General features: G+C 36.6%; 2 protein-coding genes across 2 annotated transcripts; both read right to left on the reverse strand.

Moving 5' to 3' along the window:
• Positions 1-17,782: 17,782 nt before the first annotated feature.
• Positions 17,783-18,655, reverse strand: LOC131170643 (ubiquinone biosynthesis O-methyltransferase, mitochondrial-like). The gene is made up of 2 exons (XM_058130182.1): positions 18,201-18,655; positions 17,783-17,933 (listed from the first exon to the last, which is right to left on the reverse strand). The coding sequence occupies exons 1-2, from the start codon at positions 18,416-18,418 to the stop codon at positions 17,798-17,800; spliced, it is 354 nt and encodes a 117-aa protein (XP_057986165.1). The 5' UTR covers positions 18,419-18,655; the 3' UTR covers positions 17,783-17,797.
• A 25,812-nt stretch (positions 18,656-44,467) lies between these two features.
• LOC131170644 (ubiquinone biosynthesis O-methyltransferase, mitochondrial-like) lies at positions 44,468-49,789 on the reverse strand. The gene is made up of 9 exons (XM_058130184.1): positions 49,331-49,789; positions 48,973-49,062; positions 47,906-47,984; positions 47,250-47,327; positions 46,642-46,690; positions 46,105-46,154; positions 45,000-45,149; positions 44,770-44,850; positions 44,468-44,677 (listed from the first exon to the last, which is right to left on the reverse strand). Exons 1-9 carry the CDS (start codon positions 49,546-49,548, stop codon positions 44,570-44,572), a joined length of 903 nt encoding a protein of 300 aa, XP_057986167.1. The 5' UTR covers positions 49,549-49,789; the 3' UTR covers positions 44,468-44,569.
• Positions 49,790-52,966: the final 3,177 nt, after the last annotated feature.

Genomic DNA, 52,966 nt, shown 5'->3' on the forward strand with positions numbered 1-52,966 from the left:
AGGGTATTTTCTTGTCTCAAAGAAAATATGTCATCGATCTATTGACAGAGACAGGAAAATTAGGTGCTAAGCCTTGTAGTGCACCAATGACTCCAAATTTACAACTGTTAGCTGGGGATAGTGAGTTGTTTGAAGATCTAGAGAGATACAGGAGATTGGTAGAAAAATTGAACTACCTTACTGTCACTCGTCCTGATATTGCTTATGCCGTTAGTGTGGTAAGTCAGTTTATGTCTTCCCCAACTGTTGCTCATTGGGAAGCCTTGGGACAAATCTTGTGCTATCTGAAGGGAGCTCCAGGAAGAGGTTTGTTATATGGTAATCATGGGCATTTGAATGTTGAATGTTTTTCAGATGCCGACTGGGCTGGATCTAAGGTTGATAGGAGGTCAACTACTGGATATTGCGTTTTTGTTGGAGGAAATTTGGTGTCTTGGAAAAGCAAGAAGCAGAGTGTAGTTTCTCGATCTAGTGCTAAATCCGAATACAGAGCCATGGCACAATCAGTATGTGAGGTAATGTGGATATTTCAATTACTAGATGAGACAGGTTTTAAGACCCCCCAACCTGCGAAATTGTGGTGTGATAATCAAGCTGCTCTCCATATTGCTTCTAATCCGGTATTTCATGAGCGGACCAAACATATTGAGATTGATTGTCACTTTGTTCGTGAAAAGATTCAACAACAGATCATCTCAACAGGACATATCAAAACTGGAGAGCAGTTAGGAGATATTTTCACAAAAACTCTGAATGGAGCTAGGATTGACTACATTTGTAACAAGTTGGGCATGATTAACATCTATGCTCCAACTTGAGGGGGAGTGTTATGGAAAGTCAATCATTATATTATTTCTGTGTATATTTTGTATTCTGTATTCCTATTTAGGATTTCTTATTTAGGATTTCTTCCTAATTAGTATAACACAATTATAGGAATCAATTGTATATAAATACCCATGTACAGATTAATTGAAATCAATGAGAATCATCTCTTTTTACATCTCTTTCTACAGTTATCAATTTTCGAATTCAAATCTTATGGCAAAAATTTTAACTAATCAATAACGCATTAAACAAAGAGAAAGGATAGTATTTGAAAAGTGAGTAAACAGGAAAACAAAAGCAGAAGGAATAAAGTATAATTTTATTATGGCTTTAGGAAAAATAGGGATATACTTTCAAAAGAAAAGGAAGGGTACAAGGATAGATCTCACATATTCCTTATAGTTGATTTTGAAGTCTTTTAACTGTCATTATTTCAAGTTCTCTGAAGCCTCATGCCGCGACAGTTTCCTCTCCATCCTCGGTTTCATATCCCCTTCCTTATTTCTCCATTTTGGTTCTTGGGGCGCCCTTTCGGGTTTTCACCCCAAGTTTTTTTTTTTTTTTTTTTTTTGGACGCCCTTTCGGGTTTTCATCCTTCACTCATTTTATGCATAGTACCTCTTGACAGTGTCGGCATTCACAGGTCTCTGGAATTCTTCACCGTCCATGTGGGTCAAGATCAAGGCTCCTCCAGAAAATGCCTTTTTAACCACATAGGGTCCCTCATAGGTTGGTGACCATTTGCCCCGGGGATCGTTTTGGTTCGGCAGCACTTTCTTCAGTACTAGGTCCCCGGGTTGGAATTCGCGTGGGCGGACACCTTTATCAAATGCCCTAGCCATTCTCCTCTGGTATAATTGCCCATGACATGCTGCTGTTAATCTTTTCTCGTCCAGCAAGTTTAACTGATCCAACCTTGACTGGATCCATTCTGATTCATCAATTCCTGATTCCTTCAGAATCCTTAAGGAAGGAATTTCGACCTCAATAGGTAATACTGCTTCCATCCCGTAGACCAGTGAGTATGGAGTTGCCCCGGTTGAGGTCCTCACGGAAGTCCGGTATGCGTGAAGAGCGTAGGGGAGCATATCATGCCAATCCCTATATGTGACCGTCATTTTCCGAATTATCCTCTTGAGGTTTTTGTTTGCGGCTTCCACCGCTCCATTCATCTGGGGACGGTATGGGGAGGAGTTGAGATGTCGGATTCTGTATTGATCACACAGTTTCTGAACCTTCGGACCATTCAAGTTCTTGGCATTATCAGTGACAATTTCATTCGGGAGGCCATGCCGGCAGATGATGTTGCTTTTGAGGAATTTAAGAAACGTGTTTTGCGTGATGTGAGCATACGACGTTGCTTCGACCCATTTGGAGAAATAGTCGATGGCCACTAGGATAAACCTATGTCCATTGGATGCCTTGGGATTGATGGGACCAATCACATCGATGCCCCACATTGCGAAAGGCCATGGTGAGACGAGGTTGAATAACTTGTGAGGTGGCACATTTATTGGATCCGCATAAATCTGACACTTATGGCACTTTCGGAAATACTCGATGCAGTCCTTTTCCATTGTGGTCCAAAAATATCCCCGTCGCATGATTTGCTTAGCCATCACGTGTCCATTGGCGTGAGTTGCACAATTTCCCTCATGAGTCTCAAAAAGGATTCTCTTTGCCTCTTTTGCATCTACACATCTCAATAATTCGCCGCTGGAGCTCCTCTTGTATAGGGTTTCTCCACTGGGGAAGTATCCCAACGCTAATCTCCGAATCATCTTCTTTTCATTTTTGCTTGCCCCTGAGGGGAATTCTCTGGTTCTGCAGTAGACCAGGATATCATGATACCAAGGCTTTCCATCGGGCTCCTCTTCAACCATGAAGCAGTAAGCTGGCTCATCCCTTGCTTTAATCCTCAATGCTTGAGTCGTCTGCCCTTCTTCGATTTGAGCCATAACAGCTAGACTAGCTAAGGCATCAGCAAATTGATTCTTGTCTCTGCTAAGATGGGTGAAAGAGATTTCTTCGAATTCCTTGATTAGCTCCAGTAGGTACTTCTGATATGGGATCAGCTTGAGGTCTTTGGTTTGCCATTCTCCCTTGACTTGATAAATTATCAGAGCCGAGTCTCCGTACACCTCCTTTTCTCGATTTTCATCTCGATAGCAGCTTGTAGACCCATTACACAAGCTTCATATTCTGCGACATTGTTAGTACAGTCAAATCTCAACTTGACAGCTATCGGGAAATGTTTTCCGTCCGGGGATACTAGCACAGCTCCGATTCCATTCCCGGATAAATTGACTGCTCCATCAAAATATAATTCCCATACATCGTTTGGCCCCTTTTCTTCGCAGTCTACTTCATTAATATGTTCATCAGGGAACTCAAAATCCAGAGCTTCATAATCCTGGATAGGGTTTTCCACTAGGAGGTCAGCGATCACGCTACCTTTCACCGCTTTCCGGGTCATGTAGACTATATCATATTGGGAGAGTATAACCTGCCACTTGGCTATCCTTCCTGGCACGAATGGGCTCTCGAATACATATCTAATAGGATCCATCCTGGAGATGAGCCATGTCTTGTGATTCAACATGTAGTGCTTGAGGCGATTTGTCATCTGTGCTAACGCAGCAAGTCTTTTCTAAGAAAGAGTACCTTGATTCACAATCATTGAACTTCTTGCTCAGGTAATAAATGGCCCTCTCTTTTCGGCCGGTATCATCATGTTGTCCCAAAACACATCCCATCGAGTTCTGCTGGACTGCCATGTACAGGATCAAAGGCCTGTCCGCCACAGGTGGAACCAATATCGTGGATTTGATGAATCGCTTGATTTTCTCAAAAGCCTCTTGACAAACTGAATCCCATTGAGTAGAGTTGTTCTTCCGGAGTAATCTGAAAATAGGCTCAGCTTTGGCAGTGAGATTAGAAATAAACCTCGAAATGTAGTTCAGCTTTCCCAGAAAACTGCGCACCTCCCTTTCTGTTTTTGGGGACGACATTTCTTGAATAGCTCAGACTTTGTCTGGATCTACTTCTATCCCTTTCTCACTTACTATGAATCCCAACAACTTCCCCGATCTAGCTCCGAATATGCATTTAGCAGGGTTCAGTTTCAAGTGGTATTTCCTGAGCCTTTCGAATACCCTCCTCATCACCTGAACGTGGCTCTCTTCTCCCCTGGATTTGATGATCATATCATCCACGTATACCTCCACTTCTTTATGCATCATATCGTGGAATAATGTGACCATTGCGCGCTGGTAAGTAGCCCCGGCATTTTTCAACCCGAAGGGCATGACCCGATAGCAAAATACTCCCCATTGAGTGATGAAAGCAGTTTTATCCTTGTCTTCTTCGTCCATTGGGATCTGATTGTACCCTGATGCCCCATCAATACACGAACACCTGCCCAATCCCGCAGCATTGTCAACTAACACATCAATGTGGGGGAGAGGGAAATCGTCTTTCAAGCTAGCTTTATTAAGATCCCTGCAGTCAACGCACACCCTGACTCTCCCGTCCTTCTTCATTACCGGGGCGATGTTAGCCACCCATTGGGGATATTTGACCACTTCCAAGAACCCGGCGTCATACTGTTTCTTGACTTCATCCCGAACCTTGAGTAGTGTGTCGGGATTCATTCTCCTTAGTTTCTGCTTTACCGGAATCGTTCCTAGAATTAAGGGAATTTTGTGTGTTACTATCTGAGGGTCCAAACCCACCATATCACCATAGCTCCAGGAAAATACATCGAGGAATTCTTTAAGCAGACTGATCATATCTCCCAATTCTTCACTCTCCACTACCTTAAGTTCCCTTTTTACTTCTTCCGTGCCCAAGTTTATTGTGCGCGTCTCGTCTCCACAAGGCACAAGGGAGGGCTCGTCCTTTCCACTGTCTTCTTGTGTAAGGACTTCCTCAGAATCACTTGAAGTAATGGCAGTTATGGGGATTTCAAAATTAACCAGAGGAATTTCTGAGTCTATTGGATTATTAGGTGTTAATTGATGAATAGTCCTGAATGAATAAAGAATAGAACGTGTTATAAGAATGGAATTAAAAAGGAAAGAGAGTGTTGGATTTAAAATGCGCTATCAATTCATTAATATTAATGCCATAAGAAAAGGTCCATTTACAGTATTACACTTGTCACCATGGACAAAATGATTAAGTGTTGATAACCAAAGGTACTTTACTCGAGATTGAGTATAAGGATATCCTCTGTTGTCCAGTTGTCCAACTCCTGCCCCTCAGCCATTGGCGATACTAGGGCCTCATACAAGGAGTTCAGTTGGATGACATCTATGGATGGATCATCGGATGATTCTTCTGTATTTACCGGATGTTGAATGACCGGTTTAGTGAAGATCTCCGTGATTCTCGGGACTACTTTCATCTTTCCCATCTTCTGGTCAAACCTCTGATCCCGAAGTATTTTCCTCATCCAGAACCGCCCATCCACGAGGGCATCCTCCTCATATCCCAAACCACAACGGCCTACCTTCTGAATAGCCGGTATGGGTTCCACGATTCCTTGCAAGGCGGTACCCAAGCCTTTCCCCTCTTGATACCCGTTCCTCGACATCACTTTGGCCACCATAGCCATAGCCCCCTCCTTCCCGGTATCTTGCAGTTCAAGGGCCTGGAAAGAACTCTCCAACGATTCCTCGATCGCTTCCACATAAGGAAGTGATTGCGGCTTGGTGACCAGTATGGCTTCTTCGCCCCTTACAGTGATGATTTTGCCGTCCTTAATGTATTTGATCTTCTGGTGCAAAGTCGAAGGAACAGCATTCGCAGAATGGATCCACGGCCTTCCCAACAGCATAGTGTAAGCCGGCTCAATGTTCATCACCTGGAACGTGACGTTGAAAGTACATGCACCGACTTGGATTGGCAAGTCAATGTCTCCCAGCACCTCTCTCCTGGTACCGTCAAAGGCTCTTACCACCATAGCACTCTGACGTATGTATGATTGGTCGACCGGCAGCCTGGCTAAGGTAGCGCTAGGCAGTACATTGAGGGTTGATCCGTTATCGACGAGGACCTTGGCCACTATACAACCCTTACACTTCACAGTTACATGTAGAGCTTTATTGTGCCCTAAGCCTGCGGGGTCTACCTCCTCTTCAGAAAAGGCTACAAAGCTGGATGCCTGGATTTGTTCTACTATCTTCTCGAACTGCCCTGGAGTAATGTCGGGGTTGATAAAGGCTTGATCCAAGATTCTTTGTAAGGCTTGTCGGTGGACTTCCGAGCTCAGGATCAGTGATAACAGTGAAATCCGGGCGGGTGTTTTTCTCAACTGCTCCACCACATCATACTCGCTCTGTTTCATTATTTGGAGCAGCAGTTCTTCTTCTTCCTTATGCTCAAAAGGCTCTACTTCCCCTGCTTTCTCAACCTCCTCTTCTGATGACTCTCCCATTTTTACTTTCCCTTTCCTCCTCTCTCTTTCTTCGTTCCCGTAACACCTCCCACTTCGAGTTATAAACTCGACTTCTTGCTCAAGTGGAGAGGGCTTTGTTGTGATAACGGGCTGAGAACTGGTCTGGGGAGTAATGTTGCTGGCAGGTCCAGCATAAGTCATCCTGAAGTGCTCATGAGGAGCGAAACATGGTTTTGGTGGTGCCGGAGGTGAGACAAGACTAGGAGCCGATGTACTGCTTGACGCTCCCCGAGTGAAAACTTGGAAGTTATAATTCCATGGGACAGCGTGAGTATTGGTGACGGGGAGCTGAGGCGGAGTTCGGATAACCGTTACTGGCGGTGAGGCTACCGGGGGTGAGAAGGTGATTCTGGGTTTGGAGGTAGAAGCATTCTGGCTGTATCCAGTGGTGTTCACTCCCTTTTTCGTCTTTGACTTTGTCTGGCACCTCAGAACCTTGAGAGACAATAAGTTCCAGACTTCTTGCCTGAACCCCTCACAATCTCGCAGCTCATGGTCAGCTGCCCCTCCATGGTAAGGACACCTCGTACTCTCTTCGAATCCCGCTACCTGAGGGCAAAGGTAGCCTTCCCTCATTGCTACAGCAAAAATCTCCTTAAAGTAAGGAACCAGCTTGTCCACTTCCAGTGTTGATCCTTCTTCCTCAGACTCTATCATATTTACACCACTGCCCGTATTATGGTTAGGCAGTCGGTTTGAGGTAACGTTGGGGAGGGAACCATTTCCCTCGATCTTCAACCACCCATTTTGGATTAAAGCGTGCACTCTCCCTCTGAGTGCCCCGCAGTTATCAGTTGAATGCCCTTGTGCCCCTCCATGGTACTCACAACGGGCAGTGGCATCATACCATCTGGGGTATGGTGGCTGGATTGGGTCTAAGGGGACTGGTACAATTTGGTTTATACCGACAAGGTATCGGTATATTTCACTGAGTGGGAGGGGAAGAGGTGGATCAGGGTTTCTTGGGGGCCTTGGATTATTTTGTGGTGGTCTTGGTTGAGCAGGAGGAGGAAGCGGTCTTGGTTGGTAATTTGTAGGTGGGGGATATTGTGGGCGCGGGTGTGGATAATTTGGGAAGGGAGGTGGGATATTTGCGATGGTTTGGCCAGGAGAGGAAGGATACGGCCGGTAGTTGTTTTGGGGGAATGGGGAATAATTGTTTTGACGGGTGACAGAATGTACCTCACCCTCCTTTTTCTTGCCAAAGCTGGCAGTCTTCTTTACAGGGTTCTCTGCTGACTCCTGCAGTCGTCCCATTCTTAAGTTGGCCTCAATTCTCTCACCCGCCTGGATGATGTCAGAGAAGCTGTTGGAAGTGTTTCCAATCATCAAGTTGAAGTAGGGAGCCTTCAAAGTCTCGATGAACAAAGAGCATAGCTCATTGTCAGTCACCGGGGGATATACTTCCGCCGCCTTTTCCCTCCATCTCTGGGCATACTGCTTGAAACCTTCCCGGTCTTTCTGTGCCATGTTCTGGAGGTCTCTCCTTGTGGGTGCCGCATCACAATTGAATTTGTATTACTTCAAGAAGGTATCAGCTAAATCCTTCCAGGAGTGCAGCTTGCTCCTGTCTAATTGTATGCACCATCTTAGAGCCGCTCCGGAGAGGCTCTCGTGAAAGAAGTAAATGAGAAGTCTGTCATCTTCTGTTAGGGCAGACATTTTGGCAATATAGGTTGCCAGGTGGATGCGGGGATCTGAGTTCCCGGTGTACTTGTCAAAATCCGGAACCTTGAATTTGGGTGGCACCACCACATCTGGCACCAGTCTTAGTGATGCCACATCCACAGAGCCATACATATTCAGCCCTTCAATTGCTCTCAATCTTTCCTCTAGAGCAGACAGTTTCTCATTTTCTTTTGACTTATTTTCTCCCCCTACTGCGTGGAATACTCCCCCAGTTGGGAGATGAGGGGTGAAGTGAATGGGAGGGATCACATTTGGAGGGTATGGGTCGGTGTTTTGAACGGTTGGGTAATGAGAGTAAGGTAGGTCATTATTTGTAGTAACCGGATTGACAGTGATTGTCGGGTCCGGGATGGGAGACTGAAAGGTAAAAGAAGTTGAAGCTTGGTGAGGATCATTTGTTGGAGGTGGTGGAGGAGGTAATGGCAGGCTAGACTCTGCTGTCGGTTTATTCTGGGATATTTCTCTCATTAGTCTCATAAGTTCTGAGACCTGGTCTTTCAATTCGGAAACTTGCCCCTGTAGGTTCTGTACTTGTTCCTGATCTTCCATTATCTTCTTTGTCAAAAATCTTGTTAAGTACACTCGCTTGGGCTGAACCGTGTGCTTGGTCAGACTTGCTTTGTTTGAAGCAATATTGATTTCCTGTGAGGGTGTAAAGAAAAAGGAAAATTTTAAATAAACTTCGAATTTTGCAAAGAAACTAAAAGTCTGGTCCGACGAAGGATACTGATGGCATTTGAGAGCAGTTGTCATCGTAAAGGATAATCGCACCAACTTTATCATGGCATCGTTCGATGGTCTGACCGTGAATGACGGGATTGAATGCACATTTATGATACCTGTCCATATAGCGCATTCAATTTTTCACATAACCCTAGCGAGGGAGTTCCTACGGGAGTTATATTATTCATTCACAAATTTACTAAACAATGGTCCAAAAATCATTTCATTAACTGAATAATTTGTACACCATATTCTTTACATCGGCCTAGGTTCTGGGAGGTTCTTTATAATGAGATGACATTTTCTGAGATACTCATATAACCTTTCTTCTTGCTTGGCAGGATCGAATGCTTTCAGAGCGTACTTGGATTCAGGTAATAGTTCTTGTTTTCCCTGTGCTATCGTTTTTTCCAGCTGGTCAACATTCTCTTTCAGTTCTTGATAGAGGGCAGCTTGTTTTTCTTTCTCTTTCCTTTCCTTAGCACACTCTTTCAAGATATCGTTGATGAGTAGTGCCTGTTCTTTTGTTTCGAGCTTCTTCTTTTTGTTTTCTTGCTTATACTCTTCAACGAGTACCTCTTGGTATTTCATCCTTTCCTGAAGCTTACCATTCTGCCCTTTCATCCCTTTGACCTCAGCTTGAAGAGAGTCTTTTTCCTTTTTCCACTGTACCTCTTGCTTTTCGAACCCCATCCTTTCGGCTTTTGTCTCTTCCTTGAGTCTTCTCACTCTTCTTTTAAGTTTCTGTTGTTGGTCCTCCAACTGTTTTATTTGTTCTTGCAGTTGTGAGTTCTCGGTGTTTGCTTTTTGTAGTGAGTCAAGCAGACGATTATCAACTTCTTCTAATAGGATGTTTTGGCGAGGGTTGCTGTCCTCGGATTCTGTAGTTAAGTGTTCTCGGTCCCTGTCAGCTCTCCATTTAAGGTAATCGCCCGAGGCACTTGGGCCTTTAGGTGATCTCTCCATCAGAGTAATGCTTTCCCAAGACATGCAAGCTAGTTTCAATCCTTCCTCTTCCTTGAGCTCATGGTAGAAGTGACCTTGGTGATATTCTTCAATGTTGATCATGGACTGCGTTGAGCCAAACTGCCTCATTACCAATGCCGGAGTGTAACTTGTATATCCGGTTACTCCGATTAGGGATACCGACTGGTTACCTCCCGTACCGATTAAAACGGGTTGGCCTGACGTCCATAGCTTCCTCCAACAGTACTCATGGCTATTGAAACTCAAAATCTGTTCCCACCACTGCTGTTCATTTTTCGGACCGACATTAACCGGGTCATCTTCTCGATGGGAGGCTGGTCGAGGTACCAAGTTAATCCCTTTGTCTCCACAGGACACATATGACTGATAATCCAGAGATATAGCAACTGAGAACAACACTTAATGGACCCTTTTCCCTGTTGTCTGCAGTAGGTTAGGGTTAACAAGGTTTCCGCAAGAATTGCCGGTATCGGATTGATCTCCTGCCTTTCTACCGCCCAGAACACTTCCACCGCACTGCAAGTTATGATTCCCAATGGTCCCGGGAACAAAATCAAACCATAGATCCCCAAGGCGAGTGCCACTGAAGCTTGATGCCACTGTTTCTCTTGGAGGCATTGATCTAACCACTTCTGGAGATATGTCCAATACCAACCATGTGTGTTTCCTTTGACAGTTTCTTTTGACTTTGCCTCTTCCGAAGGGATGCCCAACAAATGTGTTAATCGTTTCCAGGTCTGCCTATGCTCGAGGTGTAGGTAGATCCGGTTCTGCACTGAGTAAGGAATCCCTAGCAATGCCTAATATTCTTCCATAGTGGGAACCGTATCAATGTCATTGAAAGAGAATACCCCGTACTTAGGGTTCCAAACCGACAACATGGCTTTTAATGCCGGGATTTGGACCTTGACTCGCATTAAGGTTGCAATCCTCCCGTACTTTTCTTCAAATCGTGCCTTAACCTGATCGGGAAGCGACCTCCATCCATTAGACAGACCCTCGAGGTCGTTCATTCTGACCTCTATTTTATTCAGATCTAGTGAAGGTAGGAAGCTAGCATGTGCCTCGGAAATATCATTTTGCGAGGGTACCGGACTATGAGCTGATTTGGACCAAAGTTTAGCATTCTGAACCTTTTCCGCCGACCGACTTGAGGATGCCATGATAAAAATGATGCCTATCCTTTTACAGACTCTTGGTTTGATAACGCCTGCGGGAAAATAAGTTAGCAAAATAAATTGGGGTAATTTTGAATCATACTATTGACAGGGTGACACGTACACATTTATCAAAGTAGGAAAATGTGTAGGTGTTTTAGTAGGATTCAAGATTACCCTCAAAAAAAAAAAAATGAACAAAAGGAAATTAAAGCGGAACAGGATAGGAGTAAGTATGCCCCTTTTTGTCCTATAGTAGGGAGACTCCTAATACCGGGTGAGCGCTACCTATCTGGATAGTTCTATCTTATAAGGTAGTTTACTACGGCTTTCAGCTATTGTGATAGTTTAGCTCAGGATCTAATTTTCTAAAAGCCACAGGTTCCCAAATTGCCCCTACTGTAAACAGTAGAGCCCCATTCTACCCCCATGATATTGTCGGGAAAATTCCACAGGTATCACGGTAAATAGAACGAGTTTCAATTTGAGCAGAAGCCTTCACGGATACTAACGGGGTAAAACCCACGGGTACCGCTACATGACCCCCTCCTACTTTCCTAAAAGGGTAAGAAAGCCCGGGTTAGGACCATAGTGTGTGAGGACATTGTGTGAGTGTTCAGTGTGTGAAGGGACACCCTTACCTCTTCCCAATTCAGGGGGATTTTATTTTTCCATTTTTCCTTTTTTCCCTTTTTTGAAATGAAGAGTACTGTGAGGAAATAGAACAGGCAAAACAAACAAAATAGTTAGCAGCAATAATAATTAATGTATAAAACATCGCCGAATGAGCCCATCTAACTATAATTTGATCCAACAAAATTAAATCTACTTTTGGACCACTAGACCGGGGTTAAAATAATACGTCCCCAGCGGAGTCGCCAAGCTGTCGCAAGGGATTTTGCGGTCGCCTGGACGATCACTCACCGAAGTGGGAAAAGTGAGGAGTCGCCACCTTAGTTTTGAGGGAAACTAAAGAAAACCATTTGGGAAAATAAATTAAAAATGAAACCACTTCAAAACAGAGATTCTAGGTTCGGGGTCCGTAAACGGGTGGGGAAGGTGTTAGGCACCCCACCTCGTCCCTTAATAAGGGTAAGTAGATTTAATTTTGCGTTCTTTATAAATTAGTTAAGAGGGCTCGGATGGAAATGTTAATCCTTTTTTCAAAAGGAAATTTTGATCTTTCACTAAATTCGGATCACTCAGATACACAAGTAAATGAGACCACCTTAGTGAATTGACGTTACGAATTTTTTAGTTCTGAGATTATTTTGCGTACGGGTTAAGATTTGGTGTGAGAATCGGATAAGAACTCTCCTCCGATCTCTTTTAAGTTATTTATTAAAATTTTGGAGGGAGATTGGATAAGAACCCTCCTCCGATCTCCTCTAGACGTTTATTAAAACTTTTAAGTTGAGACCGGATAAGAACTCTCCTCCGATCTCTTTTTAACGTTTATTAAAATTTTGAGGGGAGATCGGATAAGAACTCTCCTCCGGTCTCCTCTAGACATTTATCAAAATTTTTGAGTTGAGACCGGATAAGAACTCTCCTCTGATCTCTTTTTAACGTTTATTAAAATTTTGAGGGGAGATCGGATAAGAACTCTCCTCCGATCTCTTTTAGATTAACAGGAGCCTGAAAGGGACTTTTCCGATCTCCCGGATTTAATTTCGGCTATATGACATAAGAGCCTAAAGCTAAGGATTCTGGCATTCAAAGATGCTGGGGATAAAGCTACTCATACCTTTTGGCTAGATGGGGAAAACTAGACTTGATTTACCGACCTTCCATGTATTCATTTTACCAATATCTATTAATGACCGATATATTCTGTTTTGTTTATTTTGGTTTTATTCCACTTTATGACATCTTTGTCGAATTGCTGTTTACGTCAACCTAATAGTTTGGCTATCTTCTTGACGCGTTATTCAGGTTCTCTCTTTTAAAAGAGACCCCTAAGTTGCAGTTACCTACGTCTTGCCTGACCATTTACACGCTACTAGGAACCAGAAAAACTTTCATTCAGAAATGACGAAGATTAATAAAACGACGGACTAATCACTAAAGAGATAACTCGAGAGTAACATTCTTTTGGGTCCTTTTGTACAAAATGAACTTGGAGAAATCACATACGTAAGAAGAACAAAGAAAGTGCGAAAAATAAATGTAAACACTTAGTAAAACAGCAATATGAGCTCTTACCTGTGAGGAGCCAAGTCTACTGAAATAGCTACGGGGTGGCAAATAGAGATAAGACAGTGGACTGATTAGCCTGAGAGCTGATGTTCGTCGGGAAGTGAAGGGAGCTTAGCTAAAATATAATCAGATTAAGATAAAAGCCGAGTGGAATGAAGTTTTGCTTAGACAGTGGGAATGGAAACAGAGATGATAAAGGGCTGAAAGTGAGGGTGTGACCAGATAATGAACAAACTGGAAATGTAGAGTTCCAGTATTCAGAATCCTTTTCAAGAAACACTTCAGAAAACTAGTTTCAAAAGTTTTTCCAATCAACACTTCAAGGTAGCGGAATAACAAACTAAATGAAGTTTTCAGAGTTCTTCCGCTATAATAACAGCCTCTTTTTTTCCGTCCGTCCCCTGAACAGTTTTCTTCATGCAGGTATTTATAGGAATCGGGCGCTCCCCGTGAAGGGTCAGGATTTATTTTGAGGGAGATGGAGGGTCAAGATTTCGAAGGACATGATCGGATGTCCAGGAATTAAAGAGAATCAAAATGAATGGCTGAGATCCCTCTTCAAAACGTTTGTCCTTTTCTTCTTTCAATCTGACGGTCCCAGATCTTCTTGTCCGGAACGATCTAAGGGCTAAGAGCGAAAGACGCTGGTATTGTCGTCTTCTCTCTTGATCCAAGGGTTCCGGGTTTGTCCTTACAAGTGAGATCAACAGTGGGGATTGGGATGTACAGATGTCATGACATACCACGCACTGTCGGCGTGCGGCGATTCTTAGGCGTGCGGTGGAGATCTCGCCTGCAACGCTTTAACTACCTCGGCTCTGATTCTGACAACGGTTATTTGGGATTTGTCTTTATTCCTTTTGTCTTCCGATCCCTTTTCTTGACACGCTCCTATTCCGATCTCTCATGTTAATCTCCCGTCTTCCAATCTATTATTCCGATCTCTCCTTTTCTCTGGTCCGGTCTGGTCAAAGCATTAATTCCCCCTTGATTCTCGAGGCATTCGCTTCGTTTTCTGCTCAGCAATAAATGCTCATTTTCCCCTATATATACCCCTGTTGACAGAGACATTTCCTTTATCTGATTTTCTCTCTTCCTTCTTACTTTTCATGTTCATTGCTCGGTGGAAGTTAGGCCATGATGGTGGTTTTGATCCCTTTCCGATGAGCTTCTTTAACCACCGGCTGAAAATTTACGATCCCGGTGATCGCATAACCCTAACTGACGATGGTGAGAGAACTGGATTTGACCGATCTGTATTGCGGACCTCGGTTGTACCGATCTCGAGTCACTCAACTGAGTTCATTCGGCTTCTCATCACATTGAGTGTTCCGACAGCGGCTTTCCTCCATATTGGGTGTTCCGACAGCGCCTCGGTTCTGGTCGGTGACACCCCTTTGGATCAGTCACAATGTGACATTCCGATCCCTAGAGATCGCCCAAATGATGTATTTTGTTTTCAATGCAATCCGATCTCTAGAGATCACAGAAATGATGTAATCCAATTTTAGTGTAATCCGATCCCTAGAGATCGCCCAAATGATGTAATCCAATCTTTTGAAAATAAAGACTTTATTTTGTCGATTATCATCTTATTATTTTTGCATTGATTATTTTCCGATCTCTAATGTGATTATCCGATCTGGTTCTTTACCTGAATGACACTTAACTGATCCTTTATTCAAAATATTCAACTTATTATGCCGATCTCCAATTAACCGATCTCGGAACATTCGAATATTTGAGAGAAGTGTCAGAACAGCTGTCGAGTCCCACCAATCGATGCGTTGCCTAGAGCCTCGCGAGCATTAAATGCTCGGACTAGTATAAATAGGGGTGGGAGGGTTAGCCAGTTGTTCTCTTATTCCATTTTCAATCCCCTGCTCACAACTTCGAAGTTCTCTCGTTTTCTCAAGTTCTTCCGACGCCGATCAGACTCCGGTAAGGGCTTTGATCTTCTTTTTAGTTTAAGTTCTTTATTTCTTTTGAAAATGAGTGGTGCCGAAGGTCAAAGAGCGGCGAGCCCTCCTTCCATTCAGTTCTCATGGTCGTCCGATGAAGAAGAGGTAGTCGGGCCAAGCACGCAACCTGAACCTCCTAGGGCTTCCGTTCCAGGTCGGGGGCGGGTCATACCATCAAGGCGTGCACCTGTTTCAGGGAGGGAGACTCTCCCTATAGATGAGCTACCGTCGGTTCTTCGAGTATCCGATCTGCAATCGTTTAGCCAAGAATACAACATTCGGCCTGATTTGTACGAGCTAATCAAGTGCCACGGCGATCTTCGTGTCGATCACTCCTTTGAAGAGAATGACATGGTTATGGTGTACGAGGAACAGTTAAAGGCCGGTCTTCGGTTCCCTCTAGATGACTTCTATAAGGAGGTCCTAAAACTTCACCGAGCGTGCATTGCTCAAATTCACCCTAACTCGTGGCGGATCTTGGTAGCCTTCCGAGGTCTATGCCGAGCTAAGGGAATCAGACCTACGGCTAAGGTGTTCGCCGAACTGCACAGACTAACTCGCCGAAAGGATGACGAACACTGGTTCTTTCAGGCGAAGCCTCATTGCGGGCTCTTTTCCGATCTGCCCTCATCCCTTAAGAATTGGAAGAACCGTTTCTTCATTCTGAGGAGCAAAGATCCGAGCTGCTTTGAGGACTTCCCCGTGGTGGTGGTACCGGGGCCTTTGCTTCCGAAGCATATTATCCTGAACCAGGAGGAAAGCTTAATAGTGATGGATCTGAAGAGTCTGGCCGCCACTCAAAAGTATTCTTGTTTGGATGCGGTGACTGCCGAGTTGCACCATTGGACCATTCAACTGCTCACCGGCCAAGACCACGAACTTCTGCTCTCTGACCTCGGCATTGGTATTTTTCTATATCTCAACTCTCAGGACCTTAGCGATCTCACTGACCTTTTCTTTGTGCAGGTATGGCGGGTGGTGAGGGTTCTAGGAAGCGGAAGAAGGACAAAGAGATTTCCCGGAAAATAAAGGAGATGAAGCGTTCGGAAATGCTTCGAACACACAGTCATGAATGCTGGGAAGTACAAGGGGACCGCCTCAACCTTGGATCTGCCCGACCGTGAAGCTGTCCGATCTCCTCCTAGATTGGAAGAGCAGCCTCCAGCTCTTCCAGTTGTTCCAAGCTCAGAAAGGGGTCCTTCTCAATCTTCTGGGAGGACCTCTTCTCGTGGCGCTCAAAAGCTAATCGAGTCCCTGAAGAATAACCGGACTGTTCGGGAGAACCCCGGTTTTGCCCAAGTCTTGGGGTCTTCTATCTTCCTTCGGGAGGATCGGGACAGGCTATCCTCGAACAGCCTTGATGATATCTTGACTCAATCCATGAGCCTGAACGTGGAGTGCCTGGTGAATCAGACCATGGTTTGGGCAGCGTCTGGGTAAGGAGATCGGGAAGAAAAATCAGGAAGTGGCTTCCCTCCGATCCCAACTCTCATCCGCTCAAGATTATATATCTCAAGTTGAGGGGCGGGCGAAGTTTTATGAGGACAGGGTGGCCGAACTGAATCTTGTTCTGGCTGAAAGGAATCGGGTTCTCGGAGAAGTTCAGGCGCTACAGGCCAACGAAGCTGCTCAGGTCGCCCAACTCATCGAAGAGCTTAAAGAGAAAGACAGGGAGCTTAAGGAGAAAGATGAAGAGATGGTGACGGGAATAGCCGGGGCCTATGTGAATGCTCACAAGGACCTCTTGGCCGAACTCCAGAAGCGTTACCCAGGGGAGGACTTCTCTTGGATGGCCGACCTGGCTCCTGAGGGCGACGATGAGGACAGTGAGGAGGAAGCCGAGGGTGTGAGAGAGAGTGAGCAAAATGTAAATTAGGCTGGGGGTGACCCTCCAGCTGAATAGCTTATACAAAAAATGAAATGAAATGGGCTCTCTTTTGTTCAATGAATGGATGTGATTGGAAAATCTCTGAATTGCCTAAGTATTTGATTGTATGAGCATAGCGAAACAAGAACTAAATGCAATTATTAATCTAAGTATAAGAGATCGGAAAGCACAATAAGCATGAGATCGGTGGGGAAGAAATGCTGAATGGGACTTGATTAAAATTGAAAATTTAACTTGAACACTTAAGATCGGAATCCTCATTGAACCGAACCAAAACCTTAGCTCCTAATCTTTCGAAAAGGAGATCGGCAATAAAACTGGTAAGAAAAGATCTGGTGCCAGTTCATTTCGTTTATTAGGAATATACTTGACGGGTCCTGAGTTTCGACAATGGGTTTGAGAGATCGGTGAGCGATAGGAGTAAAGCTTTGGTGATCACGAGAACTTAACAATTTGATTTAATTCTTTGCGGGAGAGATCGGAATTGTGATGACCTATCAAAGAGGGATCGGAAATGTGATTAGCTGTCCGAAGGAGACTTAGTACCGGGGATCGGTTTCAAAGTTTTATTGATTTTGGGGATCGGCCAAAATATGGTGTCGACATGGATCAAAAAACAATGTGAAAACTCATTAATACCCTTCCTCATTCTTTGAGTCCTACATTGATTATGATAATTAATTAAAAGGCAATATTGTAAAAGCACATTTTTTTTATGATAAAATTACATAATTAGAAAAATTACTATTTAATCCTTACACTTTAATAAAATTAACTACTTAATCCTTTATTTTTAAAAATATATTATTTAACTCTTCTCTCTATTTGAAGTAGTCTATTTTAAAAAATAAAGGAAATAAATAATTAATTTTATTAAAATGTAAAGATTGAATATTAATTTTCCCTACATAAAGGGAAAAGGAAATAGGAACATTATAGAGGCAATCAACCTGAAATGTCGACAAAGCGTGGAGCGGATAAAAGCAAGTCTAGTTGGATTCATCGCATGCAAAGGTTTACATGGCCCTTCGGGATCCCACCTGATTATAATAATAGAACATCAAAATGCTTTATCTGAATTGAATATTAAGCAGTAATAATATAACAATATTATTTGAAATAAAATGCCCATATCAAAATATTTTCACTAAATTGTTGACACTGAAACAGAGTAAATGAATTTTAATTATTAAATTATAAACCCTAAATGAGATAGAATCAAAGGAGAGACAACAAATACACTAGAAGTTGAAAATAATAAACAGAAAACGAAAGGAGGGAGTGAGCAACGAAGAAAGCAAAATCACCAGGTGTCAGCAATGGCCGAGAATTTAGCAAGCTCGAGTTCATTCAAAGATGAAACGGGTTGTGATTTCTTGTCAGCACTCTTGCTAATATCAGACGGTGATGATTCAACTGATGAAGGAGGAGTAGTTGAAGTTGGCTGGTGAGAGAAGAATCTTCTGATGGCATTGAAGAATCGGTTACGATCTCCAATTGCTCTCAGCAGCTGGTTTGAGGCCATGGCAGTGCTCTTCAACAGCAGAGGCAGAGCTAACTGCGAAGCTTGTATATATATATTGATTTAAATAAAACTGTGTGCTTTAGAGTAATCCATTCCAATGTGCTACATTGTCGGATAACAAAAAAGTTTTGTATAAATGAGCGTACATTTGTCCATCAATGAGATACTTGTCGAGGTCTTTTGAAGGGAAATCTGATTTCTTATTAGAAGAAGAAGAAGATAGGGATGAACAGAACAGTCTCAGACCTTCAAAAACCCTAAAACGTCTGTAGAAGACAATTTACACACTGAGAGATGCAAAACGTGGCTGAATATTCCTGCCCTATTTTTCATGTTCGCCAATAGCATGCCAATGCCATGCTTCTCCACACTACTTTCCATTTAGAGTCTATTTTTATTTTTTTTTTAATTTCTCAAATAACTGAAATTTTTTTATTACAGGTGTAAGTTGATAATTCGTCTCATAATTTTTAATTATAAAATGAAAATTTTAAAATCTGAGGTTTTTTTTTTTAATTTGAGTGTGAATTTTAAATAATATTATTTCAAATTAATATGCCATTGATAACTTTAAAATGGCGGACTTAATTTGATGTAGATGTCGAAGAGGATCAGGAAGATGGGGAAATCAGAGCAGTGGAATTCATGTAGTTCATATTCGTGGATACAAATAGTCCATGCCGTAGTCATTCCATCTCTCATCAGTATGACTTCTAATTTTCTAGTTGACTTACAGAAATGGCAATGGATAAGTACTCAGTGAAAATTACTCCACTCAAATTCGAATCTGATTAATATTTTTAAAATTTAAACTCATCTCAAATTTTAATTATTCAAATTCACTTTAAATCTAATTATTATTATCTGATTAATACCTAAATTAATTTAATTATATATATTTTAATTAATAATTTATATAAAAGATTATTTTTATTAATAATTTATATTTTAAAAATTTAATAATCTCATAAAATATTTAAATTTTATTTTATATGAAATAAAATATACAAAAATTTATAAATATTATTATAAAATATATATATATATATATATATTATATTTAATTAAATATTTATATAAACAGATTTGATTAATGGATATTCAACATATAAAACCTGAATCCGAACTCATCACGAATATTAAATTTTAAATCTGAATCCGTTTCAAAATCGATTATATACTACCCAAATCGATTTTATTAATATTTGATTAGATCGAATATCCGTAAAAACTCCAGCCTCGAGCCATTATTCTAATATAAGTACAAGGAGTATTATGATCAGAAAAAATCTTCGCTCGAGCATGCAGAGAATTGAAATGAGACCCAGCATGGATGAGATGTTGGAGGAATTAAAGAGAATTAATCAGGAGGAGATACATGATGATAATAAGCCATTGAGGAATAGGTTGCCACCACCAACACCACCGGACTGCGACGATGCTTCGCTTTTGAAAAATATCCGATTGGCACTTCACCAGATACAGTAACTGCTAAATGGGATAGTGGTACATATTGATTCCTTTATTTTTATTTTTCATCAATTGAACCTGTATGATCAATTTCTGTTAAATGATCGTCATAGTCTCCTCCCATCTCAATTTCTAACCTTCGGACTTGCTTTCATCTTTATTTTTTGGTAAATTTACAATTTGGTCCCTGAATTTTACCTTATATTGCATTTTAGTCCTTGAATCTTGAAAAATTAATTATTTAATCCTGAATTTTACACTGTATTATACTTTAGTCCCTAAATTTTGAGAAATAAATTATTTAGTCTCTTTAATTTTAATATATAGAATAATTTAATTCATATAATTTTAATATTTACAATAATTTCATCCATTTATAGAATGACTAAATCATTCTATATATTAAAATTATAGGGACTAAAGTATGATATAGTGTAAAGTTTAGGGATTAAATCATTAATTTTTAAATTTTGGGGACTAAAATATAATATAGCATAAATTCAGAGACTAAGTAATTAATTTCTCAAAATCTAAGGACTAAAATGTAAATAGAATAAAAATTAGAAACTAAATTATAAATTTTCCTTATTTTTTCACACATCCAACGTGCCAAGTACATTTTTTGATCGTTAAACAAGTGATGATGACCAAGAAAAGAAATGTTGAGTTACTCAATTTTATAGATAAGATATGATCAAGATGTTGCATTTAGTAGAAGGCATGCATGAACTTCGATTCTATTAGGCAAAAGGGCAGCGATATGTATTTAAAGAACATAATTATAATACAAGCAATGATACATTATAATTTTTGCTTCCCCTTAAAATTGAAATGTTATAATCATCAAGGGAATAGCTAGGTAGTCATGTAATTAATTAATCTACAAAGCAAGATTCATCAATTTGTATACGAGCAGTGCAAGCATGGATGTCACGACCCAATCTATTGGCCTGACCGGCACTAGGACCTGGGTCAGCATAAAGCCTTCGAGGCCCGTAGTAAGCTTTACTGTTCTCAAACCCATGACTAGGCCCACAATTTAGGCCCAATATGCATATAAAATAATTTAAATTAAACTGTTATAATTGTATTTTGGGCCAACTTAACCCAGTAATTATTAGAAACTAAAATTAGGAGAGCCCAACTCAACCCTGTTACATCATTTATAAACTATTTAAAACTCATAAAAATTTTTCATTTGTTAATACAAAAACTTAAATGCATGCAGTCCCTGACAGGATTAATGCTACTACTAGTACATGCGGAGTCCTAAATTACTAATTTAGAGAATAATAATACAATTAAGTAATCTTTTCATAATCTGCGAGAAAAGGGACAGGTTATTCTGAAAAAGGTCTCCTCCTGTAGCCAGAAAAAATATGGTAAACAGGAGTAAGCGTTCGACTCAGAGAGTAAAATATCAATTTTAACAATAATCTCTATAACTATCTAAAACTAATGCACCCTGTAGAGTGAAATGCAACATAGGCAATATTTTCACATCATAACAGCAAAAAGGTAATTTGGAGCACTCACACACCCGATAATGTCAAACAATACATATATGGGAGCTGATCCCCTATACAACTCTCTTAATCCAAACTGTGCCAACGAAGAACTCAAGCTCGGACTTTCACTTAATAAACCAAATCGGGGTCCCAGCGAAGAACTCAAGTAGTGTCTACCTCGAAGGACCGGGTCCCAACGAAGATCTCAAGCCGTGCCTACCCGTTCTGTCCATAGCCAACACCACACCACACGCACGCTAACTCACGCACACTGCTCCAAATTACCACAACAATATCCATGACACTTTAATAATTATGAATGCAACATAAAATGTGCCTAGTTTTTAACTACATAGATACATATTTATAAGTGATGCATGGGCATACTTGAACATATAATAATATCGAAATTACAATTAAAATTAATATTTTACTCACAGTACACCGATGACTATTGTGGTTGCTGGATGCAGGAAAATAGCTGATCTCGATCACCTAATAATTAAATTATAATTTATTAGTACTAAGTTAAAATAAAACTCTAAAGAGGCAATAGACAGCCTAATTTATGCTGGAAATCCGGCAGAGTTTCTCCTATACCTGGAACCTATCCAATCTGCAAAAAGATTCAAATAACACTTCTAAATTCTCAATTTCCACAATCACATCTCATCAACATCACCTGGCCCCTCCTGGGCCCTCCAAATCAGACAATAGTCATAAACTTGAAAATTTATGTTTTAGTCTCTATAACTAGCCCTTTTGCAAAAACTATCCAAATGTGCTCTAAAAATTCTAAAATTTTGCCCTGCGGTCCTTAATAATATTATAAGGCTATTGCAAAAGGAATTATAATTTTCTAACCACCCATGAATATTTTACTCAAAATATTACTCAATTTCATAAGTTTTCAGTAACTAACATATTCTTAATTCATTTCAATTCAATATTCACATATTTAAACTTCCATCCTCAAGCTTCAACCAATCATATAAAATTTAAATATCATAATTTCAAATAATCTTATATGCCCATATGCTAAAAATCTAACTAAAATCTATCTATATTTTTTCAAAAATATTCTATAATCACTCAAAAATTCAACAAATAACACAGAATATCTCCAAAAAATTTTACTTTCATCATATATTTTTCTTAAAATTTTTCTCCGATTTTTCCTGTTTAAGAAACACTGTATTTATGCTCCACAGACAGAGAAATAATGAAAATAATCTTACCCGAAGTTTATCTGTGTCTCAAAAATTTCAAAAATTTATGAGAAAGCCTCTAGAAGTTGAATCATCTCCAAAGCCTCAAGACCTGCTTTGGAACCACTGCGCCACGGTGGCTTGGACCGATCGATGACATTTGTCTGATCTGATCATACTATCATATTCCTCTCCTCTTCCTCAGTCCATAGGTGGTCTCGGATCGTCAATCCAACAGTTGGATCATCGGAAATCTCGTCGGAAAGTCAAAGAAAAGATGATTTTCTCTCTCCTCGCCAGCGCTGGAAAACGGCCACCAAATCCTGCGAGGCTGGTCTCATCTGAAAGGGCTCACTCTTAGGAGTCCATAGCCACTGGAATCACTCCAATCGGATGTCGGGATCGCCGGATACGAGCATTCAAAATTTGGGATCCCTTTTTTCTCTCTCTCTCTCTCTCTCTCCACTGTTGGCCGGATTCCGGGCTGCTGCCGCCACTTGGGAGGTCGCCGGCTGGGTGGAGAGCCACTTGGGAGGTCGTTGGCCGGTCACCTGAGAAGGAAAGAAGAAGAAGAGAGGGGAGGAGAGGAGATGAAAGAAATTGGGGGCCCTCCTCCTGATTTTGTTTTGAATTTTTTTTTTTTTAACTGGCAGTGATAGTGGAAATCAACTATCACATGCCAGGTCCCATTCCCCTTCCCCCTTTTTTTTTTTTTGGTTGTTACATTCTTCCCCCCTTAAGAAAAAATCGTCCTTAAATTTTTGAATAAACAAGAAATAAGGAAAAGAAGATTATTAGAATAAGTACAATCATTACTCCTCCGACTATGCAGAGATTGGTGAAACATTTATTCTTCAAACTCCTCGTATATTATATATAACATTCTACTGCTCTCTGATTCTACTATAGTGTCATATTTGTCATCATCTCTTTCTAGAGATGCTTTTATCTCTTGGCTATTTATTGACCATTTTTCTGACATCTCAAGTATTCACTATACCTCCACTACTCTCGACTTGATATCTGATAACTTTAATCAACTTTAGCGCTTATCTCACTTTTATTACATCCTAACGTGTCTCTTGGTGACTTCAGTCCTCATTCCTTTGTTTCAATAATCTCTGTTTCCCCAAAACATGACTTATGTTCCTTATCCTAAGGCATCCTATGAGTAGCTTTCTTGTAGCACTTATCATATACATCTCGTTCGAAACCTTTACTTATCCTTTGACCTTAACAGTTAGTACCAATGCCTCTTCTCACTTTCATGATACTTCAAATTTCCAATCTATTTGTGTCATTACTAAGGTACTTAGACAAACCTCTGTCCATCTTATGTAACCAATTAGGTAGAGTCCCCACCAAGGGCCAAGTGTATCATTTATCAACATTGAAAAGTGAACTGGGTGTCTCCTTCTAGGTGACAAAAGTGTTTAGGTTCCCTGACAAGTTAATTAATGCAACTTTATCGTTTCCCACTCCTTCTCTGGAATGGAAATATCTAGACTTCTTAGTATGTGGCCTACTTCTGACACATTGGCACTTAGATCGAGGCTCCACTACTCCTTTAGTCTATCATCTCGTAATAACTTGTTTTAAACACCTCTTAGTGTGTTCCCAGCATACCTATTCCTTCTTATCCTCATCATTATAACTAGCTCTACCGAGCTTTCTTCCTGTCCTTTAGATCTTATCCACTTCCTTTTCCTATTTTCGCTATTATTGATATCCTTTCAACCTGCTGTACCTATTCCTTAATCTTAGTCCTGTCTCACCCTTACACCTTTTCTTTCAAGGATGTCCATCCTATCATCAATTTTTTTTTTGCCTTCCTTTCGTTCCTTAGTCCTATCTTGATTACTAGTTCCATTACTTTAGGAATTTTTAACCTTACGATTTACTCCTACCAGCACATTCTTCACCTTATGTAACACTTATAATTACCCATATAAAATCCTTTTTGTATCCCCTTTTTCCAACTTAACTATCAGAACATTATCATTCCCCACCATCTCAGTAGGAAATTGCTCATCCTAGATGAATAGGAGCCCCTGAAACTATAAGTTCCATCTGAACTAACACAGCTGTGGTGTAACACCCCTATGTTCGGTAGTGCATTCTACTGTTCCAGTGACCAATGTTGTCCGGACAGCTAGGATGCCTAGAACTACACTTCGATATGAGTGAGGAGAATAAAATAATGAAATACAAGAAAAGAAAATACAAAAAAACAAAGGAAAAATAATAGCAAAGAAATGTAACCAAGTTAAGCGAGCCGAGAACCCTAGCGATGGGTGACCACACCGGGAAGTCGCGGCGTGGACCATTGACTAGCCCTGGAGCGCGGAAAACTCTGAAAAATATTTTTAGGACATAAATAGACATCTATTGAAGCATAAATACCATTAGAAATATCAAAGAAAAATTAATTAATTAGTACAAAGAAAAACGGGAAATCGAGAAAACGACAAAAATCGGTGTTACCAACAAATTCGAAATGCAAACCGAAAAGGGGCATTTTGATCATTTGACACCTAGAGTGGACTTTTGACCTAAATGACCATGAAAAATAAGTGGTATTACATTTTGAAAATTTAATGAAAAATGAAATTGAAGATAAAATGTAATTTAAGGAAAGTTGAAGGCAAAAGTGCAATTAAAAGAAATCTTAAATTAAACCAATTTTTAATTAACTTAATGGAGCACCACATGGGACATTTAGTTGCCATATAAAGCCACCTTTGGACAGCACAAACTGCATCTTTTTCTTCATTTTTTTTCACTAGCCGTATTGCTCTCCCATAGAAACCTCCATTGATGTCCCTAAACCAAGCTCCATGCATCCATTTTCAAGCCATTTTCCACATGATTTCCTTCATTAAATTTAGTCTACACAGCTTGGGAAGTGTTATGGCAGCAAAAAGAAGCACGATTGGTGAGGTTTTAGCAAGCTCCAACAAGAGGTAAGTGTCCATTTTCTTCCCTTGCTTAATTAAAACTTTTGTTGAGGTTGTGGGTAGTATTTTGGTTGAAAAATTGAAAGAATTACTTGAATAATTATTGGGTGTAACTTTTGGTAGCCATGGAATGGAAAGGTGAGCAGATTATTCTCACTTGTAATTGATGTTAATTGATGAGAATTAGTGGGGATTAAAGTGCTTAAATGTATAAGTTCTTAATTACCATGTGTATGTGTGAATTCTGCATTGAAAATGAGGTTAGGAAGTCAATATGGGAGATTGAAGTATATGTGTAAATTGGGCAGCCTTGATGTGCTTAGGAAGGCCTTAAATTCATGTATATTTAATGTTGATTTAAGAACAATGAGATGTATGTTATTGATCTTGGTTAGTTGGATTAAGTTTGAGCAATTAAATTGTTGTTAGACATGGATTTGATCAATTGAGTGTGATGGAGAATTACTTGAGTTGAATTTGTATTTGGACATTGATTTAATTGCTGGATATTTGATCACATATATTGTGGCTGGATATTGGTTGTAGTATATTGATATTGGACAATTGACCTAAGTATAAAGTGCATAATGTCTATTAGAATTGCAAAAATTTGCAATGCAAAGTGTGTTAGTAAAAACAGTTTGTATTTTAGGCTCTAAATGGAATTGTGTGACTCCAATTGGTATGAGACCTATTGGAGGTGAAATTAGGCACAAAATGTTCTAACTTTCATGAAGGAAGCTTACCAAAATTCTGCTTGTAAGGTAACTTGAAAAGTGACCAAATCCGGATTAGTGCAATTGAGGTCTGAAAATTTACCATTTGGGCAGCAGTTAGTGTTTAGGCCATAACTCACTCAAAACAGGTCCAATTGACCTAAAATTTTAACCATGAATAGTTAAGACCCATATCTACAAGTCTTATGAAGACACCAAAGCCCAGAAATGAACATAAGCAAGTCAAACAGCCTACACAAGTTCGGGTCCAAAAACTAGCCGAACCTAAAATGACCTAAAATGACCTAAAGTGACCTAAAATGACCTAAAGTGACCAATTTTGATGCATTTTGACCAGCAATAGTAAAATGACCATAACTTGGTCTACATAACTCAGAATGACCTGAAATTTTGCCTCGCGTGTAATAAGACATAGATCTACAAGTTTGTAGTTTTGACCGAAAGTCGATAGAACTAGGTTATCCGGCTAGGTCAAATTAGTATACCGGGATCCGACAAATTGCAATAAAACGCAATATACATGGAAATGAATTTAGTAAAATGTACCAATACTAAAAGACTACAAATGTGACATATTGGTAACATTAAAATCTAATTCACCTAGACTGCATCGAGGGTTGACATCTTAGGTTGACTAAAGAAATAATAGAATTCGATAAATTAATTATTAAACCTTATTCTTAGAGACAGTTTAAATAAGTACTGAAACACTTCAAATTGTGTTTCTCAGTTAGCAAAGACTCAGGGAAGGGGAAGGAAACACTGAGTCAGAGCCAAGAGACAATTATCAGAGGTTTGTGCACAACTAGTTTTTAACTGATTTTGTTCTGAATATTTCATATGATTAAATGACATATTTTTCTTATGTATTATGTTTAACAAGCATTGGATTTAATTCAATGATTATTGAAATTGTTATAGTATGTATGAATTTAGCTTTGTGAAATGGTATTTCCACAAGTATTAAGCATTGTTATGGATTGAATAAATTATGTTTTGGAAAATTGTGATAGAACATGTTTTGAATTGTGATGGTAATTTTTATGGAAAAATGCAAATTTATGATTTGAATTGTGATGAGCATAAAAATTATTGGATATTGAAATTGACTTTGAATCAAATTATATTGTGATTTATGCTCACTAAAAGGATTGTGATATTGTTTTATATCTCACTATAGATGCTTGACTAGGTTATTACCCGTCTCTCTCATTTGTTAAGAAGACAATGGAATTAGTTGTGTTTTGATTATCATGGTATGTGCACAGGCTTAGATTTTCCTCTGATTTGAGGTTAGATATAAGTTTTTTATCGTTATAGCCCTTGCGGAAGATTCATTATTGTGATGTATACTGTGCAGGATGATTCGACCTCCCCGACCATAGGGAGTTAGAATCACATCGAATATGGCCCTTTCGGATTAGTCTTGCATAGTTAGTGAGATAAAGAATGATTTTTGAGATACAGCATGATTTTTGAGATACAGCATGGTTTTTGAGATACAACATGATTTTTGAGACACAGAATGTTTTTGAACAGTAAAGAATTGTGATTTCAATGATGATTTATGTATAATTGATTTTGTTGAACTACCTTAAATGGTTAGTCATGATTTGATAAATTGAATTTCGTGATCAAAGTCATTTATACAAATGATTTACATTATTGACAATGAATATTTTGAGTTTTGGAATTTGATGAGTATTCAGATTTCCAAATTATTTACTGTAAATTTTGTCAATGTATATTGTACTATATTTTAAATTATAGTTGTGCACCACTGAGTTCACCACTCAGCGATAGCTTTGTATACTGTCGCAGGTAAAAAGAGCATAGAGCAGTGAGTAATTTTCTTTGAAGACACATTCAGATCAGCTCCAGGTATATCATAGGTATACCCATGTACATAGGTTTTGATATATGCATGTAATAATATGTATGTAAATTATTTGAGCAGCTGTATAAAAACTCTTATAAAATATTTTGGTATGTAATTAAATGTAAATTATTGTAAATGTAAATTTGGAATTTCAATTATCTGAATAGTTTTGTAATATTAATTTTGAGTCTTGTAATCAATGAAATGTTTCTTTTATAAGGAGATTGATTTGATTATTGAGATTTGAATTATGGGTTCAAATGAAGTTATTGAAGTTGTATTTGAGAAAACATATTGGAAGTGTGTTCTTTGCAGATTTTGAAGAACTGTTTTCTCAAAATACAATCGACACTTTGCCGAAATTTTGAAAAAAAATTTATAATACCAGATTTTAATCGATGATTTAAATTTCATGAAAATTGTTTTAAAATCCCTTGTAGTATATTTAATGGATTATCGGTAGGCGAAGTACTGTAATTCATTAGGTGTACTACGGGATCATGTTACATCTTACAGGGGAGTAGGGTGTGACATGTTTTGTGGTATCAGAGCAATGGTTTCAAAGTAATTTTTGAACTGTGAATTTGAAATCTTTTTGTCGGTAACTACAACTGCTCAAATGTTTTATACATATAGTACATTTACATAATAAATATGAACTAATGGAGAGGAATCTCCTTATGTTGGTTGTACAGGAATAGAAAATCCTATGAAAAGATATGGAAGAGAGGAATGAGACAATAGAACAGTCCATGATGGCAGAAGTACAAGTTGAGGCCCTAGCTCCACAAAGTGTCGAAGGCCCGAATGTACCGATTTTACAGTACAAATTCGCACAAATGGCCCAAAGAATGGCCACTTTCTTCCAACAAATGGTGACAATCACACCCAAGCTAATCTGCACCCAACCCCCACAAGGGCAGTGTGAAATAGAAAAGAGGGAGAAATCTACAGGTCAGAACTTGAGCAGTAATTTGGGGAAGAGAAAAGAATTTGAGGAACCCCGAGCTCAGAGATATGATGGAGGCGGATCATCAGGGCAGAGAACACCAAGATCTAGTCGTCGAACAACCAGAAGTTCCTATTCTGCCCGTTTCTGCCATGTTTGTGGTAAACTACATGGAGGTATTTGTCGTAAGGCCTCTGGAGCCTGCTACAATTGTGGAAAACTTGGACACTTTGCTAAAGATTGTACTAGAGCACCTCAATCTGCTCTCCGGAGTTCACAGACCGTTAGTCAGAGTCGAGATAGAAATAGAGTTGGTACTCCTCACCACTATAACACAGTGAATCAACCCGAATATAGTAGCACACCAGTCAGAGTGTCCACTATGCACCAAGGAAAAGGAGCAGAAACTTCGGTTGTAGCTCCTAGCAACTTCTTAATTTTTGAAGGAAACAATGAGTTATTATTTGATCCAAGCACTACTTACTTATATGTTAGTGTTAGAATTCTAAGTTTTGTTGCTATTCGTTTACAGGGGAATAAATTTTGATGCGTTAGTGACTAGTCTTTTAGGATCAAAACTACAATAACAAGTATGATTGACATTAATTTTGGAAGAATTGTTAGCTAAAAGTATTTTCTAACATACCATAAATTATAAAGCTAATTGGCGAGCCTACTTAATGTAAGGCAAGAGGACCTAAAAGTAAGTTACAGTAATAGAATTGCTCTAGATGAGGGCAAAAATATTACTGTTAGTAATTATTAATGGATATTGTAATCAAAATCGGTTTAGGATGTTAGTGGATTCGAGAAAGATAAGATGTTAGAAAACCTAGTCCATAAGGTTATAACGTAGTGACTATATAATGTTCTCGATGTTTGTATTGTAAGCTGCAGATTATAGTACCGACACGGGATTATTGTGTAGAGCTACGTGCTTCCTCGTGGTATAATAAATTAAGAATATTTATAAGTAATCTATAAATTGATATAGTTGCACCCGAATAGAGTACTATTACTGGAAATAAATGTGAAAATTTTAGTCAGAAATTTAAAACTTCAGAACTAGCCTATCAAAAGACTACACTTGTAAGGTAGCTGGAGTCAGTGACTCAGTTACATTAATGTGAACTACCTGTACCACAGTAATTGCTATAAGCTTAGAGATATTAGTATGACTTATCATCCTCAGACGGATGGACAGTCGAAACAAGTGATTCAGGTAAATTTTGAAACTCATTGAGTTTCTATAAATAATGAAATGAAATGATAATAATAACCTGTAAAATGTAATAAACCCTCGAGAATATACTGAGAACTTTTGTCCTTGAATCTGAGGGAGATGGGACAGATACATCCCACTAACAGAATTTGTATACATTAATAAGTGTCAAGCTAGCATACAAGTGGCACCCTATGAAACATAGTAAGAGAACGGATAACTCTAGATTTTGTGATGAAACTTCCGAGAACACAGAATAGTTAAGATGCAGTATAGGTCATAGTTGATAGACTAACCAAGTCTGCTCACTTTTTGCCAGTCTGGATGGACTATAGCCTAGAAAGATTGGCCAGATTATACATATATGAGATTGTAAAATTGCATAGAGTGCTAGTATCAATTGTGTCTGACAGAGATCCTAGGTTCACTTCTAGATTCTGGGGTAGTCTTCAGAAAGCCCTAAGAACTAGATTGAACTTGACAAACATTCCACCCAGCATGGATGGCCAACCTGAAAGGGTTATTCAGATATTGGAGGATATGCTACGGGCTTATGTGATTGAGTTTGAAGGTAGTTGGGATACACACTTGCCTTTGATTGAGTTTGCTTACAACAACAGCTACCAATCAAGCATTGGGATGCCTCCATATAAAGCTTTGTATGACAGAAAGTGCAGAACTCCCCTATGTTGGGATGAAGTTGGTGAAAGAAAGATGATTGAGCCAGAAATTGTTCAGCAGACATAGGAAAAGATCAAATTGATTAGAGATAGACTCAAGGCTGCGTCAGACCGTCAGAAGTCTTATGTTGATCTGAAGAGAAGAGATATTGAATATGCAGTGGGTGATAAAGTATTCCTTAAAGTTTCTCATAGGAAGGGAATTATGAGATTTGGCAGAAAGGAGAAACTGAGTCCTCGTTTCATCGGACCATATGAGGTTCTGGAAAGAGTAGGTCCTTTGGCATATCGCTTGGCATTACCTCCGGAGTTAGCAAGGATACACAGTGTCTTCCATGTGTCCATGTTAAAGAGGTACAGATCAGACCCATCTCATGTACTATCAGTTGAATAGATTGAGGTAAAATCCAGACCTCTCATATGAGGAAGAACCCATAGAAATTCTGGCTTATGAGGTGAAGCAGCTGAGGAATAAACAGATACACCTAGTTAAAGTGTTGTGGAACCATCGTTCAGGCCAGGAAGCTACTTGGGAATGTGAAGAGGATATGAGGAGACAGCACCCACAGCTGTTCAGAGACTAATGCCAGGTAAAATTTCGAGACGAAATTTATTTTAGGTGGGGAGAATTGTAACACCCCTATGTTCGGTAGTGCGTTCTACTGTTCCAGTGACCAGTGTTGTCCGGACAGCTAGGATGCCTAGAACTACACTTCGATATGAGTGAGGAGACATAAAATAATGAAATACAAGAAAATAAAATACAAGAAAAACAAAGGAAAAATAATAGCAAAGAAATGTAACCAAGTTAAGCGAGCCGAGAACCCTAGCGATGGGTGACCGCACCGGGAAGTCGCGGCGTGGACCATTGACTAGCCCTGGACCGCGGAGAACCCTGAAAAATATTTTTAAGACATAAATAGACATCTATTGAAGCATAAATACCATTAGAAATATCAAAAAAAAATTAATTAATTAGTACAAAGAAAAACGGGAAATCGAGAAAACGACAAAAATCGGTGTTACCAAAAAATTTGAAATGCAAACCAAAAAGGGGCATTTTGATCATTTGACACCTAGAGTGGACTTTTGACCTAAATGTCCATGAAAAATAAGTGGTATTACATTTTGAAAATTTAATGAAAAATGAAATTGAAGATAAAATGTAATTTAAGGAAAGTTGAGGGCAAAAGTGCAATTAAAAGAAATCTTAAATTAAACCAATTTTTAATTAACTTAATGGAGCACCACGTGGGACATTTAGTTGCCATATAAAGCCACCTTTGGACAGCACAAACTGCATCTCTTTCTTCATTTTTTTTCACTAGCCGTATTGCTCTCCCATAGAAACCTCCATTGATGTCCCTAAACCAAGCTCCATGCATCCATTTTCAAGCCATTTTCCACATGATTTCCTTCATTAAATTTAGTCTACACAGCTTGGGAAGTGTTATGGCAGCAAAAAGAAGCACGATTGGTGAGGTTTTAGCAAGCTCCAACAAGAGGTAAGTGTCCATTTTCTTCCCTTGCTTAATTAAAACTTGTGTTGAGGTTGTGGGTAGTATTTTGTTTGAAAAATTGAAAGAATTACTTGAATAATTATTGGGTGTAACTTTTGGCAGCCATGGAAAGGAAAGGTGAGCAGATTATTCTCACTTGTAATTGATGTTAATTGATGAGAATTAGTGGGGATTAAAGTGCTTAAATGTATAAGAGCTTAATTACCATGTGTATGTGTGAATTGTGCATTGAAAATGAGGTTAGGAAGTCAATATGGGAGATTGAAGTATATGTGTAAATTGGGCAGCCTTGATGTGCTTAAGAAGGCCTTAAATTCATGTATATTTAATGTTGATTTAAGAACAATGAGATGTATGTTATTGATCTTGGTTAGTTGGATTAAGTTTGAGCAATTAAATTGTTGTTAGACATGGATTTGATCAATTGAGTGTGATGGAGAATTACTTGAGTTGAATTTGTATTTGGACATTGATTTAATTGCTGGATATTTGATCACATATATTGTGGTTGGATATTGGTTGTAGTATATTGATATTGGACAATTGACCTAAGTATAAAGTGCATAATGTCTATTAGAATTGCAAAAATTTGCAATGCAAAGTGTGTTAGTAAAAACAGTTTGTATTTTAGGCTCTAAATGGAATTGTGTGACTCCAATTGGTATGAGACCAATTGGAGGTGAAACTAGGCACAAAATGTTCCAACTTTCATGAAAGAAGCTTACCAAAATTCTGCTTGTAAGGTAACTTGAAAAGTGACCAAATCCGGATTAGTGCAATTGAGGTCTGAAAATTTACCATTTGGGCAGCAGTTAGTGTTTAAGCCATAACTCACTCAAAACAGGTCCAATTGACCTGAAATTTTAACCATGAATAGTTAAGACCCATATCTACAAGTCTTATGAAGACACCAAAGCCTAGAATGACCATAAGCAAGTCAAACAGCTTGCACAAGTTCGGGTCCAAAAACTGGCCGAACCTAAAATGACCTAAAGTGACCAATTTTGATGCATTTTGACCAGCAATAGTAAAATGACCATAACTTGGTCCACATAACTCAGAATGACCTGAAATTTTGCCCTGCATGTAATAAGACATAGATCTACAAGTTTGTAGTTTTGACCGAAAGCCGATGGAACTAGGTCATCCGGCTAGGTCAAATTAGTATACCGGGATCCGACAAATTGCAATAAAACGCAATATACATGGAAATGAATTTAGTAACATGTGTCAATACTAAAATACTACAAATGTGACATATTGGTAATATTAAAACCTAATTCACCTAGACTGCATCGAGGGTTGACATCTTAGGTTGACTAAAGAAATAATAGAATTCGATAAATTAATTATTAAACCTTATTCTTAGAGACAGTTTAAATAAGTACTGAAACACTTCAAATTGTGTTTCTCAGTTAGCAAAGACTCAGGGAAGGGGAAGGAAACACTGAGTCAGAGCCAAGAGACAGTTATCAGAGGTTTGTGCACAACTAGTTTTTAACTGATTTTGTTCTGAATATTTCATATGATTAAATGACATATTTTTCTTATGTATTATGTTTAACAAGCATTGGATTTAATTCAATGATTATTGAAATTGTTATAGTATGTATGAATTTAGCTTTGTGAAATGGTATTTCCACAAGTATTAAGCATTGTTATGGATTGAATGAATTATGTTTTGGAAAATTATGATAGAACATGTTTTGAATTGTGATGGTAATTTTCATGAAAAAATGCAAATTTATGATTTGAATTGTGATGAGTATAAAAATTATTGGATATTGGAATTGACTTTGAATCGAATTATATTGTGATTTATGCTTACTAAAAGAATTGTGATATTGTTTTATATCTCACTATAGATGCTTGACTAGGTTATTACCCGTCTCTCTCATTTGTTGAGAAGACAATGGAATTAGTTGTGTTTTGATTACCATGGTACGTGCACAGGCTTAGATTTTCCTCTGATTTGAGGTTAGATCTAAGTTTTTTATCGTTATGGCCCTTGCGGAAGATTCGTTATTGTGATGTATACTGTGCACGATGATTCGACCTCCCCGACCATAGGGAGTTAGAATCACATCGAATATGGCCCTTTCGGATTAGTCTTGCTTAGTTAGTGAGATAAGAATGATTTTTGAGATACAGCATGATTTTTGAGATACAGCAAGGTTTTTGAGATACAACATGATTTTTGAGACATAGAATGCTTTTGAACTGTAAAGAATTGTGATTTTAGTGATGATTTATGTATAATTGATTTTGTTGGAACTACCTTAAATGGTTAGTCATGATTTGATAAATTGAATTTCGTGATCAAAGTCATTTATACGAATGATTTACATTATTGGCAATGAATATTTTGAGTTTTGGAATTTGATGAGTATTCAGATTTCCAAATTATTTACTGTAAATTTTGTCAATGTATATTGTACTATGTTTTAAATTATAGTTGTGCACCACTGAGTTCACCACTCAGCGATAGCTTTGTATACTGTCGCAGGTAAAAAGAGCATAGAGCAGTGAGTAATTTTCTTTGAAGACACATTCAGATCAGCTCCAGGTATATCATAGGTATACCCATGTACATAGGTTTTGATGTATGCATGTAATAATATGTATGTAAATTATTTGAGCAGTTGTATAAAAACTCTTGTAAAATATTTTGGTATGTAATTAAATGTAAATTATTGTAAATGTAAATTTGGAATTTCAATTATCTGAATAGTTTTGTAATATTAATTTTGAGTCTTGTAATCAATGAAATATTTCTTTTATGAGGAGATTGATTTGATTATTGAGATTTGAATTATGGGTTCAAATGAAGTTATTGAAGTTGTATTTGAGAAAACATATTGGAAGTGTGTTCTTTGCAGATTTTGAAGAACTGTTTTCTCAAAATACAACCGACACTTTGCCGAAATTTTGAAAAAAAAATTTATAACACCAGATTTTAATCGATGATTTAAATTTCATGAAAATTGTTTTAAAATCCCTTGTAGTATATTTAATGGATTATCGGTAGGCGAAGTACGGTAATTCATTAGGTGTACTACGGGATCATGTTACATCTTACAGAGGAGTAGGGTGTGACATGTGGGAAATGTGTGACATGCCTTAATTCTAAACAAAATACTTCATGTGTTCATTCTCCTTAATATAATCACATATACTACCTATAGCTTTCCAAACTTCAGCCTCAACTTTTCCCATTAGTAACAATTTCATCTATTGAAGCTCATCCATAATTAGTATTCCCTCCAGCTCATAGTTTAAAACAGTTGCAAGCCTTAGTAGCTAACTCAATTTAACTCCTGTCATTACTTTGATCGTCCTTTCATACTTAACACTAGGTATGCACTTACTGTCATTCTCATATCAAGAAATTGTGTATGAATTGGTGCCTACCAGACTTTCAAATAACTAAGTCTCCTTGACTCAATCTCTGTTCCTTATATAACCCTCTAGAACCAATAGCATGAGCTAAACTTGAAAAGAAAGAAAACTATCCTCTTATATTCAACTATACCCGATTGTCCATATACTAATGTTTAACCTATGTTTCTTGGTCTTTCTCTTCAAATTTCATCATCTCCTAGCACAATTGTGCTCTACCTATAAGATATCATCTGTATGAACCCTTTACCGTGCCATTGTACTTCCTGACATAATATTTTTATAATTTATTAACTTTACTTATACTCGACTTATGATTCATATCTATCATCGTTTATATTGTGCCCTTAACTTTTGTTAAATTCTGAAAGATTTCTCTTACTAATAGATTCTTCCAACACTAATTTCACCCTTATCTATGGTCATTAATTTAATCCTTGAACTTTCTAGTGATTTATAACCACCCATACTTGTCACTTCTCGTTCTACCCCTACTGTTGTTCTGTCGTTATTGCTTCACTGCAAAGTGATTCTGTTGGTCACACTAAAAATGTTTGCCTGACATTCATAATGAACCTCTAACTACCTTCTCACTATCTCAAAAGTCTAACCTAAAGCCTCTGTGTCATTATCTATCATTCTTTTCCTCTCATCATACTTTTTTTTTTATCCCTTAGATTGACTTTTATTCAACTTATTACTTACTAACTTCTTTTTCTCTGCCTAATCTTCTTGATACTATTAACAAGTTAAAAGAATCTTGCCCCATTGCTATCCACTTCAATTTAGAAATAGGGAATAGATAGAGTATGATCCAATCATGCAACTCCAAGCTCTACATTTTAGCCCCTGGCACTACCTCAACTATATCATGCTATGAGTATCACATTACTAGATTCCATACCTCCATCACTATTCTCACTAATGTGGTCTCATTTTGGGTTTTCCATCCTTATCATTCACCTTGCCAAGAATAACACTTAGCCTACCCTATATCTTAACTTTGTTCCTTTTATTATGCGCTCTTTAGGTTGTCCTTCCATTTATTTCCTTTGTCTTACCCAAAATAGAACTTGACTATTCTATCCCTGGTTCCATTCTTCTTCCTAACATGACAGTTGTACCTGCTAACTATATCTTTCAGAGTCTCTACCACGTTATCACATATCTGTGCTACTCAGATTTGGTCATTTGACCACTCTAGCTGGTACTTTCACTGGCATTTAGATTATATTGCATCTACAACCAATTGTCCAAACCTTCATTCTGCACTTTCTCTATCCATTGGCCTTCTGTAATTTATCTTCGCTAATTTATTTCTCTTAACACTATTATAATTAGATTATACTATTGTTTTGAATAATATGAAGTTAGAAAGGAACTCAGGAAATTGCTGTCATACCTTTATCGTATGATTTCTATTCTTATCCTTTAGCTTACATAATACCCTTACTACCTCGAGAACTGGTTCTGCAGCAAATTTTTTTTTGTTATTATTATTATTATTATTATTATTATTATTATTATTATTATTATTATTATTATTATTATTATTATTATTATTTTTCCATGTTTACTCAATTAGCTAAAACTTAAGATTCCGAGCACCTAAACCCATTATCCAATTCAAAGGATTTACATCCATCGTGATCTGATTATATATGATTCCTATAATGGAACTTGTATCCTCTCCAGGATAGCCGAGCCAACTACTCTCTACCACACTCTACAATCCCATCTAGGGCACTATTTTGTTGGTCACCATTATTAGTAATAACCTTCAATCCCTTCTGAAAAGATAGGACTATACCCTAACTTACTGCAATAAAGGTACTACATTTACCACCTTGCCAAAATCATGTCAAATTAATGACTCTCTTATCATATCATAGCTCTGTGAATCATCAATTCATAGTTTCGACCTTCCCTAGGTAGTAGGGTTATACTTTACACCTCACTAATACACACAAGGTATACTATTCTCACTAAACTCTAAGCAAAACATCTGTCGTACTACAAAAACGATCAGAAATTCCATAATGAAGACTAGATGATCTCACTCTATAAGTGTCACCTTTACTTTGCAACTAATCCGAAACCTCTGGTCTGATGGCAACTCTTGATGTAACTCTAGCTCATGCTAGGGTAACTGAGTCACTGACTCTAGTTATCACCCAACTGTGACCTTTCAATATTCTAACTCTAGACCCCTAACTAGGAGTTCCCAACTCCTCTGCAGATATAAAACTCTATTCTGGCATAACTGTACCAAAACAGAAGCCATCCGCAAACACCCTTATTATGGAGCACCACGGGGATGCACGCAACTCTACACAATAATCTTATGTCGGTACTGTAATCTACAGCTTACAGAGTAGACATCGAGAATATTGTATAGTTACTACGATACGTCCTGACAGACTAAGTCTCCCAATTTCTTATCTCTCTTGAATCTTCTATTATCATAAACTTATTCTGACTGGGTCATCCACTGATGACTGCCAACAGTGGTATCCTCATCCTTATCTAGGGCAACTGTACTTTTAAGACTCACCTTTATGTACTCGTGCCTTGCACGAAATGGGCACACCATTTAAACCCATACAGACAGAAACATAACATTTCTTGGAGTACATATCCTCATGACAGACCTCAACATGTCTGCTAACTCTATTTCACATTTCTATGTACTCCACGAAAATCAAAACACTAACTGAGGTACTTTTATATTTCCTGAGGTATAACGCAGAATTTAGAAACAAAGAATTACAGAAAAAGATAAAACAGAAACCTATACTCCGCATTTAACATCCTAACAAGACTCCTTTTACACTCCCAAGTATAGTAATTCCCATGAATCTAGAGCCTAAGCTCTGATACCAACTTTGTCACGACCCAACCTATGGGTCGGACCGGCACTAGGACCTGGGCTAGCATAAAGCCCCCGAGGCCTGCAGTAAACCTTACTGTTCTCAAACCCATGACTAGGACCACAATTTAGGCCCAATATGCATATAAAATAATTTAAATTAAACTGTTATAATTGTATTTTGGGCCAACTTAACCCAGTAATTATCAGAAACTAAAATTAGGGGAGCTCAGCTCAACCCTGTTACATCATTTACAAACTATTTAAAACTCATAAAAAATTTTCATTTGTTAATATAAAAACTTAAATGCATGCAGTCTCTGACAGGATTAATGCTACTACTAATACATGCGAAGTCCTAAATTACTAATTTAGAGAATAATAATACAATTAAGTAATCTTTTCATAACCTGCGAGGAAAGGGACAGCTTATTTTGAAAAAGGTCTCCTCCTGTAGCCTGAAAAAATATGGTGAACAGGAGTGAGCGTTCGACTCAGAGAGTAAAATATCAATTTTAACCATAATCTCTATAACTATCTAAAACTAATGCACCCTGTAGAGTGAAATGCAACATAGGCAATATTTTCATATCATAACAGCAAAAAGGTAATTTGGAGCACTCACACACCCGATAATGTCAAACAATACATATATGGGAGCTGATCCCCTATACAGCTCTCTTAATCCAAACTGTGCCAGTGAAGAACTCAAGCTCGGACTTCCACTTAATAAACCAAATCGGGGTCCCAGCGAAGAACTCAAGCCGTGTATACCCTGAAGGACCGGGTCCCAGCGAAGATCTCAAGCCGTGCCTACCGGTCCTATCCATAGCCAACACCACACCACACGCACGCTAACTCATGCACACTGCTCCAAATTACCACAACAATATCCATGGCACTTTAATAATTATGAATGCAACATAAACGTGCCTAGTATTTAACTACATAGATACATATTTATAAGTGATGCATGGACATGCTTGAACATATAATAATATCAAAATTACAATTAAAATTAATATTTTACTCACAGTACACCGATGGCTATTGTGGCTACTGGATGCAGGAAAATAGCTGACCTTGATCACCTAATAATTAAATTATAAATTTATTAGTACTAAGTTAGAATAAAACTTTAAAGAGGCAATAGACAGCCTAATTTATGTTAGAAATCCGGCAGAATTTCCCCTATACCTGGAACCTACCCAACCTACAAAAAGATTCAAATAACACTTCTAAATTCTCAATTTCCACAATCACATCTCATCAACATCAACATCACCTGGCCCCTCTTGGGCCCTCCAAATCAGACAATAGTCATAAACTTGAAAAATTATGTTTTAGTCCCTATAACTAGCCCTTTTGCAAAAACTGCCCAAATGTACTCTAAAAATTCTAAAATTTTGTCCCGCGGTCCTTAATAATATTATAAGGCTATTGCAAAAGGAATTATAATTTTCTAATCACCAATGAATATTTTACTCAAAATATTACTCAATTTCATAAGTTTCTAGCAACTAACATATTCTTAATTCATCCCAATTCAATATTCACATATTTAAACCTCCATCCTCAAGCTTCAACCAATCATATAAAATTTAAATATCATAATTTCAAATAATCTTATATGCCCATATGCTAAAATCTAACTAAAATCCATCTATATTTTTTCAAAAATATTCTATAATCACTCAAAAATTCAACAAATACCACAGAATATCTCCAAAAAATTTTACTTTCATCATATATTTTTCTTAAAATTTTTCTCCAATTTTTTCTGTTTAAGAAACACTGTATTTATGCTCCACAGACAGAGAAATAATGAAAATAATCTTACCCGAAGTTTATCTGTGTCTCAAAAATTCTAAAAATTTATTAGGAAGCCTCTGGAAGTTGAATTATCTCCAAAGCCTACCGGAGCCACCACCGGAACCACCATGCACGGTGGCCGGGCGCCGGTCTCCGACGACATTTTCCGGATCTGATCATACCATCATATTCCTCTCCTCTCTCTCAGTCCATAGGTGGTCTCGGATCGTCAATCCAACAGTCGGATCGTCGGAAATCTCGTCGGAAAGTCAAAGAAAAGCCGATTTTCTCTCTCCTCGCCGGCGCCGGAAACGGCCACCAAATCCGGCGAGGCTGGTCTCATCTGAAAGGGCTCGCTCTTAGGAGTCCATAGCCGCTGGAATCACTCCAATCGGACATCGGGATCGCCGGATACGAGCATTCAAAGTTTGGGACCCTTTTTTTTTCTCTCTCTCTCTCTCTCCACTGTTGGCCAAATTCCGGGGTGCTGCCACCGCTTGGGAGGTTGCGGGGCGGGTGCAGAGCTGCTTGGGAGGTCGCCGGCCGGTCACCGGAGAAGGAAAGAAGAAGAAGAGATGGGAGGAGAGGAGAGGAGAGGAGAGAAATTGGGGGGGGGGGGGGGGGTGGGGGGGCCGCCAAGCCTACTCCCGATTTTGTTTTGATTTTTTTTTTTTTAACTGGCAGTGACAGTGGAAATCCACTGTCCCACGCCAGGTCCCATCCCCCTTCCCCTTTTTTTTTTGGTTGTTACAATGGAATTGTTTCTTTAATTTTGATTTCTATCATATATAGTATGCAAATAAAGATTATTAAGCTTTTGAGGAGAAATGATAAATTATATATGTAGTTTGGTGGTGGAATGATGACAAGGCTGTTAATTTAAACAAGGGTAATTTATGATGAAGTGCTTAAGGTATAGCAAAATTTACATGTCAATTTATAAACTCAAAAATTGTTATAAACAAACAGGTCAACATAGTTTTAAAGTTGACTAGCTTATAAGCTATGACAAACACCTTTTAAAATAATTTAGTCCATAAAATTTTATTTCATTGGCAAAATAATTTCTAAATCTAAATTTTATTTAATATTTAAATAATTATAATACTCAAATACGAAATTTAAATGTTGGGACTATTTTATTAATAAATCGAAATGTCAGGGATTGTTGCGTTAATAAAATAAAATTTTAAGAATTAAATTATTTTAAATTGAAAAATAGTTAACGATAAATTTAGATAGCAAGAACTAATTTGTTAACAAAATTAAATTTTAAAGACTAAATTGTTGCTAAAAAATTTATATAAGAGATTAATTTGTGGGTTACGAGAGATTCCAAAAGTGACTTAGGTCATGTCCTGCAATATTAGATATTCTAGTAGCTATTAGTTATTTTAGCAGTTGTTAATTATTTTACTAGCCATTAACTTTTAGATATTAATTGTTAGTGATTAGATATTTAGATACTAATTTCAAGTAAAAGTGTTCGAGAAAAATAATTATTAAATTAATAATTAAATGTAAAAATAGTAGTATCGTGTTATTGATTCTAATTAAAATGCTCTCTCAATCTTTAAGAATTAGGATAAATAACTTTTCACAAACCTAAATAACTTTTTATAAACCGTTTCCCCGATATCTAAAAGTTAGTATAAATATTAGATCATCGAATACTATAAATAAGAGATATAATATATTAATTAAGGTCAAAATACATGTAGCCTTAATCAAAGCTTGCCAAATTGATCTTCTCGGTCCAGCAGATCCAAAAGTCGCAAAAGCTTTATCATTCTCAGAAGGCCTCAGCTGGGTGAAGAGAAACGGCTTCAGCAATGTAATTTTAAAATCTGACTCTCTGCTCATTAGATTCCTCTTCTTTTGGTCAAGTTGTTTCGGATTGTATTGTTTTTTCCTTGATGAGCTTTATTCTTGCTCCATTTCTTTTGCGTGTAAATCAGCAAACTCTGTTGCTCATTGTTTAGCAAAAACAATGAATTTTCAGTCTGGTCATGAAGAGTGGATCCTGTCCCCTGATTTATTATGATGTTTTAACTAGTGATTTGGCTTAATGAAAGTTATTTTCTCTTAGAAAATGACAATTATAAATTACCCTTTAAACAATACAAATAAAAGGAAACGACAGTGGAAGAATTAATGGCAAATCTATAATTTTGTCGAAAATAAATTTCTTTTGAATAGACAAGTAACTGATTTATATGGTAAAGATTAATGAATGTGAAATTTCAAATTCATTTAGTTGGTGTTTTCAACGCCAAGACAAAATGAATTAAAATATTTCATAAACTTTAAAAAGTTAGATTGATATCTAATAAGTAATTAATATGATGTTCATCACTTAAAATTTATATTATTATATTTTTAAAATTATTTTTCATTTGATTATAATTAATTTAATTTAATTTTTTATTTAAATTTTTTATGTAATTTAAAATTAACATTATAATATTATTTACTTCTTATCTTTTCATTTATAATCTTAACACCTTTACCAACTTACTTAATTAAGTATAACTATGTTAAAATATTTTTTATTAATAATATAAAATATTTATCTATTATAAAAAAAATACTTTTTTACGTCTAAGATTTTTTTTATTAATAATAATTACTTTATTTTATAATTACATTTTTAAAATTATTTAATTATTTTTTTATTTTAATAATAAAAAATATAATATAATATAATAAATAATATAATATATTAAATTAATAATAAACAATTTATTTTAATAATAAAATAAATTATACTATATATATACTTATTAATTATTATAATATTAATAATAATAATTAAAAATAATTTTATTAAATACTTAATATAAAATAATTATTATTAACTATTCTATTAATTATACTCATAGCTAAATCAAATATACACTAAAACTTTCCGCTAAAACTTTTCAAGTTTCATAACAAAACAATGGCAAGACCCATTAATTACGGAATTGGTTAGTGACGTGATTATTGACGTGTGATAACTTTATGTATGATAAAAATATACTGTTGTGTCCAAATCTTTTACATTGATTAAATTATTTATGCTGGTTCTGCAGGAGCAACAAATGTTGATGCCAAGACATCGTGATTCAAATCTTCAGAAGGAACTGAACCGCTACATACCAACAGCAGTTGCCTTTGGAGGAATGTATATTTGTGCATTGACAGTTCTTGCTCATTTCATGGGAGCAATTGGCTCAGGAACTGGGATATTGCTTGCAGTTACCATTATATATCAGTACTTCGAGACTTTTGAGAAGGAAAGAGCCAGTGAACTTGGCTTCTTTGGCTTTTAAATCCACTAGACTGTTTTAGGTGGCCGTAGGCAGCACTCACAAGGTTCCTGGGTATTCACCCTGTTAACGCAGCACCCCAGGGATAGAGATGATGCCTATTTTAGTGACTTCATTATTTCACTTCTTTCATTTAGACCTTTATATGTTATAGAATTACTTCCAGGAAAAATGGATCACAATTTTTTGCTAAGATACTGATGCGGATCTCAACTTTTGTTATTCTGTTTGATGCCCTAGTATTTTGGGGGTGAGAATTTGATAGTCCAACTGAGAACCTATCAAAGAAATGCTTTTGCGAATCTGTCTCCAATCAATTATTGGTCATCTTTTGCTTCATTTCTCTGGCTCCTAAAATTTGTATGCAGAGTTGCTAGTGGCGTGTGCATTCTCCAATCAGTTGTTGCATTTCAGTAATTTGCTTAATCTTGTACACTAGGATTTGGTCGCATTCCTGTGTTTTAAGGACTGCTATCTATGCTTTATTTACTTGCGAGCCCTATTAGGATATACAATTGCAAACAGCTGTGGGATTATATTTGCTTTCTATTATGACGTTTGCTTTATAACAAAAACAAAGTTTGAAGAAATTACACTTCAGAAAGTTAAAAAGTACAAGCAAAGTTGCCTTTATTGGCTATTTTCGGTACCAAAGACGATGAAATTTACACTGATATCATCAGATAGAGAACATCGTCCAGTGAAGGGGTTGTAAACTAATCCAGCCGTTTCTTGAACCTGAGCAAGACCAATTCAAAAACATAAGGACCAAAATTAATGTCATGTAGCAGAGATAAAGGAAATGTGAGAACCAAAAACATTCGTCTTACGTTGATTGAAGCACGTCGTAGCATCAGTTCCAGCTCTGCAGGAGTAACGAAACTTGACCATTGATGCGTGCCTTTGGGAAGCTGCAGGATAGCTATAATTAGCGACTCTAATGAAGATCCTCTGAAACATGACCAAGCACAAATGCTAAAGCAAATGGTCTTACAGCAATGCTCCAATCCCACGTGAAAAATCATCAAACACAAGAATAAAGGTACAATTAAAGTCTTACCAAACGGAGAAGGTACTCTGCTAAAACAATGGCAATTGCAAATGATCTCAGAGATCGATTAATTGTTGAAATCACAGTAGCTCCACCAGGGTTAGTTAATGCTGCCAGAGTCTTGCAGAATTCGGCAGGATCTTCTACGTGCTCAATTACCTTGAGTGAAAATGCATGAATTTAAAAACAAAGTTAATGCATGTTAAAACAGGTTTGAAACAAGTTGAAAATACTTGCTGAGCCCCCAATCTTTGTTACTATTAGTATAGCCTGGACATTCTATTTCATCAATCATCACACAAATCTTCATGTGTCAAACCTTAGCAGGTTTCTACACCATCTAAAAGCCAAATTCATAGCTATCCAATATGCTATTTTGTATTATCTACTAACATCATAACTCATTTTCTTCCATTTGCTTAACACTCATCACCCTGCTTGTAGGTGTGTATGCAAGCTGAGCCGAGTTTTAAACAGCTTAGACAGACAAGCTTGGCTCATTAAATTTTGAGCTCAACTCAAGTTCAGATTTGAAACTAGAGCTTAGCTCATTTAGATATTTAGATTTAATTAGACTCGAGCTTGGCTTGCATTTAACTTGTTTATCAAACTTGTGTTAGCTATTTTAGATATAATTAGGCTCAAGTTTAGCTCAAGTTCAGCTTACATTAACTTGTTTATTAAGCTTGTGAGCCTGGGCTAGAGCTTGAACTTGGACACATCAAGCTAAATCAAGACAATTAGCTAAATTACTTAAAAAAATTGCAAGTTTTACTAATCATTATCTAAAACACATTTAAAGATATATTCAATAAATCATAATAATTAAATTAATTATTATAATGACACTATTAATTAAATTATAATTGCCGCAAAATAATTTTTAGCACAAAAAGCGTTCACTTTGCTAAATGCACTCCGCTTAGCACATGTAAAAGCACTTTCCTATTTATCATTACGCTATTACGCTTCAGCACTTAGTAAGCAATGTTTGTTCTTTTGACTACATCACCACACGCACACACATATATACATAAATCAATTGGGATCTACAATTGAGCACACATGCATGCATGACTGCAAAGAGAGAGAGAGAGAGAGAGAGAGAGAGAACCTCCAATGAAATCACAGCATCAAACATCTTTTGCTCCTTAACTAGACTTTCTGTCCATCAAAAGAAAATATTGGATAGCATATTTATACTAATGCAATTTAAATATTTAATAAACAATTGAACTTCAAACTTGAACTTTATATATTTCTTGAACAATAAACTTTAGATGAACAACCACTATATGTGATGAATATATAGAAGATAATTTCCATGGAGGGATTTCCAAGAAAATATTTGATCTATTTATGGCACACAAGCATCTTCCATGCATGTTAAGTAAATAAACAAGAATATGTTTCTCGATTCAAGCATTCCACAGCAGGGGAATAAATACAGAGTCAGTAATTAAACCATGTAGAGAACTCAAGATGGTTCACTACTTAGATGGATCACTGACATTCACAAGAGGGTGCCAGCATCCAGTTGTAGAGATGAAGCAAGTTTATGAGACTAAAATAATGGCAATTTGAATGTATAAAGAAATAATATTACTGGAAACCTTGACCTATGCATGAGATGAACAAAATTTGCATGTACCAGCTGTTGTGCAACAGTATTCAATGGCTGAAGTCACTGGGTCCAAATCCTGTGCAGATAGATCAAAAGTATATATATTCAACTTAAAATTTAATAAAGGTTCTGAACTGCCGAAATAAAATAGGCATTGATTAAACACTAGCAATTCTCAATATCACACTTGACAAATATTTCATTTGAATCAGTTGGTTTGCATAACTTAGATGAATGTAGTGGTAAACTTGGAATTTTAGGAATTATTGGCACTATCAGTAACATGTGATTAGGAGATTATAATGAAAATAATCACACAGTTTATGGGGAAAATAAAGAATAGAAATCAACTCATTTTTTTCATATGAGGAGGAAACTGATGGGCTGGGACTGCAAGCAAGATCCCACTCCAAATCTGCCTTTTTGGTATCAAGGGAGCAATAAGCATCCAAATCTATGTCCTAGCCATGAATACTAATCAGTGAAGAACTAGCTATACTGGGAGTATCATGCACACAACAGATAAGTTGTTCAAAAATAAATTAAACGAAGGCATCCTTTTAGAAAACAGAAATGATGTAATTTTAACTGAAACACATATGCAAAGTGTAGTTTAAGATATGAAATGACCATACAGCATGCAGGCGTGCAATCTTGACATTTTTCTCCAAAGCATCAATGCCAGTTACAGTTGCTCCCATTCGAACTAAAGGCTGAAGAAGCAAAAGAAAAAAATCCATAAATATAACATTAAAAAATTAACATGCTACCAAGTTATGCTAATAATATTGCAATTATTAATTCTCTAGACAAAATATGAGGACATTTTAAGTGACTAGGAGCCACTCTTACAGAATCTTTCAGAGCCAGAACCATAAAATTGTAAATTAATTTTGCCAAAAATATGAATATGCTGTATCTGGCAAGGAAATATCCATAATGAATATACCTGCTATGTGATGTATAACAACACTACAACAAATTTAGACTTTAATATTGCGCCTCACATGCTATTAAAAATTTAAAAATAAATTGTTAATAAGAATTACTAGCAAGTATCTAACGATGTGCATAAATTCTATAAGTCGGTTTTTAATAGCACTTTCACATCAATTTATATGCATAATATTATATATGTTATTTATTACTTCATATGTTAAATTGATGTTTAAATATGTTTCATTAATGTTTTTTATTACTTTAGCATCATAGACTTGTTTAAGTCTAGATTTGTTGCAGTGCCATTAGCGGGAACTTCATAATTGCTTGAGTGTTAAAAATATATATATACCTCACAAAGAATTCCTCCACCACAACCAACATCAACAATGTTTAGTCCTTCAAAAGGCCTAGCCACGCTTGGATCCTTCCTGTAACAATTAAAATTGATAAGACTCATGGATGTGCAGTAAAAGAAATTTCTACCATTGTTATAACATAAAAATGGGACAAGCAGCATACTGATGAAAATATCAACATTTATATTTATAATTCAAACAATTGAAAGAATGTTTTCCGGCTGCATATTGCAATTGAAGATGTCCAATCTCTTGCTAATTTTACATCCTTTTTCATACAACCAAAAAGTTGGTAGGAAAAACTTGAATTGGATGCAATTGAGAGGAACCATTCTATCATCTTCTAAAACCTAATCTAATAAAGTTGAAACCAGGAGTAAGCTCATTAAAATACCCATCAATTTCGTTATCCGGTTCCTCAAAAGCCTTACAAACTGTTTTAACCTGTAACCTCTACAAGCAAGATGGCAAACACTCTTTAATCAAGTCAGTACTTTTACTTATTTCGGGCTCATATCTCCTGTTACTCAACCTAATTTCAATCATAAATCTTATACTGATATTCTGAACATTGTAAGTTTAGATCTTTAATCCAGACATATCAATTTTACAATGGGTTCTACTTCAGATTATTTCCAAGACAAGCACCAAATGAACCTTAGCTATTTCCAAAACTCATAAACTAATTAACTCTTTGCATAGAGTAATGCCACATGGATCAACAACAATGTGAAAACTCATTAATACCCTTCCTCATTTTTTGAGTCCTACATTGATTATGATAATTAATTAAAAGGCAATATTGTAAAAGCACTTAATTTTTTTATGCTAAAATTACATAATTAGAAAAATTACTATTTAACCCTTGCACTTTACCAAATTAACTACTTAATCCTTTATTTTTAAAAATATATTATTTAACTCTTCTCTCTATTTGAAGTAGTCTATTTTTAAAAATAAAGGAAACAAATAATTAATTTTATTAAAATGTAAAGATTGAATATTAATTTTCCCTACATAAAGGGAAAAAGGAAATAGGAACATTGTAAAGGCAATCAACCTGAAATGTCGACAAAGCGTGGAGCAGATAAAAGCAAGTCTAGTTGGATTCATCGCATGCAAAGGTTTACATGGCCCTTCGCGATCCCACCTGATTATAATAATTGAACATCAAAATGCTTTATCTGAATTGAATATTAGGCAGTAATAATATAACAATATTATTTGAAATAAAATGCCCATATCAAAATATTTTCACTGAATTGTTAACACTGAAAAAGAGTAAATGAATTTTAATTATTAAATTATAAACCCTAAATGAGATAGAATCAAAGGAGAGACAACAAATACACTAGAAGCTGAAAATAATAAAACAGAAAACGAACGGAGGGAGTGAGAAACGAAGAAAGCAAAATCACCAGGTGTCAGCAATGGCCGAGAATTTAGCAAGCTCGAGTTCATTCAAAGATGAAACGGGTTGTGATTTCTTGTCAGCACTCTTGCTAATATCAGACGGTGATGATTCAACTGATGAAGGAGGAGTAGTTGAAGTTGGCTGGTGAGAGAAGAATCTTCTGATGGCATTGAAGAATCGGTTAGGATCTCCAATTGCTCTCAGCAGCTGGTTTGAGGCCATGGCAGTGCTCTTCAACAGCAGAGGCAGAGCTAACTGCGAAGCTTGTATATATATATTGATTTAAATAAAACTGTGTGCTTTAGAGTAATCCATTCCAATGTGCTACATTGTCGGATAACAAAAAAGTTTTGTATAAATGAGCGTACATTTGTCCATCAATGAGATACTTGTCGAGGTCTTTTGAAGGGAAATCTGATTTCTTATTAGAAGAAGAAGAAGATAGGGATGAACAGAACAGTCTCAGACCTTCAAAAACCCTAAAACGTCTGTAGAAGACAATTTACACACTGAGAGATGCAAAACGTGGCTGAATATTCCTGCCCTATTTTTCATGTTCGCCAATAGCATGCCAATGCCATGCTTCTCCACACTACCTTCCATTTAGAGTTTATTTTTATTTTTTTATTTTCTCAAATAACTGAAATTTTTTTATTACAGGCGCAAGTTGATAATTCGTCTCATAATTTTTAATTATAAAATGAAAAATTTAAAATATGAGGTTCTTTTTTTTATTTGATTGTGAATTTTAAATAATATTATTTCAAATTAATAAGCCATTGATAACTTTAAAATGCCGAACTTAATTTGATGAAGATGTCGAAGAGGATCAGGAAGATGGGGAAATCAGAGCAGTGGAATTCATGTAGTTCATATTCGTGGATACAAATAGTCCATGCCGTAGTCATTCCATCTCTCATCAGTATGACTTCTAATTTTCTAGTTGACTTACAGAAATGGCAATGGATAAGTACTCAGTGAAAATTACTCCACTCAAATTCGAATCTGATTAATATTTTTAAAATTTAAATTCATCTCAAATTTTAATTATTCAAATTCACTTTAAATCTAATTATTATTATCTGATTAATACCTAAATTAATTTAATTATATATATTTTAATTAATAATTTATATAAAAGATTATTTTTATTAATAATTTATATTTTAAAAATTTAATAATCTCATAAAATATTTAAATTTTATTTTATATGAAATAAAATATACAAAAATTTATAAATATTATTATAAAATATATATATATATATATTATATTTAATTAAATATTTATATAAAATTAATGGATATCCAACATATAAAACCTGAATCCGAACTCATCACAAATATTAAATTTTAAATCTGAATCCGTTTCAAAATCGATTATATACTACCCAAATCGATTTTATTAATATTTGATTAGATCGAATATCTGTAAAAACTCCAGCCTCGAGCCATTATTCTAATCTAAGTACAAGGAGTATTATGATCAGAAAAAATCTTCGCTCGAGCATGCAGAGAATTGAAATGAGACCCAGCATGGATGAGATGTTGGAGGAATTAAAGAGAATTAATCAGGAGGAGATACATGATGATAATAAGCCATTGAGGAATAGGTTGCCACCACCATCACCACCGGACTGCGACGATGCTTCGCTTTTGAAAAATATCCGATTGGCACTTCACCAGATACAGTAACTGCTAAATGGGATAGTGGTACATATTGATTCCTTTATTTTTATTTTTCATCAATTGAACCTGTATGATCAATTTCTGTTAAATGATCGTCATAGTCTCCTCCCATCTCAATTTCTAACCTTCGGACTTGCTTTCATCTTTATTTTTTGGTAAATTTACAATTTGGTCCCTGAATTTTACCTTATATTGCATTTTAGTCCTTGAATCTTGAAAAATTAATTATTTAATCCTGAATTTTACACTGTATTATACTTTAGTCCCTAAATTTTGAGAAATAAATTATTTAGTCTCTTTAATTTTAATATATAGAATAATTTAATTCATATAATTTTAATATTTACAATAATTTCATCCATTTATAGAATGACTAAATCGTTCTATATATTAAAATTATAGGGACTAAAGTATGATGTAGTGTAAAGTTTAGGGATTAAATCATTAATTTTTAAATTTTGGGGACTAAAATATAATAAAGCATAAATTCAGAGACTAAGTAGTTAATTTCTCAAAATCTAAGGACTAAAATGTAAAATAGAACAAAAATTAGAAACTAAATTATAAATTTTCCTTATTTTTTCACACATCCAACGTGCCATGTACATTTTTTGGCCGTTAAACAAGTGATGATGACCAAGAAAAGAAATGTTGAGTTACTCAATTTTATAGATAAGATATGATCAAGATGTTGCATTTAGTAGAAGGCATGCATCAACTTCAATTCTATTAGGCAAAAGGGCAGCGATATGTATTTAAAGAACATAATTATAATACAAGCAATGATACATTATAATTTTTGCTTCCCCTTAAAATTGAAATATTATAATCATCAAGGGAATAGCTAGGTAGTCATGTAATTAATTAATCTACAAAGCAAGATTCATCAATTTGTATACGAGCAGTGCAAGCATGGAATTGTTTCTTTAATTTTGATTTCTATCATATATATTATGCAAATAAATATTATTAAGCTTTTGAGGAGAAATGATAAATTATATATGTAGTTTGGTGGTGGAATGATGACAAGCCTGTTAATTTAAACAAGGGTAATTTATGATTAAGTGCTTAAGGTATAGCAAAATTTATATGTCAATTTATAAACTCAAAAATTGTTATAAACAAACAGGTCAACATAATTTTAAAGTTAACTAGCTTATAAGCTATGACAAACACCTTTTAAAATAATTTATTTCATAAAATTTTATTTCATTGGCAAAATAATTTCTATATCTAAATTTTATTTAATATTTAAATAATTATAATACTCAAATACGAAATTTAAATGTTGGGACTATTTTATTAATAAATCGAAATGTCAGGGATTGTTGCGTTAATAAAATAAAATTTTAAGAATTAAATTATTTTAAATTAAAAAATAGTTAACGATAAATTTAGATAGCAAGAACTAATTTGTTAACAAATTTAAATTTTAAAGACTAAATTGTTGCTCAAAAATTTATATAAGATATTAATTTGTGGGTTACGAGAGATTTCAAAAGTGACTTAGGTCATGTCCAGCAATATTAGATATTTTAGTAGCTATTAGTTATTTTAGCAGTTGTTAATTATTTTACTAGCCATTAACTTTTAAATATTAATTGTTAGTGATTAAATATTTAGATACTAATTTCAAGTAAAAGTGTTCGAAAAAAATAATTATTAAATTAATAATTAAATGTAAAAATAGTAGTATCGTGTTATTGATTCTAATTAAAATGCTCTCTCAATCTTTAAGAATTAGGATAAATAACTTTTCAGAAACCTAAATAACTTTTTATAAACCGTTTCCCCGATATCTAAAAGTTAGTATAAATATTAGATCATCGAATACTATAAATAAGAGATATAATATATTAATTAAGGTCAAAATACATGTAGCCTTAATCAAAGCTTGCCAAATTGATCTTCTCGGTCCAGCAGATCCAAAAGTCGCAAAAGCTTTATCATTC

The sequence above is a fragment of the Hevea brasiliensis genome, chromosome 11, assembly GCF_030052815.1.
Source record: "Hevea brasiliensis isolate MT/VB/25A 57/8 chromosome 11, ASM3005281v1, whole genome shotgun sequence".
Classification (NCBI taxonomy): Eukaryota; Viridiplantae; Streptophyta; class Magnoliopsida; order Malpighiales; family Euphorbiaceae; genus Hevea; species Hevea brasiliensis.

Bases quoted from the DNA above. Each gene is read 5' to 3' on its own strand.
- LOC131170644 (XM_058130184.1), bottom strand. From the start codon at position 49,548: ATGGCCTCAAACCAGCTGCTGAGAGCAATTGGAGATCCTAACCGATTC. The intron at 47,328-47,905 runs GTATATATATAT...TTGCTTCTTCAG, and splicing joins GTGGAGGAATTCTTTGTGAG to CCTTTAGTTCGAATGGGAGC. The intron at 44,678-44,769 runs GTAAGACGAATG...GGTCTTGCTCAG, and splicing joins TACGACGTGCTTCAATCAAC to GTTCAAGAAACGGCTGGATT.
- LOC131170643 (XM_058130182.1), bottom strand. From the start codon at position 18,418: ATGGCCTCAAACCAGCTGCTGAGAGCAATTGGAGATCGTAACCGATTC. The intron at 17,934-18,200 runs GTGATTTTGCTT...TATTATAATCAG, and splicing joins TCGGCCATTGCTGACACCTG to GTGGGATCCCGAAGGGCCAT.